At 41.4% G+C, this 52,008-nt stretch overlaps 4 protein-coding genes, 1 long non-coding RNA gene and 1 pseudogene across 5 annotated transcripts; all 6 read left to right on the top strand.

Annotated features, from left to right (window-relative positions):
* Positions 1 to 2,702: 2,702 nt before the first annotated feature.
* On the top strand, positions 2,703 to 4,103 carry LOC115189687 (Fc receptor-like protein 4). Its single transcript, XM_029748231.1, has 3 exons — positions 2,703 to 3,165; positions 3,396 to 3,658; positions 3,883 to 4,103. Exons 1-3 carry the CDS (start codon positions 2,871 to 2,873, stop codon positions 3,901 to 3,903), a joined length of 579 nt encoding a protein of 192 aa, XP_029604091.1. The 5' UTR covers positions 2,703 to 2,870; the 3' UTR covers positions 3,904 to 4,103.
* Positions 4,104 to 4,355: 252 nt separating this feature from the next.
* On the top strand, positions 4,356 to 6,186 carry LOC115189684 (high affinity immunoglobulin gamma Fc receptor I-like). Its single transcript, XM_029748229.1, has 5 exons — positions 4,356 to 4,689; positions 4,873 to 5,193; positions 5,294 to 5,572; positions 5,730 to 5,918; positions 6,107 to 6,186. Exons 1-5 carry the CDS (start codon positions 4,356 to 4,358, stop codon positions 6,184 to 6,186), a joined length of 1,203 nt encoding a protein of 400 aa, XP_029604089.1.
* Positions 6,187 to 9,296: 3,110 nt separating this feature from the next.
* On the top strand, positions 9,297 to 9,742 carry LOC115189688 (uncharacterized). Its single transcript, XR_003876974.1, has 3 exons — positions 9,297 to 9,343; positions 9,462 to 9,536; positions 9,684 to 9,742. It is a non-coding gene; the product is annotated as an uncharacterized LOC115189688 (long non-coding RNA).
* A 17,856-nt stretch (positions 9,743 to 27,598) lies between these two features.
* On the top strand, positions 27,599 to 30,278 carry LOC115189685 (uncharacterized). Its single transcript, XM_029748230.1, has 9 exons — positions 27,599 to 27,655; positions 27,767 to 28,015; positions 28,589 to 28,705; positions 28,829 to 28,853; positions 28,937 to 29,034; positions 29,639 to 29,719; positions 29,815 to 29,895; positions 29,997 to 30,095; positions 30,253 to 30,278. The coding sequence occupies exons 2-9, from the start codon at positions 27,922 to 27,924 to the stop codon at positions 30,258 to 30,260; spliced, it is 603 nt and encodes a 200-aa protein (XP_029604090.1). The 5' UTR covers positions 27,599 to 27,655; positions 27,767 to 27,921; the 3' UTR covers positions 30,261 to 30,278.
* Positions 30,279 to 40,025: 9,747 nt separating this feature from the next.
* Positions 40,026 to 43,308, top strand: LOC115189683 (peroxidasin-like protein). The gene is made up of 7 exons (XM_029748228.1): positions 40,026 to 40,301; positions 41,197 to 41,241; positions 41,394 to 41,666; positions 41,972 to 42,256; positions 42,532 to 42,741; positions 42,827 to 42,937; positions 43,229 to 43,308. Exons 1-7 carry the CDS (start codon positions 40,271 to 40,273, stop codon positions 43,306 to 43,308), a joined length of 1,035 nt encoding a protein of 344 aa, XP_029604088.1. The 5' UTR covers positions 40,026 to 40,270.
* Positions 43,309 to 45,375: 2,067 nt separating this feature from the next.
* Positions 45,376 to 47,993, top strand: LOC115189689 (low affinity immunoglobulin gamma Fc region receptor II-like; annotated as a pseudogene).
* The last annotated feature ends 4,015 nt before the right edge of the window (positions 47,994 to 52,008 follow it).

The following is a 52,008-nucleotide window of genomic DNA, read 5'->3' as shown; positions in this document are numbered from 1 at the left end:
TTTGTCTGTATAGTTTTTTGGGCCTTTCCCCCCAGCATTGTCCCAGCCATATCCACGGCAGCAGGCAGAATTAAGTGCTCCACAATAGTATGGGGCTTGCCTGTCCTAGCCATTCGGTAGCTCAACATATAAGACGCTTCTAGACTGTTTGAAAACGTGAAAAGAAAAGAAAATACATATTTTTTATAAATGTGTGAATCAAATTTTTTGGGCACATTGCGCATACCCCTAATCACCCCCCTCCCCTTTTCTGCCTCCGGCTATGGTACCCTGACCAGTTCACCTGACGTGCTACCTTGTCCTGGACCTGCTCTTTCGACTCTCTCTCTACCGTACCTGCTGTCTCGACTTCGAAATGCTCAGCTATGAAAAGCCAACTGACATTTACTTCTGAGGTACAGACCTGTTGCACCCTCTACAACCACTGTCATTTGACCCTGCTGGTAATCTATGAACATTTGAACATCTTGAAGAACAATCTGGCCTTAATGGCCATGTACCCTTATAATCTCCACCCGGCACAGCCAGAAGAGGACTGGCCACCCCTCGAAGCCACCGTGCTTCTACATCTGCATTGCTTGCTGTTTGGTGTTTTAGGCTGGGTTTCTGTAAAGCGTGATATCTGCTGATGTAAAAAGGGCTTTATAAATAAAATTGGATTGATTGATTGATTAGTTTCGATATTGTGGCATTCCCTGTAGGTCAGTTGGTTAGAGCCTGTTGTTTGCAATGCCAGGTTGTGGGTTTGATTCCACGGGGGGCCAGCACAGAAAAAATAAAATACATGTATGAAATGAAAACGTATGCATTCACTAGTAAGTCGCTCTGGATAAGAGCGTCTGTAAATACTAAAATGTAAATGTTAAAAATGTGATCCACAAGAATGTGGAGTAGTTACAGGCCTGTCCCTGAAGGGGGCGATAGGAAACCCCAGATGTTTACCATAGCATACCAACTAAAGGTGAAGTCTGTAACTGCTTTCCCCTGTAACCTTTCTCTCCCCATGTTGGTTTCTTCACACATGTTGTACATGTGTCCCACACTCTACACTTTACTTACAAGCCCTTAACCAACAATGCAGTTTTTAGAAAATACTCCCAAAAAAGTAACAAAAATCATGTACATAAAATAAATAAGTAAAAAAATAATTTACATAAGAAAAGCAAGTGAAAAAAAGTAAAACATTATGAAAATAATAATAGACAAACACAAACAATATACACACAAACACAAGACACACACAATACAGTACATGAACAATAGCCCTGATACACATCACAAATACAGACAAATTTAAATACAACCATAAACAACACAATAACAAACATATCTATGTAGACAGTAGCTAAATGTATTACTCATAACAGAGCCATCTGAGGTTGTGTGTGTGTGTGTGTGTGTGTGGGTGTGTGTGTGTGTGTGTGTGTGTGTGTGTGTGTGTGGTGTGTGTGTGTGTGAGTGAGTGAGTGAGTGAGTGAGTGAGTGAGTGAGTGAGTGAGTGAGTGAGTGAGATGTGGCTGGAGATGTCCATTTCCATTGTGAGGTTAGCTGGCTTGGCTTGCCCCCTTACAACTGAGCAAAGGTTTGAGGGAAGGCTTACACTATCTATCTATTTTTACAATTCTCTAGAATATTTCTCTGCTTTTCTGTGTACGGTGAAGAGGTGTGATCTAAGCATGATGTGGTGTGATCTAAGCAGACTGTCATCATATAGGAAGTAGAGGGGTTTGTTAGAAGGACTGTAGTTGTAGAGAAAATCACTTGTCTGTGGGGACAGAATGGAGCACACCTTGCTCTGTTTGCTACTATGTAAGTACTGAGTTAGTGTGTTTGTTTATGAACACTAATTATCTCATTTACTAAGAATTTAAGGGAAAAAGGAATAAGACATTAATCGATATGAAGACAGTTTCATTCTTTAGCTTTGTTTTTGGTGTTTTAGCACTTATTGAGAAACTATTAGTAAATGTCACTCAAAGGAAACTGCAGCAAATATGGTGTAGATATGAAGTAAGAAAGTGACCATTCTACATTGATGTTGCATCACTGTGAGAACCTGAGCTTGTATAGCCGATGCCATGCAGACCTGGTTAGTGTGGTGGTGGGCATTTAACCAGCTCATCACTCAGGAACTAAAGAGTGGTGCCAACTCAGTGGTTGCAAAATGTGCTATATGAATATAAAATGCAATATTTGTTGGATGTGTTGTATAATCAAGAAGTGATTATTGTAAATGGTTGAGACTTCCTTCACTACAGTTATAGTAAACTGAGATGAATGAATGGTGTTTTTGGTCTATCTGTGTGCAGAACACGGGAAGTTAGCTGCCATTTAACTCTGCAGTCCGTAATTCAAACTCCCACAAAATGGCCACCCTGACACTTGTTGTGGTATATGGCTGAGGGATGGGGCTAAGGAAATTCATTCATCTACATTGTTTACAATAATTGTCATAAAGTTACCATATTTTTGGGTTTATGATGGGATAAGACAGTTGAGGGAATTAAAAGTTGTACTCTTCAAGAATACATTTCTATAATTAACTGAAAGATCCAACATGTGTGTAGAAATCTTAGATTGTACCTTTAAAATAAATTACAGGATTGATTTGGTAATCAGTAACATGAAAATGGCGTATTGTTATTTATTTCTATCTAATATTGGAGCAATGTGACTTTCTTTGTTGTAGTGCTGAGTACACACATCTACTCTGGACACTGAAGATGATGGTAGATATTTGTACACTTAATCAAGCCTTCATCTCTTAATGCTTCATCAAATGTTTTATTTGACATTTTTAAAGCTGCTTTTGGATAGACATATTTTGTGTTTTGAGTGTCTCAAAATAACATGTGTAAAGAAATTGTTTCATGCTGGTTTTATGTTGTGCAGGAAGGGCAAAGGCTGTTCTGACCATACACCCCAAATCCTCACAGATATTCAGTGGAGAGTCTGTCACTTTCAGATGTAACATACAGAGGGGAAAAGTCACTGACTGGGAATACACATGGCGCAAGGATGATGTAGACTCAATCAGTAGGAAGCATGAATATGAGATCAGTGAGGTTAATATTTCAGACAATGGTGACTACAGGTGTCTGGGTACACATATTGATCAGAAGAAGCATTCTAAGTCGAGTGATGCAGTCAGTCTGACAGTGACAGGTAGGTCATCTTATCTCTCATTCACATCAGTGCCTCCATACACATAACCACTTGACATTGGGCCCCATTTTAAGGATTCTATTTTGTCATTTTAGTTGCAGTTCAGATTCTTCTGTTATTTTATTCTCATTTCATGTAATAATTGAAGAAAAATGTTGTACGGTACTAAGATCATACTTTTAACTGATTGGTGCACTACCTGTATTTGTCTTCTTGAACTATTTCCACAGCTCTGCCTACAGCCTCAGTGAAGATGGTCACTACCCAGGAGACACTGTATCCCGGTCAAGCAGTCAAGCTGCAGTGTGACATATCAAACTACACAGGCTGGACGTACCACTGGTTAATAAATAAAGAACGGCTTTCCAGTCAAACCAGTAAAACCAGCACCATCTCTCTCTCTGACCAGGCTGGTCAGTACCAGTGTCAGGGGACAAGGACAAAACGGCCCCAAAATCATATCTCAGCTCATCTCTCTACATTAGTGTCACTGGTGAGTTCATTATTTATCTTCAAATAAAATCTGAACTTTCTGAATTTTGAGCAAATGAGGGAAAATCTAAATATACTGTATAGACTGTAAATTCTAACTGAATGGAGTCAACATAACCCTATATAAAATAAACTTTAATCAAAACTTAACAGCAACTGTTAAATTATTATAAATGACCAAGCATGTATCCAGATGTTTTGATGTTATGCTCTCTGTTTTCTTAGCTCTTCCTGAAACTTCACTGACCGTGAATCCAAACCCTGCAAATAAAGGAGAGACAGTAACTCTGACATGTTCAGTGGGGTCTGACAGTGGGTGGATCTATACATGGTACAAAGACAACACTAAGAAAGTAGTGACCTTGTCTGGCAGACACACTACAACAGGAGCCACCTTCAACCTTCAGTAGAGCTGCTGAGTCTGACCAGGGTCTCTACTGGTGTCAGGGAGAAATCCAGTCCAGATCCATATCATCAGTGATCCTGTCACTATCACTGTGAATGGTGAGTAAGTGTGACTGTGTGTGTGTGTGTGTGTGTGTGTGTGTGTGTGTGCGTGCGTGCGTGCGTGTGCTTGTGCTTGTGCTTGTGTGTGGACATCACACCATGTCAGTATATGTCAGTATTCTGATAGACAGTTCAGAATGCATACTGTGTTTTCAGAAATTTCAACTTATTATATGATCATGCTGTGATTAATGCTGATCAACATTATTTTACATTCTAAGGTGTGTGATAATGTTTATTCTCTGTGTTGTGTCTGTGCAGAGAGACCTGTGGCTGTTCTGACCCTCCAACCCAACTGGCCCCAGATATTCCGTGGGGAGACTGTTACTCTCAGATGTGACATACAGGGGGGAGAAGAGATTGAGTATGCTTTTTATAACAGTGGGAAGTCGGTCTACACCAAAACAGAGCCTGAGTACAGAATCAGTCCTGCAATGAATGGTCTATATACCTGTGAAGGTCTTCAGAAAAGAAATGGCTTAAAACACTCCCAGACAAGTAATGCTATACAATTGACCGTGTTAGGTAAGTCTGTTTTTATGGGATTGAAAGAGAAAGACAGAAAGGATGAGGACAAATAGCAGACAGTGAAATCAATGATGAAACAAAACTATAGTTTGATTTTGGGGTAAGGTACAATACCATAGTAACAAAATAGGTAAACATTTTAAAGACAACATTTGATTTGTGTCATTTCCTTCATAACAGATAAACCCCAAGCTGTCCTGAGTGTCTCTCCTCAGTGGCTGAACCCTGGAGACTCAGTTACTCTGAGCTGTGGGGTTAAAGAGACATCTACAGGCTGGAGGTTCTTCTGGTACCGAACTGTTCCCTACACAGCTGGGATACTCTCCCTATTGGACAGGTCCTACTCTGTAGAGCCTCTATCTGGCAGTGGGACTAGTGAAGACTCCTACACTCTGATCCCAGCTGGTCCTAGTCACACAGGAGGATATGTGTGTAGAGCTGGGAGAGGAGACCCAGTCTATGACACACTCTACAGTGAACCTCAGTTTTTCTGGTCAGGAGGTAACTAACTGCATTGAAACTGCATTTAATCATATTTAAGTCACCCTCATGTGTATATATAACTACTGTATACGTTTGACTCTGTCACTCTTTGTTTCAGATGCGCAACCTTCAGTGTCTCTCAAAATAAGACCTCACAGAACTCAACACTTTACATCAAAGTCTCTCTCACTAAGCTGTGAGGAGAAGAGGAACTCTACTGGATGGAGACTGAAGAGATACAGAGAGAAAGCAGTGGAGTCAGAGTGTGGCTCTAACTGGGGATCAATAGCAGGGTCCACATGTACCATCAGGTCCATACGTAAAAAGGGCAGTGGAGTGTACTGGTGTGAGTCTGGATCAGGAGAGTACAGTAATGCTGTCAACATCACAGTGGATGGTATGTCTGTTGTACAACATTCACTAACCTTTTTTTACATTATAATGTATGTTAATGATGTTTAATTCTGGATTGAATGTATGCATCTAATAAAATACAAGCTCATGTGAGTGATAACTCCACATGTACAGTATTATTTATATATTATGTTACACAGATGGCACTCTGATCCTGGAGAGCCCTGCCTATCCCATAACTGAGGGAGACTCTGTGACTCTGAGCTGTTCAAATAGATATCAGGAAACAAACTCGAACCCCAAGGTTGATTTCTACAAAGATGGAGTAGTCATCATATTCTCCTTCTTTATGTCATGCTCTTATATCACTCAAATGGTTCATGTCAAATGTAAATAGAAAAGTGCCCATGGTCAGCTATTTTTGTTAAATGTGTTCTATGGAAATTTTCTCCCCTCAAAAAAGGCAAACTAACCTTTTTATTACTTTTGATGGATTACATTTTAGTGCTGAGCAGTTGAAAGAGCAGTTGAATCAGTTTAACTCCAATGCTACTCTCTGTCCGTTATATTCCCATAGGCCTGTGTTCAACAGCCAAATCTCTTCAATACGAGTTACGATCTGATGATGTCATTGAACAGACTGAATCATCCGTGTGATCATTACAGTAAGAACTGTAAACTGAACAACCATTTTGGGATTTTTATGTTTTTGCCATTGCCTTTACATTGATTTATGACAGTGTTTACTGAGTCAAATATCACTGAATGGAATTTTACAAATACTAAATGTTATGATTTAGCAAGTTGCCGTTTTCAGCTTTTGGGGGCTTGTATGCTTGGCTTTGTTTTCGTTAATTGTTGTTCATTTTCTTGAAATATTGCAGTTACCCATCTTTGACTTCAGTTTGTTGATTAAACAATAGTGTAGTGCCTGTTTTGTTTAAAAGCTGAATTTGCTTTTTTTAAATATTTTGTGTTTTACATAATGTCAAGCTTTTTATATACATTTTCATAATTAAGAAAAAACCTAAAGGTGGGCTTATACTTGGTTGGCTGACCTGCTAATACAACTTTAACAGTTAAGTTGGCACATTTATTATTTGTTTTAATTCAATTAACGCTTATTTTTAGTATATATTGTACATCATTTTCACTTCTATGTCTCTATGTTTTTTGTAAAATTGTATTTTTACAGTAATTGTAGGAGCCAGATTAGTATTCCACTATGGAACTTGAATGAAGAGAGTGTTTGTTGTCTTACATCAGATAGCGCAATGATTCCGCACGACGATCGCATAAGAGACAATGGAGGGTGTGTTGTATTTTGGATTTTAAATGTTGTATTAAATCTCATATGTCAAACAAAAAGTGATGATTCCCTACATCATTGTATTCCTTTGACAATATTGCTGTCAGTCTTCTGTAAAGCACATCCAGATTTGTCTTCTACTGATTGGAACCCATTGTGAAATGGTCCATGTCTGTACTAATATGATAACTATACATTTACGTCATTTAGCAGACGCTGTTATCCAGAGCGACTTATAGTAGTGAATTCATACATTTCATACATTTTTTCTCTCTACTGGTCCCCCATTGGAATCGAACCTGCAGACCTGGCATTGCAAACACCATGCTAGACTAACTGAGCCACACGGGACCATAGAGAGAGGAAGGAATAAGAGGGCAGACACAGTAGACTGAGGGGTTATGTTGTCGCTATGGACCAATGACTATATTAGTTTCTATATTGTGATCCACAAGAACGTAGAGTAGTTACAGGCCTGTCCTGAAGGGGGCGATAAGAAACCCCAGATGTTTACCTTGTTTCTTCACACGGTGTCTCACAGTCTACGACAAACCACTTAGATATGTTTAGAGGTAAATAGTTTAAAAATTGATTAATGAAGCAAAATTACACTTTAACCTGGAAATCCAGTTCCCCAGTTACAACTTTCAAACTCCCCCCATCTCTGGTCAGTGGTAAAACATTCCACACAGCTGCCTCTGATGAACACTAGCATTCAAAAGTGTTGGCGTTACTTAACTGAGGGAGACTGTGACTCTACACTGTACAAATAGATATCAGCAAACAAACCCGATCCCCAAGGTTGATTTCTACAAATATGGAGTACTCATCAGGAATGAGACCACAGGGGAGATGACCATCCCTGTAGTATCCAAGTCAGATGAAGGCTTCTATAAGTGTAAATCTAATGAAGGAGAATCACCAGAGAGCTGGGTGACAGTGAGAGGTGAGAAAATGGTCATGGTCACATGACCTTTTCATAATATCAAATCAAAGTTTATTTGTCACGTGCGCCCCGAATACAACAGGTGTAGTAGACCTTACAGTGAAATGCTTACTTACAGGCTCTAACCAATAGTGCGAAAAAAAGGTATGTGTGTGTGAAGGTAAGTAAAGAAATAAAACAACAGTAAAAAGACATTTGAAAATAAGAGTTGCAAGGCTATATACAGACACTGGTTAGTCAGGCTGATTGAGGTAGTATGTATATGTAGGTATGGTTAAAGTGACTATGCATATATGATGAAGAGAGAGTAGCAGTAGTGTAAAAAGAGGTGAGACACAATGCATGAGGGTAATATCTGTGGGTATCTGTCATTTGTAGTGTTAAAAAGCATACTGTAGGTTTGGAGTTGCAAGCTCAGGCTGGTCATCTGATCTCAAGTCAGTTGTCAAATATATATTCACTTTGTCCACTACTTTATTTATTTTCTACAACTACCTCAGAACCTGATAGTGATTTGCTGTTCTCTCTCCAGGTGTAACTCCTGGACCCTCTACATCAGTCCTAGTAGGAGTGGTTGTGGGCCTGGTTGTTGCTGGTGTTCTACTGGCCATTCTCCTGGTACTGCTGTGTCGATATAAAAAAGCCAAAGGTGAGCCTTTTATAAATTCTCATTTAACTTTTTGGTTCATGTTTAGGAGAAAGACGTCTAATTACAAAAGTTTAAAACAGTAACGACTTGATACAGTATAATAGTATTCATTTCTCATATCAGATTCCTGTTGCAACAGAATATTCTGGTGAGTACACCTGTCATTCAACCATGTTCCTTTTCATACAGTAAAATGTAATCTGTGTGTTTCATGAGTATCTCTCTCCCTGCAGATCCCCCAGCCCCAGAGGATCAACCTGGACCCCTTACAAGACCAATAATCTACCCAGGGCCAGGCTCCTGATGCTGGGTATAATAATCTGCAGCATGGTCAGTCTCTCATCCCAGACCAATGTCACTTTCCTCTCTCTGTAACTTCACATACTGACTTTTCACTATTCACTTTACATACATGTTACCGTACTCTATGTCCCTAAGCAAGCTGAGGGAAAACCAACCTATTAATCTTTCTCTCTTCTTTGACCAACAGGTGGCGCTAACATCTATGATACAATCACTCCCTCAGACAATAATGACAGTGGTACTGTACACTGTGTTAAGTTTAGCATGAATACAGTATAGAGTTGTTGTTGCTGTTGTTCTTCATATGTTTAATATTACTAACATACTAACAGTAAGTACAGATATTAGTGTACTACCTGTATATTTCAGATGCTGGTGCTGCTACTGCTGGATCAAGTGATGTGATGTACGCCAAAATTCAACTCAAAAAGTTGGACAAGAAAAAGAAAAGTAACTCTCAACTGTCACATAAACTAATACAAAATGTAGCAGTGTTTTTTACTCATCAAATTTGAATAAAACAAACAAATTCTCTCCTCCTCAGAAATGAAAGCTGATCTAAAGGAAAATCCAGTCTATTCTGAGGTCAAGACAGGGAAGACCACAGGTGAAACCCATTCTACAGGTTGGCAGTCTATGAAATCTAAATGTGTGTTTTTGGAGTTTCAAAAAAGATGCTGAATAATCTAACTCCTTTATTTGTGACTGGAAATGTCAATTTTCAGAAGCAACTGGACCTGTTGATGTGACCTATGCTGAGGTTGACCTTAAACAGAAGGCCAAAGCCAAGAAGAAGAAAGGTAAGACTGGACATCCCTCCTTCCATATTCCCCCTTCCATATTCCCTGTATCATAACCTCACACCTCTGACCCCATATCGACTAGCTGCATAATATTCTGTATATAACTGTTATATTATTCTGATGTTTTATCCTCACCCCTTACAGAAACAGCAACCCCACCTGAGGCAGATTCAGTCTATTCTCAAGTGAAGCCAGGTACATCCCCAGGTAAGACTAATAGCCATATGCCATTGATACTTAATATGATACTAATATAGGACTAATGCTCTGATATCAAAGTATAATGTATCTATTTAAAGTATGTCTCTTTGTTTAATTCTTAAGAGTTTATTTGACTGCATGTCCACAACAACTTTGTGCGGTGATATGTTGCAGGTCCTTGAGGGGGTCAGAGATGGAGGGATGTGTCACGTCCTGGCCAGTATAAGGGTTAATTAGTATTGTAGTTTGGTCAGGACGTGGCAGAGGGTATTTGTTTTATGTGGTTCTGGGTGTTGTATGAGTTAGGAGGGCATTTGATTTAGTATTCCGGGGTTTTGGGCACTGGGTGAGTTTCATGAATTCTATGTTGAGTCTAGTGTGTCTGTTTCTATGTTTGGATTCATTGGGGCTGGGAGTCTCAATTGAAGGCAGGTGTTGTCTATTTGCCTTTGATTGAGAGTCCCATATATGTGGGTGTGTTTGTGTTTGTCTTTGGTGGGTGATTGTTCTGTGTTTCGCCTTGTGTCTTACCAGACTGTTTTTGTTGATCGTTCGTGTTTTGTTATTTTTGTACGTTCATTTTTGAAAGTAAATAAACATCAAGATGAGCCTGCACATACCTGCTGCGTTTTGGTCCTCCTTAACCAACGACAACCGTGACAGAATCTCCCACCAAACCAGGACCAAGCAGCAGAAGAAGGAGCAGTGGGATTTTGAGTTGGACTATGGTGAGAGATGGACTTGGGAGGAGATCTTGAAGGGAGAAGGCTCCTACACTTGGGAGGAGATCCAAGCCGGAAAGATCGCCTTCCATGGGGACAGGTGGTAAGAGAGAGAGAGGAAAGGCGAAAGGCTGGTATGGACCGGGAACGTTTCCGAGGTACACGACTAGCGTTGAAGCGCGAGAGGCACCCCAATACATTTTTTGGGGGGGGCACACGGGTAGTTTGGCTAGGCGTAGGAAGAGCCGGAAGCCAGCTACCCGTGGTTACATGGAGGAGCGTATGGGGTGGAGAGCGCTATGTTTCGCTGAGGAGCGCACTCTCACCCATACGCACGCACAGTCCGGTGCGAGTTATTCCAGCCCCTCGCAGGTGCCGTGCTAGAGCGGGCATCCAACCTGGTAGGAGGATGCCTGCGCAGCGCATCTGGTCGCCGGTACGCCTCCGAGGACCAGGCTACCCAACTCCCGCTCTACGCACGGCTACCATCAGGCCCCTGCACAGCCCAGTCTGCCGTGTACGAGCACCCCGCTCGTACAGGGCTACTAGTTCCATCCAGCCAAGGCGGGTTGTGCAGGAGGTAAGATCTAGACCGGCTGTGCGCCTCCATAGCCCTGGATTTCCAGCTCCTGTCTCTCGTGCGGACCCGGAAGTGCGTCAACCCAGTCCGACTCGTCTTGTTCCCGCTCCCCGCACTAGCCTTCAAGTGCGTAAACCCAGCCCCGACAGTCAACAGTCGTCGGAGCTGTCCGCCAGTCAACAGTCGTCGGAGCTGCCCGCCAGTCAACAGTCGTCGGAGCTGCCCGCCAGTCAACAGTCGTCGGAGCTGCCCGCCAGTCAACAGTCGTCGGAGCTGCCCGCCAGTCAACAGTCGTCGGAGCTGCCCGCCAGTCAACAGTCGTCGGAGCTGCCCGCCAGTCAACAGTCGTCGGAGCTGCCCGCCAGTCAACAGTCGTCGGAGCTGCCCGCCAGTCAACAGTCGCCGAAGCGGCCAGACTGCGCTGAACTGCCGGAGCGGCCAGACTGCGCTGAACTGCCGGAGCGGCCAGACTGCGCTGAACTGCCGGAGCGGCCAGACTGCGCTGAACTGCCGGAGCGGCCAGACTGCGCTGAACTGCCGGAGCGGCCAGACTGCGCTGAACTGCCGGAGCGGCCAGACTGCCCTGAACTGCCGGAGCGGCCAGACTGCCCTGAACTGCCGGAGCGGCCAGACTGCCCTGAACTGCTGGAGCGGCCAGACTGCCCTGAACGTCCCGAGTGGCCAGACTGCCCTGAACGTCCCGAGTGGCCAGACTGCCCTGAACGTCCCGAGTTGCCAGACTGCCCAGACTGTCCCGAGTTGCCAGACTGCCCCGAGTTGCCAGACTGCCCAGACTGTCCCGAGCTGCCAGACTGCCCAGACTGTCCCGAGCTGCCAGACTGTCCCAGACTGTCCCGAGCTGCCAGACTGTCCCAGACTGTCCCGAGCTGCCAGACTGTCCCAGACTGTCCCGAGCTGCCAGACTGTCCCAGACTGTCCCGAGCTGCCAGACTACACCGAGCTGCCAGACTGCCCCGAGCGGCCAGACTGGCCAGACTGCCCCGAACTGCCAGAGTGGCCCGACTGCCTGGAATGGCCAGAACCGGAGCCACCTCCTGATATAGGTGGGTTGGGGAGGGGGGGTGTAGCACAGTGCCGTCGTTGACGGCAGCCACCCTCCTTTCCCTCCCTTTAGTAAGGGGGAATTTTTTTGTTGTTGTTGTTTGAGGTTGTTGTTTTTTTTGTTTTTTGTTTTTAAGGTGCTTCCGGGGTTAGCACCTTTAAGGGGGGGTACTGTCACGTCCTGGCCAGTATAAGGGTTAATTAGTATTGTAGTTTGGTCAGGACGTGGCAGAGGGTATTTGTTTTATGTGGTTCTGGGTGTTGTATGAGTTAGGAGGGCATTTGATTTAGTTTTCCGGGGTTTTGGGCCCTGGGTGAGTTTCATGAATTCTATGTTGAGTCTAGTGTGTCTGTTTCTATGTTTGGATTAATTGGGGCTGGGACTCTCAATTGAAGGCAGGTGTTGTCTATTTGCCTTTGATTGAGAGTCCCATATATGTGGGTGTGTTTGTGTTTGTCTTTGGTGGGTGATTGTTCTGTGTTTCGCCTTGTGCCTTACCAGACTGTTTTTGTTGATGGTTCGTGTTTTGTTATTTTTGTACGTTCATTTTTGAAAGTAAATAAACATAAAGATGAGCCTGCACATACCTGCTGCGTTTTGGTCCTCCTTAACCGACGACAACCGTGACAGGATGGAAGGATGGGGGGATAGAAGGTTGGAGTGATGAAGGGACGGAGGAATGGAAGGACACACCATCAGAGGAGCAGAAGGAACCCGGAACATGGATTTTGTACGCTCAATACGCACAAACACACATGCCAAAACAACTTGTACATTAAGGAGTTCTTACTTATTTTATTTACTTATTTTATTGTATTTAAGCATGGTTTAATTGTTTCACTGTAACAGCTTTTTTCTTTTCCTTATGGTGAAATTATGGTGCATCTTATCTGTAGCTACAGCATTTGTATCTGCTTTGTATTGTGATTTGAGTTTTATTGTTGATTTATTCAGATGATAGAATAACATATTTGTATATTATTCACATTTTCTTCTAATGGCCTCTACTTTTACAATGTCTTTGCATTGTGCTTTTTAATAAACTATTTTTTATCCACCAGATTGCATGAGTGTTTCTTACTGTACATGGATATTCTCATCGTCAACTTTTCCATAAAACCTAATTTGGTTAAAATTCTTTTCATCCTAGTATAGATCTCAGGCTCCACAATGTGTGAGTTAAAAGGCAATCTGCTATTTCTGCATCCATTTTTGGACTTAATTATATCTACCCATTGAATCTTGAAGAATATAACATAAATGCCCCAAGAGCAAAGTTCAAAAGCTGCACCCCATCAGCTGAAGACCCTTAGAGATTTTTAGAATTGCTTCTTGGGGAAGAGTGTGCCTGAAAATAACAGTTCTTCTCAGTTTGATGATGTCATATACTCTGCAGGAGTTCTGAGAATCTAGTAACCTACATATGACTGACTGCCAGTTCTCCCATATTGCCTCCTCATCCTACAGACAGGTGTTAGGTTCTTATTTTTCAGAGTAAATCACTCACGGATACTAGAGAAGCTTTAACCAAGTTTAATTCTTCCCAAAGGTTCTGTACAGCTGTAATCAGACAGCAAAACATTTCTCTCCATCACAGTTATATACATCCTACTTAAGACACTCCCTCTCTCCAATCCTTACAGTTTATGCCCAACAGGAAGAAGGTAACCAGATACTACACCCTGATTACTCCCTTAAGGTGAACTGACCTCAACCCCTCACCTCCTGACCTCAACCCCTCCTTCACCTAATCCACATATATCCATCTGTCTTCCCTATATCAACACGTCACTCTGCTCTCCTCCATCAAACACTTTCCAAAGCCTTCTGGCTTTCTACAGAGAACCCTTAACTTCTGACATAAAACCCATTCTCTACCACTCTTTCTATTCAAGGCTTCTTCTCTGTCATTTATTTAATATCTCAATGTCCAAAGTTTAGCCGACTCCAACACAGGTAAAACGATTAATGACATTAGTGGTGTATGACTCTGACTGCTATCTTCAGTGTCCTTGCATGGTCTGGAAGGTCACTGTTCCACTTAGGGGGTTTTTGTGTTTATGTGTTTATGTCTATGTGGTCAGACAGACAGCCCGCAGCCAGCCAGGTCATTGTCACTGCTCCTGAGAAACAGTCACAGGAAGTGGCATCACCACAAGATGTTACCTGAAACGTAGAAGGGGGGCCTCTATTAGTAACATGGGACCCACTACCTTCTGAAAAAGTTGGCAGGTGTTTCCTGTACCTCAGCCACACTGACCTATGAGCAGGCAGATGAAGTCATGCAAACACTTCTACAGGTATATGAAGCCTAGAGGAAACTGCACCGACACTGTTATGACATTTTTGCTCTCGTTCTCTCTAACCTCCCCACACACACTCTCTCTCCCCCTTGCACTTTGTCTTTCTTTCTCTCTGTCTCTGTCTCACTCTCAATCTCGCTCTCTGTCTTTCTCTCTCATCTCCCAAGCCTTCTATCTCCCTCCTTTCTCTTTCTCTGCAACATTGAGCTGTCTGCTCACAAAGTAACAAAGCTACTGGTATCTGTGAAACATCATTACCATTTTTTAATTTTATTTCACCTTTATTTAACCAGGTAGGCAAGTTGAGAACAAGTTCTCATTTACAATTGCGACCTGGCCAAGATAAGGCAAAGCAGTTCGACACATAAAACAACACAGAGTTACACATGGAGTAAAACAAACATACAGTCAATAATACAGTAGAAAAATAAGGCTATATACAATGTGAGTAAATGAGGTGAGATAAGGGAGGTAAAGGCAAAAAAGGCCATGGTGGCAAAGTAAATACAATATAGCAAGTAAAACACTGGAATGGTAGATTTGTAGTGGAAGAAAGTGCAAAATAGAAAGAGAAATAATGGGGTGCCAAGGAGCAAAATAAATAAATAAATAAATACAGAAGGGGAAGAGGTAGTTGTTTTGGCTAAATTATAGATTGGCTATGTTCAGGTGCAGTGATCTGTGTGCTGCTCTGACAGCTGGTGCTTAAAGCTAGTGAGGGAGATAAGTGTTTCCAGTTTCAGAGATTTTTGTAGTTCATTCCAGTCAGTGGCAGCAGAGAACTGGAAGGAGAGATGGCCAAAGGAGCAATTGGTTTTGGGGGTGACCAGAGAGATATACCCGCTGGAGCGCGTGCTACAGGTGGGTGCTGCTATGGTAACCAGTGAGCGGAGATAAGTGGGGACTTTACCTAGCAGGGTCTTGTAGATGACCGGGAGCCAGTGGGTTTGGCGACGGGTATGAAGCGAGGGCCAGCCAACGAGAGCGTACAGGTCGCAGTGGTGGGTAGAATATGGGGCTTTGGTGACAAAACGATTAACCATTAACCACACAACCAGCAGCAGCTAGGAAACATAGGCTCCAAAACCACCACCATCAGACATCAACACAGTGACACACCGCAAACACACCCACGTCTCATCGTCTAACGCTCAAGCTGAGTGAAGGGTTATTTTCAGAGAGCAACTATAGAATGTGACTTCTTTTTCAGCTAGTATACAGGAATTATTTATAGAATAGCAGCCCTCATCAAAAGGAAGTCTCTGTCCTTTCTCCTCTCTACTCTTTCTTCTCTGTGTGTTTTGGTTAGTCAACTGCTAGCTACCAGTGACAGTGATAGATAAGGACATGTAGCCAGAGGAAACAGTCATACAACACCTTAAAGAGATGTCCGGTGGTCCTTTCTCCTGCTTCTCTAAATAGGGAATACTACTTATCCTACTCTCTACCTTCCAGTATCGTAAGTATTGTAACTATTTTTATATATTTAAACATTTTAAATACAAAATAAACGCGATGCAACCATCAACGAGAATGACACAAACAAGATTAAAAATCTATCCCCATTGCGATCCTCTTGAAAAAAATACAGAAGGCTTAGGTGGCTGCAGCATTCTGTAATGACCGATGCTGGAGTCGAGAAGCAGGCACGGGGAGTTCAACATTTAATGAAGAACAGACATGAAACAAGACAGGCACAGCATCAGCACACGGGAAAACAAGGACATGACAATCAATGCTGCAGCAGGGAATAGAGCGGGGAACCAGATAGATACAGGGGAAGTAATGACAGAAGTGATTGAGTCCAGCTGAGTCAAATAATGCGCGTGACGGGGGAAAGGCAGAGTGTGTAATGCTGGGGAGCCTGGCGCCTTTGAGCTCCAGGGAGGGGAAGAGGGAGCAGGCGTGACACCTATAGGGCATCTGTCTCATATTGGCAACTCTGGCTCTGGTGTGATGGCTATGAGAGTCTCTAATGAAATTGAAATAATTGGATTAATAATAAAAAACTTAAATGCCCTGCCCAACAGCTACACTGACTATGAAGCAAAATCCTGCAGCCAAATCTGAAGATGGAGAATCACCAGAAAGCTGGGTGACAGTGAGAGGTGCGAAGAGCTGTGTGTGTGTGTCTAGATGGTAAAACATGTGTTATGCTAGTCCCTCCAGGTTCTGTTGTCTCCATCTCTCTGCTGCCCAGGCTTCTGTGTGGTCTGCTGGCGGTGTCTCCCTTTCTACTGGTGTCCATCATGCTTATGGTGTAACGCTGCAGGGCTCGAGGTGACCACTTTCTTTCAGTGTGTATCTACAATCAACTTATCCAGCTTGATATTCTCCTTCTTTATGTCATTCTCTTATATCCTTGTCATCAAGTAAAATTGACTCAAATGGTTTGTTTCAAATGTAAATAGACAAAGTGCCCAGGGCCAACTTTTTCTGATACATTTCTTCTAAAGAAATCTTCAGCCCTCGAAAAGGCAAACAAACCTTCATTACTTCTGAGGCATTACATGTTAGGGCTGTGCAGTTGGACGAGCAGTTGAATCAGTTTAAGTCTAACGCTACTCTCCGTCCATTATATATTTCTAAAGGCATGTGTTCAACAGCCAAATCTGCTCAAGACGAGGATACAAAATATTACACATTACCTCTCTTTGATTTCAGTTTGTCAATTAAACAAGAGTGTATCATCTGTTATTGTTAAAAGGCCCATTTCAGTAAAACAATTGACATTGCTGTGTTTTATATACAGTACCAGTCAAAAGTTAGGACACACCTACTCATTCAAGGGTTTTTCTTTATTTTTTGCTATTATCTACGTTGTAGAATAATAGTTAAGACGTCCAAACTATGAAATAACGCATATGGAATTATGTAGTAACCACAAAAGTTTTAAACAAATCTAAATATATTTTATATTTGAGATGAAAGCATTGCACACTCTTGGCATTCTCTCAACCAGCTTCATGAAGTAGTCACTTAGAATGCATTTCAAGTAACAGGTGAGCATTGTTAAAAGTTATTTTGTAGAATTACTTTCCTTCTTAATGTGTTTGAGCCAATCTGTTGTGTTGTGATAAGGTAGGGGTGGTATACAGAAAATAGCCCTATTTGGTAAAAGACCAAGTCCATATTATGGCAAGAACAGCTCAAATAAGCAAAGAGAAACGACAGTCCATCAATACTTTAAGACATGAAGGTCAGTCAATCCAGAACATTTCAAGAAATGTAAACGTTTCTTCAAATGCAGTTGCAAAAGCCATCAAGCGCAATGACGAAACTGGCTCTCGTGAGGACCGCCAAAGGAAATGAAGACACAGAGTTACCTCTGCTGCAAATAAATGGTTCACAGAGTTCAATTTACAGACACATCTCAACATCAACTGTTCAGAGGAATCAGAGTGTATCAGGCCTTCATGGTCGAATTTCTACAAAGAAACCACTACGAAAGGACACCGATAAGAAGAAGAGACTTGCTTGGGCCAAGAAACAAGAGCAATGGACATTAGACCGGTGGAAATCAGTCCTTTGGTCTGAAATGTCTAAACTTGAGATTTTTGGTTCCAACCGCCGTGTCTTTTGTGAGACGCGGAAAAGGTGAACGGATGATCTCCGCATGTGTGGTTCCCCCCGTGAAGCATGGAGGACGAGGTGTGGGGGTGATTTGCTGTTGACGCTGTCAGTGATTTATTTAGAATTCAAGGCACACTTGACCAGCACGGCGACCACAGCATTCTGCAGCGATACGCCATCCCATATGGTTTGCACTTAACGGGACAATGACCCAAAACACTCCTTCAGGATGTGTAAGGACTATTTTACCAAGAAGGAGAGTGATGAAGTGCTGTGTCAGATGACCTTGCTTCCACAATCACCTGACCTCAACCCAGTAGAGATGATTTGGGATGAGTTGGACCGCAGAGTGAAGGAAAAGCAGCCAACAAGTGCTCTGCATGTGTTGGAACTCCTTCAAGACTGTTGGAAAAGCAATCCTCATGGAGCTTGTTGAGAGAATGCCAAGAGTGTGTAAAGCTGTCATCAAGGCAAAGGGTGGCTACTTTGAAGCATCGAAAATATAAAATATATTTTGATTTGTTTAACACTTTTTTTGGTTACTAGGTGATTCCATATGAGTTATTTCATAGTTCAGATGTCTTCACTATTATTCTATGTAGAAAATAGTAAAATTAAAACCCTGGAATGAGTAGATGTGTCCAAACCTTTGACTGGTACTGTATATGGGGGGCGTGTTGTATGTTGTATTAATTCTCATATGTCAAGTAAAAACTGATGATTCCCCACATCATTGTATATCTTTAAAATATAATTTCATTTAAGGACATATTCCTTTTACGGTCTGTATTACTGAGTTGAAACAATGCATTTACATCTTGAACATTCCTATACACTTGTTACTATGTTGTCACGTTCATTGAATAAATAATGGGACCAAGGCGCAACGTGAGTTGAGTTCCACATATTTATTAAAGTGAAACTTACAAAACAACAACAAAGATTTAACGAACGTGCCAATACGTAGTGCACATAGGCACTAACTATAAACAATATCCCACAACGCTGGTGGGAAAAGGGACACACTAAGTATGATCCCCAATTAGAGGCAACGATATTCAACTGCCTCCAATTGGGAACCATTCTCACACACCAACATAGAACTATAATAACTAGAAAACCCCCCTAGTCACGCTCTGAACTATTACACCATAGAGAACCCCGAGGGCTCTCTATGGTCAGGGCGTGACATGTGTAAAGCAACACTTTCTAACAAAATCTCTATGCACCATATTGCTGTCAGTCTTCTGTAAACCACATTTAGATTTGATTTCTACTGATATGAACCCATACAGAAGTGCTTCATGTCTGTACTAATATGATGACATAGAGAGAGGAAGGAATAAGAGGGCAGACACAGTAGACTGAGGGGTTATGTTGTTGCTATGTGACCAATGGCCCCTCCCAGTTGGGGGGAGTGCTGAGCTCTACAGCAGAGTCTCAAAACTCAATCGCTGGTTAAGTTTTGTTACTGAACTCTATGGAACATACTCAATCACTTTTTATAGGTACTGTTTTTACATTTGCAATCGCAACAAGTAATCTGCTCAGACCGCAACCAAGGATCATCAAAAGCCGTGCTATAAATTCTCTGACAAACACAAGATTCCGAAATGCCCTTCCAGACTCCCTCCACCTACCGAAGGAAGTTGGAATACAAAAATCGGTTAACCCCCTAACTGAGGATCTAAATTTAACCTTCCGTAATACCCTAGATGCAGTCGCACCCCTAAAAACAAAATCAACAATCCAAAATGTATTTTCAATACTATCGCAAAGCTAACTAAAAATCAGCATTCAACAAGAAAGGATGGTTTTCGCTTCAGCAGTGATGAATTCATGAACTTCTTAGATGAAAAGATGAAGATCATCAGAAAGCAAATTACGGACTCCTCTTTGAATCTGCGTATTTCTCCGTATCTCAGTTGTCCTAAGTCTGCACATAACTGCCAGGACCTAGGATCAATGGAGACAATCAAGTTTTTTAATCCTATCTCTTGACACATTTATGAAAATAGTAATGGCCTCTAAGCCCTCAAGATGCATAATGGACCCTATTCCAACTAAACTACTGAAAGAGCTACTTCCCGTGTTTGGCCCTCCTATGTTGAACATTATAAATGGCGCCCTATCCATCGGATGTGTTCCAAACTCACTAAAAGTGGCAGTAATAAAGCCTCTTTTGAAAAAGCCAAACCTTGACCCAGAATTTCTTTTAAAACTATCGGCCTATATCGAGTCTCCCATTCCACTCATACATTTTAGAGAAATCTGTTGCGCAGCAACTCGCTGCCTTCTTGAAGACAAATAATGTACACGAAATGCTTCAGTCTGATTTTAGACCCCATCATACTACTGAGACTGCACTCGTGAAGGTGCTAAATAACATTTGAATGGTGTCAGAACAAGGCTCTGCATCTGTCCTTGTGCTCCAAGACCTTAGTGCTGCTTTTGACATCATCGATCACCACATTCTTTTGGAGAGATTGGAAACCCTAATTGGTCTACACCAGTGGTTATCAAACCTTGTATAGTCACGTACCCCCTCTAGCACTAGGGTTAGCGCATTCTGAAATGTTGTTTTTTGTTTTTTGTAAGCCTGCCACACACACACACACACTGTACGATACATTTATTAAACATAAGAATGAGTGTGCATTTTTCTCACAACCCAGCTCGTAGGAAGTGACAAAGAGCTCTAAAAGGACCAGGACACAAATAATAATAATCAATGATTTTGCTCTTTCTTTAACCATATAAACATATAAAACCTTATTTGTTCATCAAAAATTGTGAATAACTCATCACAGGTTAATGAGAAGGCTGTGCTTGAAAGGATAACTCTGCAATGTTGGGTTGCATTAAATCATTTCCCACACACAGTCTGTGCCTGTATTTAGTTTTCTTGCTAGTGAGGGCCGAGAATCCACTCTCACATAGGTGCGTGGTTGCAAATGGCATCAGTGTCTTAACAGCTTGATTTGGCAAGGGAGGATACTCTGAGCGCAGCCAAATCCAGAAATCTGGCAGGGGCTTCTGATTAAATACAATTTTCACAGTACCGCTTGTTGGAATTTCGATGAGTCTCTCTTGTTCAGATATCGGTAAGTGGACATGAAAGGGAGGGAGGGAGGGCATGAAAGGGCTAACGAATCCAACTGTGTGTGTCATCCGTTTAGGGAAAGTACCTGCATAATTGTACACCCAACTCACTCAGGTGCTTTGCTATATCACATTTGACATTGTCCATAAGCTTGAGTTCATTTGCACACAAAAAAATCATACAACGGTGGAAAGACCTGTGTGCTGTCCTTGTTAATGCAGACAGAGAAGAGCTCCAACTTCGGCTCATAGAATGTAATTGCTGAGAGCCTGTAATTCTAGATTCAGGCAAGAAAAAACCTCACCCAGATACGCCAGTCGTTTGAGAAACTCTTCATCATGCAAGCGGTCAGACAAGTGAAAATTACGATCAGTAATAAAAACTTTAAGCGCGTCTCTCAATTTAAAGAAATGTGTCAATACTTTGCCCCTTAATAACCAGCGCACTTCTCTATGTTGCAAAAGCGTTACATGGTCACTACCCATATCATTGCAAAATGCAGAAAATACACAAGAGTTCAGGGGCCTTGCTTTAACAAAGTTAACAATTTTCACTGTAGTGTCCAAAACGTCTTTCAAGGTGTCAGGCATTCCCTTGGCAGCAAGAGCCTCTCGGTGGATGCTGCAGTGTACGCAAGTGGCATCGGGAGCAACTGTTTTCACTCACGTTACCACTCCACTATGTCTCCCTGTCATGGCTTTTGCCCCATCAGTACAGATACCAACATATCTTGACCACCAAAGTCCATTTGATGTCACAAAGCTGTCCAGTACTTAAAAAAATGTATTGACCCCCCCATAGATGTAATGGACATATACCAGGAGCTGTGCCAGGCCCGCCACATCTGTTGACTCATCCAGCTGTAACGCATGGAATTCACTGGCTTGTATGCGAAGCTGTAATTGTTTCAAAACATCTCTTGCCATGTCACTGATACGGCGCGAAACAGTATTGTTTGATTAAGGCATTGCTGTAACGGTCGTCGTATGTAATGGACCAAGGCGCAGCGGGTTGATTGCTCATTTTAACTTTTATTTGAACACTGAAAAACAAAACAAAACAAGAAAACGAACGAACGAACGAAGGAACGAACGAAGGAACGAACGAAGGAACGAACGAAGGAACGGACGAAGGAACGAACGAAGGAATGAAGGAAGGAACGAAGGAAGGAACGAAGGAAGGAGCGAAGGAAGGAAGGAAGGAACGAACGAAGGAACGAACAGTAATGCAGAATACACACAGCTATGCAAAAACAACTTCCCACAAAACCCATTACAAAAACACCCCTCTATATAGGACCGCAGTAGCTCTTCGGCTGCATCAGATTCACAACTGTCAGTATCCATGCTAGCTGGTCTAACAATAAATGTACAATTACTGATGCTAGCATTGGATGTGCTCGTGGAAGCAGAACAACTTGTGTCATTGGGATAATCGCACAATCTCGCCCATACGCACGCACAGTCCAGTGCGAGTTATTCCAGCCCCTCGCAGATGCCGTGCTAGAGTGGGCATCCAGCCTGGTAGGAGGATGCCTGCACAGCGTGTCTGGTCACCGGTGCACCTCCTAGGACCAGGCTACCCTACGCCCGCTCTACGCACGGCAACCAGCAGGCCCCAGCACAGCCCAATTCGCCGTGTGCTAGCACCCCGCTTGTACAGGACTACTAGTTCCATCCAGCCAGGACGGGTTGTGCAGGAGGTGAGATCAAGACCGCCTGTGCGCCTCCATGGCCCGGTGTTTCCAGTTCCTGTCTCTCGTGCGGACCCGGATGTGCGAAACCCCAGTCTGGTACGTCCAGTACCAGCACCACGCACCAGACTTCCAGTGCGTCAACCCAGTCCGACTCGGCCTGTTCCCGCTCCCCGCACTAGCCCTGAGGTGCGTGTCCCCAGACTGGCACATCCAGTACCAGTACCACGCATCAGGCTTCCAGTGCGTCAGCCCAGCCTCAAGAGTTCGGCAATAGTGTGCAGTCCAGAGTATCCGGCAACAGTATGCAGTCCAGAGTATCCGGCAACAGTGTGCAGTCCAGAGTATCCGGCAACAGTGTGCAGTCCAGAGTATCCGGCAACAGTGTGCAGTCCAGAGTATCCGGCAACAGTGTGCAGTCCAGAGTATCCGGCAACGGTGTGCAGTCCAGAGTATCCGGCAACAGTGTGCAGTCCAGAGTATCCGGCAACGGTGTGCAGTCCAGAGTATCCGGCAACGGTGTGCAGTCCAGAGTATCCGGCAACAGTGTCTAGTCCAGAACCGAGGGAGACTGCCTGTGATCCAGAACCAAGGGAGTCTGCCTGCGACCCGGAACCGAGGGAGTCTGCCTGCGACCCGGAAACGAGCGAGTCTGCCTGCGACCCGGAAACGAGCGAGTCTGCCTGCGACCCGGAACCGAGGGGGTCTGCCTGCGACCCGGAACCAAAGGGATCTGCCTGTGACCCGGAACCAAAGGGGTCTGCCTGGGACCCGGAACTGGGTGAGTCTGCCTGGGACCCGGAACCGGGTGAGTCTGCCTGTGACCCGGAACCGGGTGAGTCTGCCTGTGACCCGGAACCGGGTGAGTCTGCCTATGACCCGGAACCGGGTGAGTCTGTCTATGACCCGGAACCAAGGGAGTCAATCAGCGACCCAGAACCGGGTGAGTCTGCCTATGACCCGGAACCAAAGGAGTCTATCAGCAACCCGGAACTAAGTAAGTCAGTTGAAGATCCGGAACTAAAAATGATTAACTATGTATTTAATGAGTCTGCCTACAGTGTGAAAAGGAAGAGGTCTGCCTACGATCCGGAACAAGGGGAGTCTGCCTACGGCCCGAAACTAATCAAGTCTGTCTGCATAGGCCGGAGCCAGAACCACCTCCTGTATAGGTGGGTTGGGGGGGGGGGGGGGGGGGGGTGTAGCACAAGTGCCGTCGGTGACTGCAGCCACCCTCCCTTCCCTCCCTTTAGTTTAGGGGGATTTTTTGTTGTTGTTGTTGTTTTTTTATATATATTATTTATGAGGTGCATCCGGGGTCTGCACCTTTAGGGGGGGGGGGTACTGTCACGTCCTGACCAGTATAAAGGTCATTTGTTATTGTAGTTTGGTCAGGACGTGGCAGAGGGTATTTGTTTTAGGTGGTTCGGGGTGGTGGTTTATTTAGTAGGGCGTTTGATTTATTATTTCCGGGTTTTGGTTTTGGTTTATGTTCTATGTTTTGTACTTCTATGTTCTTTCGGGGTTGGTGTATTTCTATGTGTAGGTTAATGGGGGGTTGGACTCTCAATTGGAGGCAGGTGCTTTCTCATTGCCTCTGATTGAGAGTCCTATATATGAGTCATTGTTTGGGTTAGTGTTTGTGGGAGATTGTTTCTTGTTTTGCCTGTGTGAGCCTTACAAGACTGTTTTGTTGTTCGTGAGTTCTTCGTTGTTTGTTATTTTGGTGTTCACTTTATTTAAAAATAAATCAAGATGAGCATCCACATTCCTGCTGCGTTTTGGTCCTCCATTCCAGACGACAACCGTTACATAATCTCCACCCGGCACAGCCAGAAGAGGTCTGGCCACACCTCAGAGCCTGGTTCCTCTCTAGAGTTTTTCCTAGCCACCGTGTTTCTACATCTGCATTGCTTGCTGTTTGGTGTTTTAGGCTGGGTTTCTGTGTAGCACTTGGTGACATCTGCTGATTTAAAAAGGGCTTTAAAAATAAATTTGATTGATTAGTTTTGATATTGTGATCCACAAGACTGTGGAGTAGTTACAAGCCTGTCCATGAAGGGTGCGATAAGAAACCCCAGATGTTTACCATAGCATACCAACTAAAGGTGAAGTCTGTAACTGCTTTCCCCTGTAACCTTTCTCTTGGTTTCTTCACACATGTTGTATATGTGTCCCATACTCTACAACAAACCACTTAGATATTTTTAGAGGTAAATAGTTAAAGAAAATAGATTAATGTATTCAACATGTAATGATGTGAAGCTGAATGAAACTCTAGACTTTAACCTGGAAACCCAGTTCCCCAGTTACAGCTTTGAAACTCCTCCCATCTCTGGTCAGTGGTAATAAATAATGCAAATAAATCTAAAGTTATTTGTCACATGCGCCGAATACAACAGTGAAGTGCTTACTTACAAGCCCTTAACCAACAACGCGGTTTTAAGAAAATACACACAAAAAAATAAATATAATGTATATAAAAATATATTAATAAATAAGTAAAACAAATAATTTACAAAAAGAAAATCAAGTGAAAAAAGTAAAACAAATAATGACTAAAATAAACAATAGACAAACAAACAATATACACACACACAAACAAGCCACACAACACACACACACACAAACACCATCACTCACACAAACAACACACACATAATACAGTACATGAACAATAGACCTGATACACATCACATACTGTATACAGACAAATTGAAATACAACACAATAACAAACATATATATGTAGACAGTAGCTAACTAAATGTATTACTCATAACAGAACCATCTGAGGTGTGGTGTGTGTGTGTGTGTGTGTGTGTGTGTGTGTGTGTGTGTGTGGGTGTGTGTGTGTGAGAGAGAGAGAGAGAGAGAGATGTGAGGGGTGGCTGGAGATGTCCATTTCCATTGTGCCCCAACAGAGATAAGCTGGCTTGGCTTGCCACCTGACAACTGAGCAAAGGTTTGAGGAAAGTCCTACACTTACGTATCGATCTATTTTTACATTTCTCAAGAATATTTCTCTCTGTTTTTCTGTGTACGGTGAAGTGGCATGATCTAAGCAGACTGTCATCATTTAGGAAGTAGAGGGGTTTGTTAGAAGGACTGTAGTTGTAGAGAAAATCACTTGTCTGTGGGGACAGAATGGAGCACACCTTGCTCTGTTTGCTACTATGTAAGTACTGAGTTAGTGTGTTTGTTTATGAACACTAATTTCCTCATTTACTAAGAATTTAAGGGAAAAAGGAATAAGACATTAATCGAAATGAAGACAGTTTCATGCTTTAGCTTTGTTTATTTTAGCCCTTATTGGGAAAATATTAGTAAATGGCACTCAAAGGAAATTGCAGCAAATATGGTGTAGATATGAAGAAAGAAAGTGACCACCCTACATTGATGTTGCATCACTGTGAGAACCTGAGCTTGTATAGCCGATGCCATGCAGACCTGGTTAGTGTGGTGGTGGGCATTTAACCAGCTCATCACTCAGGAACTAAAGAGTGGTGCTAACTCAATGGTTGCAAAATGTGCTGTCAATGACAATGAATATAAAATGCAAAATTTGTTGGATGTGTTGTTGTATCAAGTTGTGATTATTGTAAATGGTTGAGGGTTCCTTCGCTACAGTTATAGTAAACTGTGTTAAGAGATTAACGAGTGGTGTTTTGGTGTTTTTGGTCTCTCTCTGTGTGCAGAACATAGGAAGTCAGCGGCCATTTAAAGCTGCAGTCCGTAATTCAAACTCCCACAAAATGGCCACCCTGACACTTTTTGTTGTATATGGCTGAGGGAAGGGGCTAAGGAAATTCATTCATCTACATTGTTTACAATAATTGTCATAAAATAACCATATATTTTGGTATATGGTGGGATAAGACAGTTTTGAGGGAATTAACATTTATACTCTTCGAGAAGAAATGCCTAAGATTAATTTAAAAGTTAAAAAATGTGTGTAGAAATCATAGATTGCACCTTTAAAATAAAGCACAGGATGGATTTGGTAATCAGTAACATGCATATGGCGTGGTGTTATTTATTTCAAGCTAATATTGGAGCAATGTGACTTTCTTTGTTGTAGTGCTGAGTACACACATCTACTCTGGACACTCTGAAGATGATGGTAAATATTTGAACACTTGATCAAGCCTCCATCTCTTAATGCTTCATCAAATGTTTTATTTGTAATTTTTAAAGCTTCTTTTGACAAGACATATTTTGTGTTTTGAGTGTCGCAAAAAAACAATTGTATCATGCTGGTTATATTTTGTGCAGGAAGGGCAAAGGCTGTTATGACCATATACCCCACATCCTCCCAGGTATTCAGTGGAGAGTCTGTCACTCTCAGATGTAACATACAGAGGGGAGAAGTCACTGACTGGGAATACAAATGGCGCAAGGAATATGTAGAGAGGAGAGGAGACCCAGTCTATGGGAGAGGAGAGGAGACCCAGTCTATGACACATTCTACAGTGAACCTCAGTTTTTCTGGTCAGGAGGTAACTAACTGCATTGAAACTGCATTTAATCATATTTAAATCACCATCATGTGTATATATAACTACTGTATACCTTTGACTATGTCACTCTTTGTTTCAGATCCGCAACCTTCAGTGTCTCTCAAAATAAGACCTAACAGAACTCAACACTTTACATCAAAGTCTCTCTCACTAAGCTGTGAGGAGAAGAGGCACTCTACTGGATGGAGGCTGAAGAGATACAGAGAGAAAGCAGTGGAGTCAGAGTGTGTCTCTAACTGGGGATCAATAGCAGGGTACACATGTACCATCAGGTCCACACGTAAAAAGGGACAGTGGAGTGTACTGGTGTGAGTCTGGATCAGGAGAGTACAGTAATGCTGTCAACATCACAGTGGATGGTACGTCTGTTGTACAACATTCATTAACCTTTTTTACATTACAATGTATGACAATGATGTCCAATTCTGCACTCCAGATTTACAGTTTTATTGATATGTTATGTTACACAGTTGGCCCTCTGATCTTGGAGAGCCCTGCCTATCCCGTAACTGAGGGAGACTCTGTGACTCTGAGCTGTTCAAATAGATATCAGGAAACAAACCCGGACCCCAAGGTTGATTTCTACAAAGATGGAGTACTCATCAGGAATGAGACCACAGGAGAGATGACCATCCCTGCAGTATCCAAGTCAGATGAAGGCTTCTATAAGTGTAAATCTAATGAAGGAGAGTCACCAGAGAGCTGGGTGACAGTGAGAGGTGAGAAAACGTTCAGGGTCACATGACCTTTTCAAAATATCAAATCAAATCAAAGTTTATTTGTCACGTGCGCCGAATTCAACAGGTGTAGTAGACCTTACAGTGAAATGCTTACTTCTAGGCTTTAACCAATAGTGCGAAAAAAGGTATGTGTGTGTGTGTGTGTGTGTGTGTATGTGTGTGTGTAGGTAAGTAAAGAAATAAAACAACAGTAAAAAGACATTTGAAAGTAAGAGTTGCAAGGCTATATACAGACACCGGTTAGTCAGGCTTATTGAGGTAGTATGTACATGTAGGTATGGTTAAAGTGACTATGCATATATGATGAACAGAGAGTAGCAGTAGTGTAAAAAGAGGGGTTGGCGGGTGGTGGAACACAATGCATGAGGGTAATATCTGTGGTTATCAGTCATTTGTAGTGTTAAAAAGCATTCTGTAGGTTTGGAGTTGCAAGCTCAGGCTGGTCATCTGATCTCAAGTCAGTTGTCAAATATATGTTCACTTTGTCCACTACTTTATTTATTTTCTACAACTACCTCAGAACCTGATAGTGATTTGCTGTTCTCTCTCCAGGTGTAACTCCTGGACCCTCTACATTTGTCCTAGTAGGAGTGGTTGTGGGCCTGGTTGTTGCTGGTGTTCTACTGGCCATTCTCCTGGTACTGCTGTGTCGATATAAAAAAGCCGAAGGTGAGACTTTTATCAATTCTCATTCAACTTTTTGGTTCATGTTTAGGAGAAAGACGTCTAATTACAAAAGTTTAAAACATTAACGACTTGATACAGTTTAATATTATACATTTCTCATTACAGGTTCCTGTTGCAACAGAATACTCTGGTGAGTACACCTGTCATTCAACTACGTTGCTTATCATACAGTCAAATATAATCTGTGTTTCATGAGTATCTCTCTCCCTGTAGGCCCCACCAGCCCCAGAGGAACAACCTGGACCCCCAACAGGACCAAGGATCTACCCAGGGCCAGGCTCCTGATGCTGGGTATAATAATCTGCAGCATGGTCAGTCTCTCATCCCAGACCACTGTCACTCTCCCCTCTCTGTAACTTCACATACTGACTCTTCACCATTCACTTTACATACATGTTACTGTACTCTATGTCCCTTATCAAGCTGAGGAAAACCAACCTATTAATCTTTCTCTCTCTTCTTTGACCAACAGGTGGCGCTAACATCTATGATACAATCACTCCCTCTGACAATGGTACTGGGAAAGGGAAAGGGGGATACCTAGTCAGTTGTACAACTGAATGCCTTCAAATGAAATGTGTCTTCCGCATTTAACCTAACCCCTCCGTTTCAGAGAGGTGCGGTTGGGCTGCCTTAATCGACATCCATGTCTTCGGCGCCTGGGGAACAGTGGGTTAACTGCTTTGCTCAGTTGCAGAACGGCAGATTTTTACCTTGTCTACTCAAGGTTTCGATCCAGCATCCTTTGGGTTACTGGCCCAGCAACCTTTTGGTTACTAACCACTAGGCTACCTGTATGTTAAATTTAGCATGAAAACAGTATAGAGTTGTTGTTGCTGTTGTTCTTCATATGTTTAATATTACTAGCATACTAACATTAAGTAGAGATATTAGTGTATTACCTGTATATTGCAGATGCTGGTGCTGCTACTGCTGGATCAAGTGATGTGATGTACGCCCAGATTCAACTCAAAAAGTTGGACAAGAAAAAGAAAAGTAATTCTCAACTATCACATAAACGAATACAAATTGTGCCGGTGTTTTTTTCCTCATCAAATTTGATAAAAACGTACAAATTCTCTCCTCCTAAGAAATGACAGCTGATCCAAAAGAAAATCCAGTCTATTCTGAGGTCAAGACAGGGAAGACCACAGGTGAAACCCATTCTACAGGTTGGCAGTCAGTGAAATCTAAATGTGTGTTTTTGGAGTTTCAAAAAAGATGCAGAATAAGCTAATTCCTTAATTTGTTGACTGGAAATGTACATTTTCAGCAGCAACTGGACCTGTTGATGTGACCTATGCTGAGGTTGACCTTAAAGAAACAGCAACCCCATCTGAGGCAGATTCAGTCTATTCTCAAGTGAAGCCAGGTACAGCCCCAGGTTAGACTAATAGCCATATGCTATTAATACTTAATATGATACTAATATGGAACTAATGCTCTGATATCAAAGTATAATGTATCTATTTAAAGTATGTCTCTTTGACTGCATGTCCTAAACAACTTTGTGTGGTGATATGTTGCAGATACTTGAGGGATGGAGGGATGGAGGGATGGAAGGGTGGAGGGAAAGAGGGTTGGAGGGATGGAAGGATGGAAGGACAGACCATCAGAGGAGCAGAAGGAACCCGGAACATGGATTTTGTACGCTCAACACACACAAGCAAACACACACATGCACAAACACATACGCAATAACACCTTGTACATTAAGGAGTTCTTATTTTATTGTATTTAAGCATGGTTTTACAGTGTTTCACTGTAAAAGCTTCTCTTTTTTTACTATATGGTGCAATGATGATGCATATTATCTGCAGCTACAGCAATTGTATCTGCTTTCTATTGAGTTTTATTGTTGATTTATTCAGATGATAGAATAACATATTTGTATATGAATTTCCCAAAAAGTATTATTCACGTTTTCTTCTAACGGCCTGTACTTTTACAATATCTTTGCATTGTGCTTCTTTAATAAACCATTTTTTATCCACCGGATGGCATGAGTGCTTTCTTACAGTAAATGGATATTGTCATCGTCATCAACTTTTCCATACAACCTAATTTGATCAAAACTTCTTTCAGCCTAGTATAGATCTCAGGCTCCACAATGTGTGAGTTAAAGGGCGATCTGGTATTTCTGCATCCATTTTTGGACTTAATTATATCTACCCATTGAGTCTTGAAGAATATAACATAAAATTTGTAAGTTGCTCTGGATAAGAGTGTCTGCTAAATGACGTAAATGTAAATGTAAATGCCCCAAGAGCAAAGTTCAAATGTCGTACCCCATCAGCTGAAGCCCCACTGAGATTTTCAGAATGACTTTTTGGGGAAGAGTGTGCCTGAAAAGAACAGTTCTTCTCAGTTTTATGATGTCATATACTATGCAGGAGTTCTGAGGATCTAGTAACCTACGTATGAATGACTACCAATTCTCCCATATTGCCTCCTCATCCTACAGACAGGTCACGACGAATAATGAAATTAGTGATGTATGACTGACTGCTTTTTTGAGTGTCCCTGCATGGTCTGGAAGGTCACTGTTCCAGTTATGGGGTTTCTGTGTCTATGTGTTTATGTCTATGTGGTCAGACAGACAGCCGGCAGCCAGCCAGGTCATTGTCACTGCTCCTGAGAAACAGTCACAGGAAGTGACATCACCACAAGATGTTACCTTAAACGTAGAAGGGGGGCCTCTGTCAGTAACCTGGGACAAACCACCTTCCGAAAAAGTTGTCAGGTGTTTCATGTCCCTCAGTCACACTGACCTATGAGCATGCAAAAGAAGTCATGCAAACACTTCTGCAGGCATATGAAGCCAAGATGAAACTGCACAGACACTGTTATGACAGTTTGCTCTCACTCTCTCTCTCTCTAACCCCCCCCACACACTCTCTCCCCCCTCGCTCTTTGTCCTTCTTTCTCTCTGTCTCTGTCTCTCTCTCAATCTCCCTACTTTCTCTTTCTCTGCAACTTTGAGTGTTCTGCTCATAAAGTAACAAAGCTACCGGTATCTGTGAAACACCATGACCATTAACCACACAACCAGCAGCAGCTAGGAAACACATGCTCCTAAACCACCACCATCAGACTGATCAACAGAGTGACAGACCCCAAACCCACACACGTCTCATTGTCTAACGAGTGTGAAGGGTTATTTTCAGAGAGCAACTATAGAATGTGACTTCCTTTTCAGCTAACATTCAGGAATTGTATATAGAACAGCAGCCCTCATCAAAAGGAAGTCTCTGCTCCTTCTCCTCTTTCTTCTCTGTGTGTTTTGGTTAGTCAACCGCTAGCTATCAGTGACAGTGATAGATAAGGACATACAGCCAGAGGAAACAGTCAACGCCTTAAAGAGATGTCTGATGGTCCCTTCTCCTGCTTCTCCAAACAGGGAATACTACTTCTCCTACTCTCCAACCTCCACTATGGTAAGTTTTGTAACTATTTTTATTTATTTGAACATTTTAAACACAATAAAACCGCAACGAGGATGACACAAACAGGTTAAAAAACGTATCCCCATTGTGGTCCTCTTGAAAAAAAAAAAATACACAAGGTAACATGAAAACACAATATATCTCAAATATGTCTCATTAATAGGGAGGAAACCGTAAAAGCATTGAAACAATTATTCTTTCTTGCACAGTTTCTTAAGGTTAATCATAAAACTCCCAAGCTTATTCATGGTTTTAATATGGTTTGGTACACCATTCCACTGCACCAGTGTTAAGTAAATAGCTTCTTCCAGCCATGCTCCTATTGTAACGACCGAGGCTGGAGTCGAGAAGCAGGTACGGGGAGTTGAACATTTAATTAACAGACATGAAACAAGACAGGCACAGCGTCAGCACACGGGAAAACAAGGACATGACAATCAATGCTGCAACAGGGAATAGAGCGGGGAACCAGACAGATATAGGGGAGGTAATGACATAAATGATTGAGTCCAGCTGAGTCCAATAATCGCTGGATGAGGTTGAGTAATGATGGTGGCAGGAGTGCGTAATGCTGGGGAGAGGGAGCAGGCGTGACACCTATAGATCAGCGGTCTCATATTGGCAACACTGGCTCTGGTGTGATGGCTATGAGAGTCTCTAATGAAATTAAAATAACCAGACAGGTAACTGGGGAAAGGTCATGTATCACTTTAAAAACCATCAACAGTTTAATCTGCACCACCACCAGATCAACTGGAAGCCAGTTCAGTTCCCTGAAATGATTAGGACCAACGTGCGTCTCTATGGCTGAGCTTGAGTATAATTCTCATTAGTTTGTTTTGGGCCGTTTGAAGTTTGTCCTTCAGATTTGTTGTTATGCCACTGAAGCATGAGATACAAACATAGTCATAGTGGCACTGTATCAGAGATGTTGCCAGGGTCCTCATAGTCTCTCTATCCAGGAACTTGGCTACCCTTCCCAGGAACTTTGTCCTGGAGAGAACATACCCAATGGCCTTCAGAGCCACAAGTTCGCATGTCATGTGTTGGTCCAGTTCACATCCCAATGTATGAAACAGTGAAGTTTTCCTTCATCGCCACACCATTAAACTTGACTGAGAAGTTGGAGAGTTTTTCACTTTGTGTTTGGACCCAAACAGGACCCATTCTGTCTTGCCTAAATGGATAACCACATACTGACTTTAGTCAGTTGGCTGCTTAGGGTCTTTTCAACGGTCTCCTAATTCTAATGTGAAAACAAGAGGGTAGAATCATCCCCAAACAGGATCTATTGCATGTGCATGCTTGCATGATAAAGTAATGAAAACCGTCAGCTTTCTCTAACGTCATTGTTGGTCTCTACATGGTGTGTGTTGACTGTAGAATGCCAAGTCATCAGTGATTGGTTGGATATTTAGAATATTTTGCTTTATTACTGTTTGCTAACACCTACATAATACATATATTCAGGAACATGTCATGATGTATGTATTCTGCAGTTTTGAATGAGTGCCAATGGTGTGGTTGGATCAGCAGCTGTTGCAGTACTTCTAGAACGCAACAGATCTTAAGACCCTGTGCCTAATGGCTGTCATTCATTAAACTTAAGGCGATATGGGACTGTATCAAATTACTGTTTCTATTACATAATATGATACATTGCCAGACTAGGATAACTGCAGTTACGTCTTTAATACATCAATGAACTGTAACTTTATTTTTTTCTTAATTCATTGACATTTTTTAGTGTAAGGGTTTATAAAACATTACTTCAGACTGATATGTAATTATAATGTTGCCCATGCAGTATATTATGCATTTCTGGTGAATAAGTACACAGTAAACACATTGGTATTTGTTCTTGTGAGCTGAGGGGTTATCAGATCCACCTCCACTTCTCTTTTTTATGTCATCTAATCCTGTTCTACTGAATGTGGGGGAGGAGGGGACTTTAATGAAGTCAAAAATGACCCACACACTCAGATACGTAAAGATATAAGGTTATAATATGTAAAGTGCCACGTACAGCATAAATGAAACCTGGAAATGTGCTATATAAATCCAATCCATTATAATCTATTATTGATTAGGTAGGACTTTGCATTGCAGTTTATTATTGTGTAATTATTCATGTAGACACACTGTAACAAGTATTGCAGTCACACTGTTACAAGTATTACAGTGTAACAATGAGTAACTACAACACTTGCTACATTGTACTACATGAATAATATGTAATATAGTGTGCAACCATTGATTGATGTCAGAATAACGTGTGTATTTGTGTGTTTCAGGTGTAGGTGTTCCTCTGATAATCAACAAGAGAGTGGGGGACTCCATGGAGCTGCTGGCAGGCTTAGAGAGGGAACATTTCAAATCCTTGGTGTGGAAGTATATGGGAAAAGATATTGCAGAATTCATCTCAGAAGTTGTATATTCACCTGGATCCCAGTTTGAGGGGAGACTAAAGATGAGCACCAAAAACTTCAGTTTAACAGTCAGAGAACTGACACTGCAAGACTCAGGGGATTTTCTACTTACAGGAGAAGGGGACAAAGGTCAGATTGACAGTAAGACCATCACTCTGAAGGTTCACAGTAGGCTGTTATCACCATTTTTGCATCCTATTTTGACATCATTCTTATTTATATCCATAACCATGGCTGATGATCTTTACACTATAACACAGGTATTGTGGTATTATACTGACCTTACTCACCATGCTTTGTTAAATATCCATCAAATTTTCCAGTTGTCTTTCTCCTGGTGGTATGGCTATGGTAGGGTTCATTTATGGTAGGGCGGCAGGTAGCCTAGTGGTTAGAGTGTTGGACTAGTAACCGAAAGGTTGCAAGATTGAATCCCCGAGCTGACAAGGTAAAAATCTGTCGTTCTGCCCCTGAACAAGGCAGTTAACCCAATGTTCCTAGGCCGTCATTGAAATTAAGAATTTGTTCTTAACTGACTTCCCTGGTTACAATTAGGAGATTCTGAAATGTGTAGTAGGCGTGGTGATATAGACAAGCTCATACGTCAAATTTCTATTTTCTAGATTAAAGAAAATGTTGTAGTTAATAGTATTACATTGATTAGTGAGGTTGATTTATGCCTGTGAATAGAAAGTGTACTATTTTGCATTAGGATTATGTGCTCGCCAGGCATCAATGAGGTTGTAATCAGAGAGCATTTGCTGTAGAGCCTTTGTTAAATGTGAATTGTAGTTGTTCTTATTTGATTTGTCCTCATGTCCAACATGGCATTGATGTCTGTGCCAATAACCAGATAGAATTCAATTAATTCCCAAAAATATGCCGTTCACAGATTATTTTTTTTTTTATACCTTTAATATGTTGAGTGCCTTGCATTTAGAGTGAATTGTAATTACCACCCATGACTGTATTTGTTAGTGACAGAGACATGATTGTTGTATTGAATGGTTTTCAGTACTATAGCCTTTACCAAGGGAGAGTCTAAGTGAATATGTTATCTTTAAATTAAACTCATTACAAATATCTTAAAGCCTTTGAGGGCCGAGTTACACCCTAACACACTGGTCTGAAACTCCTGGTTTACATGCCACATCCAGGGGCAAAAATCTGATATCAACTTTGGGGGGGACAATTACATGAAATTTTCTCAAGAGCAATTCCTGAGGGGGACACCAAAAGTAGTGCTGTAACACATAGCCTACATTGTAATATGGTAAATGTATATTGAGGAACCAAAGAAATAAGGTGTTTGCCGTACTCCTAACTACCGGTACCCAAAACTACACAACTACTCACAACAGCAATACCATTGCCTTTAACAAATCTTAGTTCAGTCACCAGTTTAAGTTGAGAGTGGGGGTATCCATGGCATTTTCCAATTATGTTCCTATTTTACAAGTCAAAAAAATTGAGAACCTTTCATAATGTTGCCAAACAAAGACTCAACAAACTTACCTGAGACTCCGTCTCTGCCAGTCTGTCCCTGCATATCTGTCCCCAACTCTGCTGTCTGTGTGCCATCTGTTGCCTGCTCTGCCTAATGACATCATTGTGAAACATTTCCATTAGAATTTCATTTCTTTCTTATGAACATTTTATCAACTAGTCTTTGAGATATTAGGCTACTAGGGTTCTTTACGTTTTGGTGTACTGAAAAATACTCTGATGTCCGTCTTTTATTTTTCTGCCATTTTTCTACCTGGCTGGCTGGCTACACACACACACAGTGTGTAGGTTATTTACAGTAGGAGATGGGCTTCTATCATCTTATCTTTTATCATTCTATTTGGGCTTCGATCTAAAAGGTAGCTAGCAAATGTGAAACGGATTAAAATGACAAGAGTTGACAGCTAAACTAAACATCAGCATTCAACAAGAGAGGATGGTTTTTGCTTCAGCAGTGATGAATTCATGAACTTCTTCGATGAAAAGATGATGATCATCAGAAAGCAAATTACGGACTCTTTGAATCTTCATATTTCTCCAAAGCTCAGTTGTCCTGAGTCTGCACAGAACTGCCAGGACCTAGGATCAATAGAGTCAATCAAGTTTTTTAATCCTATCTCGACACATTTATTAAAATAGTCATGGCCCATAAACCCTCAAGCTGCATACTGGACCCTATTCCAACTAAACTACTGAAAGAGCTACTTCCCGTGCTTGGCCCTCGTATGTTGAACATAATAAATGGCGCCCTATCCAACAGATGTGTACCAAACTCACTAAAAGTGGCAGTGATAAAGCCTCTCTGGAAAAAGCCAAACCTTGACCCTGAAAACATAAAAAACTATCAGCCGATATCGAGTCTAACATTCCACTCATACATTTTAGAGAAATCTGTTGCACAGCAACTCACTGCCTACTTGAAGAAATATAATGTATATGAAATGCTTTAGTGTGGTTTTAGACCCCATCATAGCACTGAGACTGCACTCGTGAAGGTGGTAAATTACATTTTAATGGTGTCAGACCAAGGCTCTGCATCTGTCCTCGTGCTCCTAGACCTGAGTGCTGCTTTTGACATCATCGATCACCACATTATTTTGGAGAGATTGGAAACCCTAATTGGTCTACACCAGTGGTTCCCAAACTTTTTATAGTCCCGTACCCCTTCAAACATTCAAACTCCAGCTGCGTACCCCCTCTAGCACCAGGGTCAGCGCACTCTCAAATGTTGTTTTTTGCCATCATTGTAAGCCTGCCACACACACACTATACGATACATTTATTAATGATAAGAATAAGAGTGAGTTTTTCTCAAAACCCGGCTCATGGAAGTGATAAAGAGCTAATATAGGGCAATGGCACCAAATAATAATACAATAATAATCAATCATTTTGCTCTTTATTTAACCATCTTACAAATAAAACCTTATTTGTTCATCAAAAATTGTGAATAACTCACCACAGGTTAATGAGAAGGGTATGCTTGAAAGGAAGCACATAACTCTGCAATGTTGGGTTGTTTTGGAGAGTCTCAGTCTTAAATCATTTTCCACACACAGTCTGTGGCTATATTTAGTTGCCATGCTAGTAAGGGCCGAGAATACACTCTCACATAGGTACGTGGTTGCAAAGGTCCTCAGTGTCTTAACAGCGCGATTTGCCAAGGCAGGATACTCTGAGAGCAGCCCAATCCAGAAATGGCTTCTGATTAAATACATTTTTCACAGAACTGCATTTTGAAATTTCAATGAGGCTCTCTTGTTCAGTTATCGGTAAGTGGACTGGAGGCAGGGCATGAAAGGGATAACGAATCTAGCTGTTTGTGCTATCTGTTTCGGGAAAATACCTGCGTAATTGCGCACCCAAGTCACTCAGGTGCTTCGCTATATCACATTTGGCATTGTCCGTAAGCTTGAGTTTATTAGCACACAAAAAATCATACAATGATGAAAATACCTGTGTGTTGTCCTTGTTAATGCAGACAGAGAGGAGCTCCAACTTCTTGATCATAGACTCAATTTTGTCCAGCACATTGAACATTTTTGCGGAGAGTCCCTGTAATCCTAGATTCAGATCATTCAGGCGAGAAAAAACATCACCCAGATAGGCCAGTCGTGTGAGAAACTCGTCATCATGCAAGCGGTCAGACAAGTGAAAATTATGGTCAGTAAAGAAAACTTTAAGCTTGTCTCTCAATTTAAAAAAACGTGTCAATAATTTGCCCCTTGATAACTACCGCACTTCTATATGTTGTAAAAGCGTTACAAGTGGCGTCGGGAGCAACTGCTTGCACACGCGTTAACACTCCACTATGTCTCCCTGTCATGGCTTTTACCCCAACAGTACAGACACCAACACGTCTTGACCACCAAAGTCCATTTGATGTCACAAAGCTGTCCATTACTTAAAAAATATCCTCTCCTGTTGTCCTGGTTTCCAGTGGTTTGCAGAAGAGGATGTCTTCCTTAATTGACCCCACATAAACATAATGGACATATACCAGGGACTGTGCCAGGCCCGCCACATTTGTTGACTCATCCAGCTGTAACGCATAGAATTCACTGGCTTGTATGCAAAGCAGTAATTGTTTCAAAGCATCTCTTGCCATGACACTGATGCGTCATGAAACAGTATTGTTTGATGAAGTCATTGTCTGTATAGTTTTTGGGCCTTTCCCCCCAGCATTGTCCCAGCCATATCCACGGCAGCAGGCAGAATTAAGTGCTCCACAATAGTATGGGGCTTGCCTGTCCTAGCCATTCGGTAGCTCAACATATAAGACGCTTCTTGACTGTTTGAAAATGCCTGCGGCTATGGAACCCTGGCCTGTTCACCTGACGTGCAACCTTGTCCTGGACCTGCTGTTTCGACTCTCTCTCTCTACCGTACCTGCTGTCTCGACATCTGAATGCTCAGCTATGAAAAGCCAACTGACATTTACTTCTGAGGTACAGACCTGTTGCACCCTCTTCAACCACTGTCATTTGACCCTGCTGGTAATCTATGAACATTTGAACATCTTGAAGAACAATCTGGCCTTAATTACCATGTACTCTTATAATTTCCACCCGGCACAGCCAGAAGCAGACTGGCCACCCCTCAGAGACAGAGTTTTTCCAAGCCACTGTGCTTCTACATCTGCATTGCTTGCTGTTTGGTGTTTTAGGCTGGGTTTCTGTATAGCGTGACATCTACTGATGTAAAAAGGGCTTTATAAATACATTTTGATTGATTGATTGATTAGTTTCGATATTGTGATCCACAAGAATGTGGAGTAGTTACAGGCCTGTCCCTGAAGGGGGCGATAAGAAACCCCAGATGTTTACCATAGGATACCAACTAAAGGTGAAGTCTGTAACTGCTTGCTCCTGTAACCTTTCTCTCCCCATGTTGGTTTCTTCACACATGTTGTACATGTGTCCCACACTCTACACTCTACACTTTACTTACAAGCCCTTAACCAACAATGCAGTTTTTAGAAAATACCCCCCAAAAAGTAAAAAAATCATGTACATAAAAATAAATAAGTACAAAAATAATTTACATAAAGAAAAGCAAGTGAAAAAAAGTAAAACATTATGAAAATAATAAACAATAGACAAAAACAAACAATATATACACACATACACACACACAAACACACAATACAGTAAATGAACAATAGCCCTGATACACATCACATATACAGACACATTTAAATACAACCATAAACAACACAATAACAAACATATCTATGTAGACAGTAGCTAAACATATTACTCATAACAGAACCATCTGAGGTTGTGAGTGAGTGATTGAGTGAGTGAGTGAGTGAGTGAGTGAGTGAGTGAGTGAGTGAGTGAGTGAGTGAGTGAGTGAGTGAGTGAGTGAGTGAGTGAATGAGTGAGTGAGTGAGTGAGAAGTGGCTGGAGATGTCCATTTCCATTGTGAGGTTAGCTGGCTTGGCTTGCCCCCTTACAACTGAGCAAAGGTTTGAGGGAAGGCCTACACTATCTATCTATTTTTACAATTCTCTAGAATATTTCTCTGCTTTTCTGTGTACGGTGAAGAGGTGTGATCTAAGCATGATGTGGTGTGATCTAAGCAGACTGTCATCATATAGGAAGTAGAGGGGTTTGTTAGAAGGACTGTAGTTGTAGAGAAAGTCACTTGTCTGTAGGGACAGAATGGAGCACACCTTGCTCTGTTTGCTACTATGTAAGTACTGAGTTAGTGTGTTTGTTTATGAACACTAATTACCTCATTTACTAAGAATTTAAGGGAAAAGGGAATAAGACATTAATCGAAATGAAGACAGTTTCATGCTTTAGCTTTGTTTTTGGTGTTTCAGCACTTATTAAGAAAGTTTTAGTAAGAGTCACTCAAAGGAAATTGCAGCAAATATGGTGTAGAAAGTGACCATTCTACATTGATGTTGCATCACTTTGAGAACCTGAGCTTGTATAGCCGATGCCATGTAGACCTTGTTAGTGTGGTTGTGTGCATTTAACCAGCTCATCACTCAGGAACTAAAGAGTGGTGCTAACTCAGTGGTTGCAAAATGTGCTGTCAATGAATATAAAATGCAATATTTGTTGGATGTGTTGTAGTATCAAGTTGTGATTATTGTAAATGGTTGAGGGTTCCTTCACTACAGTTATAGTAAACTGTGTTAAGAGATTAATGAGTGGTGTTTTGGTGTTTTTGGTCTCTGTACACTCTCTGTGTGCAGAACATGGGAAGTTAGCTGCCATTTAAAGCTGCAGTCCGTAATTCAAGCTGCCACAAAATGGCCTTCCTGACACTTTTTGTGGTATATGGCTGAGGGATGGGGCAAAGGAAATTCATTCATTTATATTGTTTATAATAATTGTCATAAAATAACCATATATTTCGGTTTATGATGGGATAAGATAAGTTGAGGGAATTAAAAGTTATACTCTTCAAGAATAAATGCATATTACTAATTTAAAGGTAAAAAATGTTTGTAGAAATCATAGATTGCAACATTAAAATAAAGTACAGGATGGATTTGGTAATCAGTAACATGAATATGGCGTGGTGTTATTTAGTTCTATCTAATATTGGAGCAATGTGACTTTCTTTGTTGTAGTGCTGAGTACACACATCTACTCTGGACACTCTGAAGATGATGATGGTAGATATGTGTACACTTGATCAAGCCTTCATCTCTTAATGCTTCATCAAATGTTTTATTTTAGATTTTTAAAGCTTCTTTTGACTAGACATATTTTTAGTTTTGAGTGTCTCAAAAAAACAATTGTATCATGCTGGTTTTATTTTGTGCAGGAAAGGCAAAGGCTGTTCTGACCATACACCCCAAATACTCCCAGATATTCAGTGGAGAGTCTGTCACTCTCAGATGTAACATACAGAGGGGAAAAGTCACTGACTGGAAATACACATGGCGCAAGGATGATGTAGACTCAATCAGTAGGGAGAATGAATATGAGATCAGTGAGGTTAAGATTTCAGACAATGGGGACTACAGGTGTCTGGGTACACATATTGATCAGAAGAAGCATTCTGAGTGGAGTGATGCAGTCAGACTGACAGTAACAGGTATATCATCTTATCTCTCATTCTCATCAGTGCCTCCATACACATAACCACTTGACATAGGGCCCCATTTCTCTACATTACTGTCACTGGTGAGCTTGCTATTAATCTTCAATCACTATCTGGACTTTCTGAATTTTGAGTCAATGAGGGTTAATCTTAACACAGATATACTGTATAGACTGTAAATTCTAAGTGAATGGAGTCAACATACAACTTTAATCAAAACTTAACTGCAACAGATCAATTATTTTAAATGACCAAGCATGAATCCAGATGTTTTGATATTCTGTTCTCTGTTTTCTTAGCTCTTCCTGAAACTACACTGACCATGAATCCAAACCCTGCATACAATGGAGAGACTGTAACTCTGACATGTTCAGTGGGGTCTGACAGTGGCTGGAGGTATACATGGTACAAAGACAAAACTAAGAAAGTAGTGACCTTGTCTGACAGACACACTACAACAGGAGCCACCTTCACCATCAGTAGAGCTGCTGAGTCTGACCAGGGTCTCTACTGGTGTCAGGGAGAGATCCAGTCCAGATCCATATCATCAATCATCAGTTATCCTGTCACTATAACTGTGATTGGTGAGTTACTTTGTTATGTGTTTTTTTAATTAAACAAATGGACACTATTTATATTGAGTCAATCATGTAGATGTGGTCTGTGTGTCAGTATGAATGGAAAAATGAATAGTTACAGTACGACCTACCTAGTATGATCATACGTTGGAGAGATTTGTGCACTGACTGCATTTGTCTTCATATATAACTGTGTTTCCACAGCTCTGCCCACGGCCTCAGTGAAGCCTCTCCATAGGGTCCCCTCCATTCTGGAGAGACTGTAACTCTGACATGTTCAGTGGGGCTTGACAGTGGCTGGAGCTATACATGGTACAAAGACAACACTAAGAAAGTAGTGACCTTGTCTGGTAGACACACTACAACAGGAGACACCTTCACCATCAGTAGAGCTGCTGAGTCTGACCAGGGTCTCTACTGGTGTCAGGGAGAGATCCAGTCCAGATCCATATCATCAATCATCAGTGATCCTGTCACTATCACTGTGAAAGGTGAGTAATTGTGACTGTGTGTGTGTGTGCGTGTGTGTGTGTGTGTGTGTTGATGGTTAAACATGTGTTATGCTTGTCCCTCCAGGTTCTGTTCTCTCCATCTTTCTGCTGCCCAGGCTGCTTTGTAGTCTGCTGGTGGTGTCTCCCTTTCTACTGGTGTCTATCGTGCTTTTGGTGAAATGCTGCAGGGCTCGAGGTGACCTCTTTATTTCAGTGTGTATCGACAATCAACTTATCCAGCTTGATATTCTCCTTCTTTATGTCATGCTCTTATATCACTCAAATGATTCATTTCCAATGTAAATAGAAAAGTGACCATGGTCAGCTATTTTTGTTAAATATGTTCTATGGAAATTTTCTCCCCTCAAAAAAGGCAAACTAACCTTTTTATTACTTTTGATGGATTACATTTTAGTGCTGAGCAGTTGAAAGAGCAGTTGAATCAGTTTAACTCCAATGCTACTCTCTGTCCGTTATATTCCCATAGGCCTGTGTTCAACAGCCAAATCTCTTCAATATGAGTTACGATCTGATGATGTCATTGAACAGACTGAATCATCCGTGTGATCATTACAGTAAGAACTGTAAACTGAACAACCATTTTGGGATTTTTACGTTTTTGCCATTGCCTTTACATTGATTTATGACAGTGTTTACTGAGTCAAATATCACTGAATGTAATTTTACAAATACTAAATGTTATGATTTAGCAAGTTGCCGTTTTCAGCTTTTGGGGGCTTGTATGCTTGGCTTTGTTATTTTTGATTGTTGTTCATTTTCTTGAAATATTACACTGACCCCTCTTTGACTTCAGTTTGTTGATTAAACAATAGTGAAGTGCTTGTTTTGTTTAAAAGCTGAATTTCCATTTTTTTTCTTTTGTGTTTTACATAATGTCAAGCTTTTTATATACATTTTCATAATAAAAAAAAAAACCTAAAGGTGGGTTTATACTTGGTTGGCTGACCTGCTAATACAACTTTAACAGTTAAGTTGGCACATATATAATTTTTTTTTATACATTGTACATCATTTTCACTTCTATGTCTCTATGTTTTTTGTAAAATTGCATTTTTACAGTAATTATAGGAGCCAGATTAGTATTCCACTATGGAACTTGAATGAAGAGAGTGTTTGTTGTCTTACATCAGATAGCGCAATGATTCCGCACGATGATGATCGCATAAGAGTGACGCAAACCAACGTAAGACAATGGAGGGTGTGTTGTATTTTGGATTTTAAATGTTGTATTAAATCTCATATGTCAAACAAAAAGTGATGATTCCCTACATCATTGTATTCCTTTGAAAATATTGCTGTCAGTCTTCTGTAAAGCACATCCAGACTTGACTTCTACTGATTGGAACCCATTGTGAAGTGGTCCATGTCTGTACTAATATGATAACTATACATTTACATTTTAGCAGACGCTGTTATCCAGAGCGACTTACAGTAGTGAATTCATACATTTCATACATTTTTTCTCTCTACTGGTCCCCCATTGGAATCGAACCTGCAGACCTGGCATTGCAAACACCATGCTAGACTAACTGAGCCACACGGGACCATAGAGAGAGGAAGGAATAAGAGGGCAGACACAGTAGACTGAGGGGTTATGTTGTCGCTATGGACCAATGACTATATTAGTTTCTATATTGTGATCCACAAGAACGTAGAGTAGTTACAGGCCTGTCCTGAAGGGGGTGATAAGAAACCCCAGATGTTTACCTTGTTTCTTCACACTGTGTCTCACAGTCTACAACAAACCACTTAGATATGTTCAGAGGTAAATAGTTTAAAAATGGATTAATGTATTCAACATGTAATGATGTGAAGCAAAATTAAACTCTAAACTTTAACCTGGAAATCCAGTTCCCCAGTTACAACTTTCAAACTCCCCCCGTCTCTGGTCAGTGGTAAAACATTCCGCACAGCTGCCTCTGATGAACACTACCATTCAAAAGTGTTGGGGTTACTTAGAAATGTCCTTGTTTTTGAAAGAAAAGCACATTTTTCAGACATTGTTAATGTTGTAAATTACTATTGTTGTGTGTGTGTGTGTGTGTGTGTGTGTGTGTGTGTGTGTGTGTGTGTGTGTGTGTGTGTGTGTGTGCGGACATCACTGTATATGTATTCTGATAGATCTTGGTAAGTCAGACAGTTCAGACTGCATACTGTATGTTCAGAAATGACAACTTTTGATATGTTCATTTTGTGATAAATACTGATCCACATTATTTTACTTTCTAAGGTGTGTGATAAAATTGTGCAAATGTTCATTCAGTTAGTTGTCTGTGTTGTGTCTGTCCAGACTGACTTGTGCCTGTTCTGACCATCCAACCCAGCTGGCCACAGACATTCAGTGGAGAGACTGTCACTCTCAGATATGACATACAGGAGAGAAGAGATTGAGCATTATTTTTAATAACAGTGGGATGTTGGTCTTCTCCAAAACAGAGCCTGAGTACAGAATCAGTCCTGCAAAGAATGATCTATATACCTGTGAAGGTCTTCAGAAAAGAAATGGCTTAAAACACTCCCAGACAAGTAATGCTATACAATTGACCATGTTAGGTAAGTCTGTTTTTATGGGATTGCAAGAGAAAGACAGAAGGAATGAGGTCAAATAGCAGACAGTGAGATCAATGATGGAACAAAACTATAGTTAGATTTTGGGGTAATGTACTATCCCATAATAACAAAATGGGTAAACATTTTAAAGACTGAACATTTGATTTGTGTCATTTTCTTCATAACAGATAAACCCCAAGCTGTCCTAATTGTCTCTCCTCAGTGGCTGAACCCTGGAGACTGAGTTACTCTGAGCTGTGGGGTTAAAGAGTCATCTACAGGCTGGAGGTTCTTCTGGTACCAAACTGTTCCCTACACAGCTGGGTTACTCTCCCTATCAGGCAGGTCCTACTCTGTAGAGCCTCTATCTGGCAATGGTACTAGTGAAGACTCCTACACTCTGATCCCTGCTGGTCCAAGTCACACAGGAGGATATGTGTGTAGAGCTGGGAGAGGAGACCCAGTCTATGACACACTCTACAGTGAACCTCAGTTTTTCTGGTCAGGAGGTAACTAACTGCATTGAAACTGCATTTAATCATATTTAAATCACCATCATGTGTATATATAACTACTGTATACCTTTGACTATGTCACTCTTTGTTTCAGATCCGCAAACTTCAGTGTCTCTCAAAATAAGACCTAACAGAACTCAACACTTTACATCAAAGTCTCTCTCACTAAGCTGTGAGGAGAAGAGTAACTCTACTGGATGGAGACTGAAGAGATACAGAGAGAAAGCAGTGGAGTCAGAGTGTGGCTCTAACTGGGGATCAATAGCAGGGTCCACATGTACCATCAGGTCAACACGTAAAAAGGACAGTGGAGTGTACTGGTGTGAGTCTGGATCAGGAGAGTACAGTAATGCTGTCAACATCACAGTGGCTGGTACGTCTGTTGTACAACATTCATTAACCTTTTTTACATTACAATGTATGATAATGATGTTCAATTCTGTACTCCAGATTTACAGTTTTATTGATATGTTATGTTACACAGATGGCCCTCTGATCCTGCAGAGCCCTCCCTATCCCATAACTGAGGGAGACTCTGTGACTCTACACTGTACATATAGATATCAGCAAACAAACCCGATCCCCAAGGTTGATTTCTACAAAGATGGAGTACTCATCAGGAATGCGACCACAGGAGAGATGACCATCCCTGTAGTATCCAAGTCAGATGAAGGCTTCTATAAGTGTAAATCTAATGAAGGAGAATCACCAGAGAGCTGGGGGACAGTGAGAGGTGAGAAAATGGTCATGATCACATGACCTTTTCATAATATCAAATCAAATCAAAGTTTATTTGTCACGTGCGCCCTGAATACAACAGGTGTAGTAGACCTTACAGTGAAATGCTTACTTACAGGCTCTAACCAATAGGGCGAAAAAAGGTATGTGTGTGTGTGTGTATGTGTGTGTGTAGGTAAGTAAAGAAATAAAACAACAGTAAAAAGACATTTGAAAATAAGAGTTGCAAGGCTTTATACAGACACCGGTTAGTCAGGCTTATTGAGGTAGTATGTACATGTAGGTATGGTTAAAGTGACTATGCATATATGATGAACAGAGAGTAGCAGTAGTGTAAAAAGAGGGGTTGGCGGGTGGTGGGACACAATGCATGAGGATAATATCTGTGGTTATCAGTCATTTGTAGTGTGTTGCTGGTGTTCTACTGGCCATTCTCCTGGTACTGCTGTGTCGATATAAAAACACCAAAGGTGAGACTTTTATAAATTCTCATTAAACTTTTTGTTCATGTTTAGGAGAAAGACGTCTAATTACAAAAGTTTAAAACAGTAACGACTTGATACAGTATAATAGTATCCATTTCTCATTACAGATTCCTGTTGCAACAGAATATTCTCGTGAGTACACCTGTCATTAAACTATGTTCCTTTTCATACTGTAAAATACTATCAGTGTTTCATGACTCTCTCTCTCCCTGTAGGCCCAACCAGCCCCAGAGGACCAACCTGGACCCGCAACAGGACCAAGAATCTACCCAGGGCCAGGCTCCTGATAATCTGCAGCGTGGTCAGTCTCTCATCCCAGACCACTGTTACTCTCCTCTCTCTGTAACTACACATACTGACTTTTCACCATTCACTTTACATACATGTTACCATACTCTATGTCTCTAGGCAAGCTGAGGGAAAACCAACCAATTAATCTTTCTCTCTCTTCGACCAACAGGTGGCACTAACATCTATGATACAATCACACCCTCAGACAGTAATGACAATGGTACTGGGAAAGGGGGATACCTAGTCAGTTGTACAACTGAATGCCTTCAAATGAAATGTGTCTTCCACATTAAACCAACCCCTCTGAATCAGAGAGGTGCAGGGGGGCTGCCTTAATCAACATCCACATCTTCGGCGTCTGGGGAACAGTGGGTTAACAGCCTTGCTCAGGGGCAGAACAACTGATTTTTACCTTGTCAGCTCGGGGATTCGATCCAGCAACCTTTTGGTTACTGGACCAGCAACCTAACCACTAGGCTACCTGTATGTTAAATTTAGCATGAATACAGTATAGAGGTGTTGTTGCTGTTGTTCTTCATATGTTTAACATGACTAGCATACTAATATTAAGTAGAGATATTAGTGTATTACCTGCATATTTCAGATGCTGGTGCTGCTACTGCTGGACCAAGTGATGTGTCGTACCCCATAGAGCGGGGAACCAGACAGATATAGGGTAGGTAATGACAGAGGTGATTGAGTCCTGCTGAGTCCAATAATGCGAGTGGCGGGGGGAATGGCAGGTTGCGTAATGATGGTGGCAGGAGTGCGTAATGCTGGGGAGCCTGGCGCCTTCGTGCTCCAGGGAGGGGGAGCGGGAGCAGGCGTGATACCTATAGAGCATTGGTCTCATATTGGCAACACTGGCTCTGGTGTGATGCAGAGGTGGGACCAAGTCATTGTTTTACAAGTCACAAGTAAGTCTCAAGTCTTAGCACTCAAGTCCCCAGTCAAGTCCCAAGTCAAGACAGGCTAGTACGAGTCAAGTCTCAAGTCCTAAACTTTGAGTATCGAGTCCTAAACAATTCATAATGTGCTCTTCACCAAATGTATTACCATTTCATATTTTTAACAAGAGTAATAGTTAATATATTACATTTACGCAAATCATGAATGCTTTTAAAAATATCTATATATTTATTACATTCCGAATAAAACGTTATATTTCCATGGAAATACATGGGTAGCCATGAGAAAGACCCCCCCCCCAATAGTGATCGACTGTCGAAGATTGCTATGGGGCACAATCGGGCGATGTTGTAGCTCAATCTTGGGTGCAATGATCACGTTCCATCACTGACTGACTGTGTGGCGGCTCATTGATTTAACGTTACGTTAGCCTTCATGCTACACTAGAAAAGTTGTAAATTATATAGCTGGCAGCTATTTTAGCCACGACTTACCGTTCTTTGTGCAGCTTCAAATGTCAAACAAAGTTGGAAATTGTTGCGCATCCGTCTGTAATTTTCTTCCCGCATGTTTTGCAAGTTGCAATCCATTTTTTGTTTATACAGCGTCGTCTTTATATCCGAAAATAATACTTTTGGGTATCATCTTTCCAAAGGCTCCATCTGAATTCATCCGCCGACGTTCCTCTGCACTGCCACGCTCAACTTTTTCTCAGCTGGCACAATTTGATTGGCTGTTGTCTGATTCAAACTGTAATCCGTTAAACGAAAGAGTTGATGCGCTGCACACTTTTATTAACCTCTCTAGGGTATGTGGGACGAAATCGTCCCACCTACTCAACAGCCAGTGGAATCCCGTGGCGCGTTATTCAAATACCTTAGAAATGCTATTACTTCAATTTCTCAAACATATGACTATTTTACAGCTATTTAAAGACAAGACTCTCGTTAATCTAACCACACTGTCCGATTTCAAAAAGGCTTTACAACGAAAGCAAAACATTAGATTATGTCAGCAGAGTACCCAGCCAGAAATAATCAGACACCCATTTTTCAAGCTAGCATATAATGTCACAAAAACCCAAACCACAGCTAAATGCAGCACTAACCTTTGATGATCTTCATCAGATGACACACCTAGGACATTATGTTATACAATACATGCATGTCTGTTCAATCAAGTTCATATTTATATCAAAAAACAGCTTTTTACATTAGCATGTGACGTTCAGAAAAAGCATACCCCCCGCAAACTTCAGGGGAATTTACTAACAATTTACTAAATTACTCACGATAAACGTTCACAAAAAGCATAACAATTATTTTAAGAATTATAGATACAGAACTCCTCTATGCACTCGATATGTCCGATTTTAAGGAAGGAGCTTTTCGGATGAAGCACATTTTGCAATATTCTAAGTACATAGCCCAGCCATCACGGGCTAGCTATTTAGACACCCGGCAAGTTTAGCCTTCATCAAAATCATATTTCCTATAAGAAAAATGGTCTTACCTTTCCTGTTCTTCGTCAGAATGCACTCCCAGGACTTCTACTTCAATAACAAATGTAGGTTTGGTCCCAAATAATCCATCGTTATGTTCCATCAGCGATGTTTTGTTCGTGCGTTCTAGACACTATCAGAATGGTAAATCACGGTCGTGCGCATTGCGCATAACGTGACAAAAAAATTCGAAATATTCCATTACCGTACTTCGAAGCATGTCAACCGCTGTTTAAAAATCAATTTTATGCAATTTATCTCGTAGAAAAGCGATAATATTCCGACCGGGAATCTGCCTGTCTGTAAACAGAGGGAAAAACAAAAAGACGGGGGCGGACAGTGCACGAGCATGAAGTCCTTTGTCCTCTGATAGACCACTTAGCAAAAGCGCTCCTGTGTTTCAGCCAGGGCTTTGAATTACGTCATTCAGGTTTTTCCCGGGCTCTGAGACCCCATTGGAGACGTGGGAAGTGTCACGTAACAGCAGAGATCCTGAGTTTTTGGAAGAGATGTCAAAGAAAGCAAATAAATGGTCAAACAGGCCACTTCCTGTAAAGGAATCTCTCAGGTTTTTGCCTGCCAAATTGAGTTATGTTATACTCACAGACACCATTCAAACAGTTTAAGAAACTTTAGGGTGTTTTCTATCCATATATAATAAGTATGTACATATTATAGTTACTGGGTAGGATTAGTAACCAGATTAAATCGGGTACGTTTTTTTATCCGGCCGTGTAAATACTGCCCCCTAGCCCCAACAGGTTATTAAGGACAACACAGGAATTAGAGATGTAAGTATGCATTGCCGTTATCATGTATCTGAATGTGTGGAAGTTGTATGTACTGTATTGTAATTGGCTGTATTTTGATTCCAGACAAGATCAAACAGTCATGTAAACCCAATATCCATCTATGAAACTGTCAATGATCTGGTTATCCCAAGATTGAACAAGGTAAGATATAAATGGTCATAATGGTAAAATGTCTGTGATTGAATGGAAGACTATGTAGTCTACTTTGAGAATAGTCACTACCTTTCTTGATGCTGAAACAGTTTCTTCTTGATATCTGTCAGATGTAGCGACAGCCTCTACATGACAAGATCAAATTTGGATGCCCAGAATGAACCCTCCTCTCCCTGCCAGAAAGTAATGTGAGCTGAACAGGATGTGGTCATAACTTGGCATTCCATAAATATAGGACCCTCTGCATCCTCTGCATCTTACACGTGTATATTCTGTAAATAGGCTGAGATGTTACTCTTTAATTTCATCACAAACTACACTATTTGCTTACTTTTACTTCCTTCTCCCTTTGTTGATTTTCATATATACAGTATATCATCAGGCCGTATGCCTTTCTTTGAGGGCCTAGTTACAATTAGGAGATTCTGAAATGTGTAATAGGCAGTAGAAGGCGTGGTGATATAGACAAGCTCATATGTCGAATTTCTATTTTCTAGATGAAAGAAAATTGTGTTAGATACTAGTAAGACATTGATTAGTGAGGTTGATTTATGCCTGTGTACTCTTTTGCATTAGGAGTATGTGCTCGCAGGCATCAATGAGGTTGTAATCAGGGAGTATATGCTGAGGAGCGTGTGAAATGTAGATGGTCTTATTTGATTTGTCTGCATTTCCAAAATGGCATTCATGTCTGTCCCAATAACCAGATGGAATTCAGTTCATTCTAAAAAAATATGCTGTTCAGTGAATTAAAAATAATTATACTTTATTAGCATACCTTGAGTGCCTTGCATTTAGAGTGAATTGCAATTACCACTCACGACTGTATTTGTTAGCGACAGAGACATGATTGTTGTATTGAATGGTTTTCAGTACTGTAGCCTTCACCTAGTGAATGTCTAAGTGAATATGTTATCTTTAAAATTAAACTCATTATGACAACACATTACATATATCATAAAGCCCCTGAGGGCCTAGTTACACCCTAACACACTGGTCTGAAACTCCTGGTTTAGTCAAATTATGCCGGCTTGCAAAGTGATGTGTCATTTCTATTGGAATCCAGCTAAAGTTAGGATATCTGTCACATCCTGACCAGTAATAGGGGTTATTTGTTATTGGAGTTTGGTCAGGACGTGGCAGAGGGTTTTATGTGGTTCGGGGTGGTTGTGTGTTTAGTGGGGTGTTTGATTTATTATTCCGGGTTTTGGGCAATGTTCTATGTTTATGTATTTCTATGTTTAGTCTAGTCATTTGTATTTCTATGTTTAGGTAATTGGGGGTTGGACTCT

The sequence above is a fragment of the Salmo trutta genome, unplaced genomic scaffold, assembly GCF_901001165.1.
Source record: "Salmo trutta unplaced genomic scaffold, fSalTru1.1, whole genome shotgun sequence".
Lineage (NCBI taxonomy): Eukaryota > Metazoa > Chordata > Actinopteri > Salmoniformes > Salmonidae > Salmo > Salmo trutta.
Note: the sequence above shows the minus strand (reverse complement) of the source record. Positions and strands in the feature narration are given on the sequence as shown.

What these genes read in the sequence shown, in the direction of transcription:
- LOC115189687 (XM_029748231.1), top strand. Translation starts at nt 2,871, where the DNA reads ATGCTGGTTTTATGTTGTGCAGGAAGGGCAAAGGCTGTTCTGACCATA. An exon ending in AGTCAGTCTGACAGTGACAG is followed by an intron (nt 3,166 to 3,395) that starts GTAGGTCATCTT and finishes CTATTTCCACAG; the next exon opens with CTCTGCCTACAGCCTCAGTG. An exon ending in TCTCTACATTAGTGTCACTG is followed by an intron (nt 3,659 to 3,882) that starts GTGAGTTCATTA and finishes CTGTTTTCTTAG; the next exon opens with CTCTTCCTGAAACTTCACTG.
- LOC115189684 (XM_029748229.1), top strand. Translation starts at nt 4,356, where the DNA reads ATGCTGATCAACATTATTTTACATTCTAAGGTGTGTGATAATGTTTAT. An exon ending in TCAGTTTTTCTGGTCAGGAG is followed by an intron (nt 5,194 to 5,293) that starts GTAACTAACTGC and finishes TCTTTGTTTCAG; the next exon opens with ATGCGCAACCTTCAGTGTCT. An exon ending in TCAAATGGTTCATGTCAAAT is followed by an intron (nt 5,919 to 6,106) that starts GTAAATAGAAAA and finishes ATATTCCCATAG; the next exon opens with GCCTGTGTTCAACAGCCAAA.
- LOC115189685 (XM_029748230.1), top strand. Translation starts at nt 27,922, where the DNA reads ATGACCATCCCTGCAGTATCCAAGTCAGATGAAGGCTTCTATAAGTGT. An exon ending in GAGCTGGGTGACAGTGAGAG is followed by an intron (nt 28,016 to 28,588) that starts GTGAGAAAACGT and finishes TTCTCTCTCCAG; the next exon opens with GTGTAACTCCTGGACCCTCT. An exon ending in TGTTGCAACAGAATACTCTG is followed by an intron (nt 28,854 to 28,936) that starts GTGAGTACACCT and finishes CTCTCCCTGTAG; the next exon opens with GCCCCACCAGCCCCAGAGGA.
- LOC115189683 (XM_029748228.1), top strand. Translation starts at nt 40,271, where the DNA reads ATGGAGCACACCTTGCTCTGTTTGCTACTAT. An exon ending in ACACTCTGAAGATGATGATG is followed by an intron (nt 41,242 to 41,393) that starts GTAGATATGTGT and finishes TATTTTGTGCAG; the next exon opens with GAAAGGCAAAGGCTGTTCTG. An exon ending in AGTCAGACTGACAGTAACAG is followed by an intron (nt 41,667 to 41,971) that starts GTATATCATCTT and finishes CTGTTTTCTTAG; the next exon opens with CTCTTCCTGAAACTACACTG.